Here is a 72089-nt window from a genome sequence, read left to right as displayed (position 1 = left end):
CCTAGGCTGACATTTGAATTTTACACCTTTTCAAAATTCACATGCAAGACACTATCTCATCATACTAGTGTCCCAACATTTTTCACTCTTGAAATGCCAATAGTCAAGGGTTTTAACATAGTTCCTTAATCGAACGCTTCTTGAAGGTGGATGATATCACATCCTTCATGGGTCATTCTACGTATGCTCACATTCTAATCGACATTGGCATCTCTATGCCTCTCCTTGGGGATGTGGTTCTTATGGTTGGGGATAGGCCATGGACGCGATTGTTGGATTATGAGGGCCTCCCCTTTTGCTTTCATAGATGCTTCTCAATTGGTCACTTAGCTACTGATTGTCTCTCTTGCATTGTAAATGCACTGTGCATTGGTGGAAAGATGCGAATGAAAATCATTTGACTATCGATGCTCCTAATTCTAATGACTCTTCACATGTTGATGATAACTCCTCTCGAGATGAGGTTGTGCCTCTTACTAGTGTTGTGGCCTCCGATGCCCCCCTTGGATCCTACTCCAACAAGTGTGGCCTCCTCTGGCCTTGAGGTTTTTACTCCTATTGCTCATGTTATGCGGCAACAGTTTGCTCCTAGTGATCCGCAACAATAGTTTGCTCCATGTGTTGTTTCTATTAGCAACAATATGCTCTAGGTATTGTCAAACACTCTACAAATATTTCCCTACTTGATCCAACTTGCAATGATGCTCCTAATAATAATATTGTCTAGATTGTTGTTTGTTGTAGGCCAAAAGGTAAGTCTCCCCGCCCCCCATTCAAACTCTTTCAAGTTGAGTTGTGAGTGATTCTTCTCACTCTTGAGTTGCAATCCTAGCTTTTGTCGTTGTGTTGTTATTGGTTTGGTAGGCCTTTTAACGATGGTCTTTTGACATGTTGTTAATGGCATGTTCAACCTTAAAGCTTTTATAGGGTTAGCACCCTTGTTTTGTTGTTTTTACTTTTATGTTGCCAATAGGTGGTTTGTATACTGGGTCAGCACCCTTGTTTTGTTGCTTTTAATAATAAAAAACATAGTTCCTTAATCAAGTCCCAAAACAATCATATTATGGATATAATTAATCATGCATGCAAAATAGGGTACCAAAACTAGTTTAAAATTGTCAAGGTGACAATTTACAACACAACATATTCTTAGATGGAATTTCACCACCTCAATCAAAATGGGAGCTTCAAAATTGTAGCGAATGTCAATAACATTGTGGGGGTCAAAAGCTAAGAATTGGTGGGAAGAATTGGAGGGCAGCATGGATGAAAAATAATCAACTTGGAACATTTTGGTGATGAGGTGAATTCTATTGGCTCAACACAATGGTCACTTAAAATAGATTAGCATAACTCAAGTTGAAGGGGGTCACTATTTATTTTTTGATAGACTACCCCTTAGTTGGATTGGTTGTCAAGATCAGTATGGAACACATTCTCTTCTAATGTGTAATGTGTTTGGTTAGCTGGTTTGAACAAAGTTGTGACTTAAGACAAAAACTAATGCAAGGAATTTTAGGAGTCATCTAATTGTTCCCAATAGGAAGACAAGGAATCAACACATCCTTCTTCGCTTTAAATTTCTCGAGGATTTTGGGGTGTTAATTGGAAAACATGATAACTTTGCTCTTTGGCTTTCTATCATATCATGTACATTGTTAGGGGATTTCATCAGAAGGAAATGAGAATTAATAAAAAGGGGGGCTTAAGTGGGAAAGGTGTCAATTGAAAATTGAAGCCACGATCTTGGATGTGATTAGGCCCTCTTCTCTCTACCAACTCAACTTTAGCGCTAGTTTGAATTTAAGCTCAATGTTGATGAGGCTTAAGAGCTAACTATGAACAAGGTGTTGAGGTGTCTAATGGTAAATGAGCAAAGCTCTCTACTAATTAAGGGATCCTTTCTATTCTCTAGTGGATTGAATAACAAAATGGAAAATTTTGTCCTTTCAAAGTGTGTAAGGATGGCCAAAAAAAAGTTACAAAAAAAAGTTGAATATTAATATTTGGTGGTGGAAGGTAATTTCCATGCTATAATCCAAGAAATAGTAAAAGAGCTTTTTAGAATAACTAGAGACCAAAGGCACAATAAAACTAAAGAAGCCCTTCTCAATCAATCATTTTTGCTTCATTGTAAGGAAGCTAATATAGCATATAATTGTCTAGCAAATGCAAGTATCAATGAGGTTCCATTTTTTTTTAGTACCGCATGATCAACATTTTAGTACTTAGACAATAATTAATCGACAAGATGATGATACTAAGGTTTATGCTAGAAGTAATCATTTTAAGGAATCTTGTTACTTTTATTTATTCATTTAAAGAAAAAAAATCAACCTAACCTATAGTGTGAATGAAACTATGGGTTCATTAGCATGAATCTTACACAACCTCGATCTAATTATCCATTTATTGATTGAGTTGATCATTCTACAAAATGCAATGAAAATGTTCCATGTGTCCCATGTTTAATATTGTTATAAGAAACATGTGCGATCAAAGTTGTGAGCAAAATCACATCAAATGAAATATCCAACAGTGATGGACTCAGAGAAACCCAAAATAGAAGAAAACATTGTCCATGACCTATTACAATGGTTCCCTTCGAAAGGCCTTCATAATTCATTTCTCAATAACTACGCTTAGTGCTACAGCTACTTTTGCTTCTCTTATCACACTACCAGACTCGATTGCTGAAAGCAAAATAGGCTTACTCAAATAACTAGCCAACAAAAACTACCGTGCTATAAAATGCGACTTACAAGAAATGTCACAAAGTATCCCAAGATTCTTTAGCCACACTCAATCTTAATCACTTCTGTTTCTTGAAACCCCCCAGCCTCTTTTATCATTTCATCATTTCTATGATTAATTTCAAAAACTACAAAAATCAATCCTTACACTATCGTGCAGTGACCAATTTAACAACAATCGAAGTTGTATACAACAAAAAAATAGTGGTGTCAAATATATCATGGATACGAGGATTATGATATCAACACTTTTGAGCATTTGACTCACTCTGCACAACTTGGCCTATGTTCTACTCTAACAAGTAGTCTTTTTGCAACTGTGCAAAACAGCTTTTCCAACAAAATGACTCTTCACAAAGTGTCTAATACAGAGGAGAGCATTCATGAGAATTTCGTGACCAAGTCTGCCAAATGATCTTGATACCCCACAAGAAAAAAGTGCACCTCCCAAATTGATTTCAACCTTTATATTTGCCTGCAAGTCTACTCCAGCTGCAAGCCAAACATATATAACTCACCTTGTATTCACTTAATTTAGCCAAAATGATCTTCTAGTGAAGTCATCATTTTCAATAATCTGTGCATTTCGAAAGCACCATATCTCTGGTGAAATGATCATTGTTCAGTTTATTGTCCAATTCCAATTCCTTTTTTTCACATTTTCAATTAACAAATTCACTCGGTTGACTGTGTCACCACAGCACTTACATTTTACACAATATGAAAATCATAAGAATGCTCACATAACTCACCAGAATGATATATATAAGTCATTTAACATTCTCAAAATCCTGAAACCATTAAGCTGTCAATCTTACATCAGAACTACCTTAAATTGTGTTATATTTCACTCAATATTACATTGAGAGCAAGCTATTGTATCAATTGTTTAATTATATCATTTCATAGAACCTGATCGTTGAATGTAGCCAAAATCACTTCTTACACGTCTAATATATGGCTAAGAATTTCAGCCATATAGAGGAACATTTGGTGTAAGAACCAAAAAATAGATTCTCCAAAATAGTTCATGTCATTTAAAAGCATAATCTCCCTGGCAGGTGAAAAACAAGTGAATCAAATGAAATTTAAACTTGTCCCAAAAATAGTTCCTCTGAAATTAACGTGTTGCAGGAAAAACAAAAAACTAATATAACTCCAAAACAACTTGATTGTGAGAGGATAGGCAAACTAAAATGTATTCAGACTCATTATATTCGTTTGGATCTACCACATGAAAGTCCATCCTGTTACATACGGCACGTGAAGTAGCTATACTGCAACCAATTTCTGTTATTACCCTCTTCCGAATAAACAATAAGAGATTTTATCACTGTTACTCTATATCCAAGTTAAACGCTACAGTTTTTCATGCATATTCTCCAAGTGAGTAACGTTGCTGGTTAAAGGCAGCAAAATCGATTTGAAAATATTTCCACTACTACTGAAAATTTAACAATTTAAACTGAATTATTCAGCTATTGCAAAGAACTAGTCTCCAGTTGAATCAGTGCATCTATGTATGCTGTCAAATAACCCTTAGCATTTCAAACCAAAACAATGGCTTCTAGATGATAACAAAAAAATGCCAAAATCAAGGATCCTCAAATATTACACCTATTAGCCTTGACATATAGGACCAATGTCCAGATTACTTAACAAATTTGAAATGGAAATATTTCGTACATCTAAAGATTTTACCATTTAGATTTATCACTCAGACAAAACCAAGGGTTCATTTTGTCCGTTTCCAAAATTACCCCTATGAGCCATGCCATATAGGGCCAATGGCCCAAATATTCATCTGTCTTCAATCCTCAAAAACGATAAAGACATGATGAGACAAGAATCAATTGATACAATACAAAACTGCAGATAGCTATTAGCTACATTTGCAATACATGTTTGATTAATCATACTAGTCCTAATCTTTTCCTCGTTTGCATAAAAAAATTTCATTGTTGTTTCAATGAAAATTTTGTATTTTCACTTCTTCCGGCCTCGTTCTTTCTGTTGACCCTTATTAACAGATTTCCTCTTTGAAATGTGTCTATTCCGATTAGATGCTTTAGAATGGCCTCCATCCTTGTGTGTTTTATGAGCATCTCTTTCTTTTTTTACATTAAAAACAGTTACAGCCTGAAAGAATACATGGCAAAGTTTCAGGGTTATTTACACAAAACAAAATAATGGGCATTTATCTCTCAATTTCAGAGGTCAATCTCATAAATAAGAGCAAACAGTCAATTATACTACATTAAGCATAAACATAAACTCTTTGAAAAAACACACCTTGTTGATGTCAAGTATATCATGATTATGACTGGAGAGCACTTTCTGCAAAATTTTATCACTCTGCTGCTTTTCCAGATTTCCAATTCCTGATCCTTCCACAACTGGTAGAAACTGTATAAAGCAATTATATTTAAAAAATGAAAAGTAAAATATTATTAAATAATGAGATGGAACAGAGAAAATAAAGCTGCTTAAAGACACTGTACCTTACGATGCTTCCCAGGGTGTTTTGGAACTTTCTCCCCTGGAAGCTTCTTATCAAATTTCCCAATACTGGCAGTTGAAGAGCTTGCAAGGCCTGCCGCATAACCTAATTCATGTTTGCCTACTTTCATAGGGGTGTCCTTTGTCCCTGTTATAGGTAGGCTCATTGCTGCTAGTTGAACAGTACTGTTACCAAAATAAAATAAGAGAGAACAATTCAAAACATTAAAAAAAAAGTAATTTTGAGGAATTAATCAGGATATAAATTAAAACAACAAAATCCTATCATTGCAACTGATAAAATATGCAGTAAATACTTCCTCAGTTATTTTTTATGAGATGCATGTAAGGGAAAAATACCTTGGTAGAGCATCAACTTTTGCTGCCTTTTTCAGGTTCTCTACCTGATTCTTTTGATTCTTCTGAATCTGTTCTTTCTTTTTACCTTTTCTACGACCAAAGGGATCTTCACCAGGTTCTACATAAATAATCAGTACAAAATTGTTATGCATTTGACAAACATAATGTTGTACATGCATACGTGACATTTTCCTACTAATCTCATATGCATGAGGAAATACAGAGCAAAACATAAAAAAGGATAAAATGATTTTGTGATATGACCCTGCCTCTATAGGACATATATGGCATACAAAGAACGTTTTTCAAAGTCTTCAATTACTGTAAAAAGTCTCTCTCTAGCTGTAAATGATGATCGATTGCTCGGATTATTACAATAGCTAGTCCTTATCATGTATGAGACTTGAAGAAAGAGTAAGAATTTAATAATGCAAAGAATCTAAACAGCAAATTGATGCTCAAAAGCTGGTAGATGCAAAACTAATGAATCGGGAATATTTTAAAATTTGAAAGAGACAAAAACTCAGAAGGCACAGACAGTATTTGCTCAAAGATCAGAACATTACATAAATAAGACAGAAAAATAAAGTATGTTTATTAGACAGTTGAAATAGAGAGCAAAATCCAGATTTACTTAATACAAACTGGGTGAGGGAACTGATAAGGGCCAACCCAAATTTTTAATAAAAAACAACTACCAGCTAAGGGCCAACCATAATTAAAGGACATCATTATTATCTAGAGGACAATCAGCAGACAAATGACACGCAGAGATTACTTTAATTAATGAACAGCGATTACACTTCATGAAGCAATGCTTAGAGTTGTGTCTCTTAGAGAGATCTATATTCAAAGCGGGTCGTAATACTTCAAATTGAAAGGTTATGCCCCCACTGTTGAAGGTATGAGAGGAGGAAGATTCATTTTAAATAAAAAAACGCAAATAAATCAGAATATAAAAAAGGCACAACTAAATACAGCGGAAATAATTTAATAAGTCGGAGATATTTTCCGAAGTCAGTCAAATTATGATATTGCTATCAGGATTCAACTATGTAGTTTTCGAGTCAAACTCATTGACCCGTGTTTCATGAGTAATGGTTCATAAGAACCCATCTCTCACGAGAATGAATGGTCCACTTAGCACTCATTGTATCTAGGTGATGCTCACAGAGGTGAAGCATTGAGCCTTCTCGGGAGTTCACCCATCCCAGTACTACTCCAACTCAAGCACGCTTAACCACAGAGTTTCCTCCAAGGTTAAACCCACTTAGCTTGCAACCCCATTTGTAAAATCTTTAGCAAATGTTGTGCCTTATGAACCATTCATTATAGAGCCCCTTTAGCTCATCAATTGATAAGTAGGAGAAATTTTCCACAATAAATCATATTGCTATCACAATTCAACAGTGTAGTTTTCAAGTCAAACTCATTGACCCATGTTTCATGAGTAGTGGTTCACAAGAACCCATCTCTCATTAAAATGAATGGTCCACTTAGTAGTCATTGCATCTAGGTGATGCTCACAGAGGTGAAGCATTTGGCCTTTCTGGGAGGTCAACCAAGCACACTTAACCACGGAGTTTCCTCCAAAGTTAAACCCACTTCGCTTGCAACCCCATTTGCAAAACCTTCAGCAAGTGTTGCACCTTATGAACCATTCATTATAGAGCCCCTACTTATCAATTGATGAGCTAAAGGGGCTCTATAACGAATGGCTCATAAGGCACAACACTTGCTGAAGGTTTTGAAAATGGGGTTGCAAGCTAAGTGGGTTTAACCTTGGAGGAACTTTGTGGTTAAGCGCACTTGTGTTGGAGTAGTACTCGAATGGGTGACCTCCTGGGAAGGCCAAATACTTTACCTTTGTGAGCATTACCTAGATGCAATGAGTGCTAAGTAGACCATTCATTCTCATGAGAGATGGGTTCTTGTGAACCACTACTCATGAAACATGGGTCAATGAGTTTGATTTGAAAACTACATAGTTGAATCATGATAACAATATCAGAAATAATTTATAAATTAATTTAAAATATAGATTGAGAGCAGAAATAAATATATTTCAGAAATATAGGATAAGTAATTATTTACCTATTGCCCATCAGCAACCATGTTGGAATCAATGCGAAATATTTAATAGGAAAATGCAGCAGCACCGGTCTTCCCTTATCAAGTATGTTACCCCAAGATGGATGGACTAAACTCGGACTCGGCAATGACTCGGCAAGCAAAAAATATTTAAAAAACTCAGGACTTGCAAAAGCTCGGGGAAAAACTCGGCAATAACTTGGCAACTTTATCGAACATTTGAAAGTATATTTTTTTTAATATTCTTCAAAAACACACATTTATATAAATTGAATGTCATTAAATTTATTTTTTAATTATAGTCGAATAAACATATATTAATAGAAAACTATTTAAGTCATAATAGTATTAATTTAACATCATAGTATTAAAAATTCATGTCTCATAGTATTAATTTTACATTTAAATATGTTGGGTTTTTATGTCTGTGAGTCTTTCCACGAGTGACTCAGCTGAGCAAATGACCCGTGAGTACTCGCAAGTCTTGCGAGTACTCACAGAGTTTTTCAACTGTCGTCACTAGAGGTCCCGGCATACTTGTGGGCCAAGGGGTGGAATGGATTGGAGGTTCATTCCGTGCCCTTGGGCTTGGGTGAGGACATTCTCTCAGCGTCCTATCAAGTTTTTCCCTTGGATTCCTAATATGGTTGACTATGGGAATAAGCTATGAAATAGATATGAATGATCTTAGGATATTTCGATTTTTTGTATACAATAATAGATTCTTGATATTAATTAATACTGTTTATAAGACCAAAATTAGGTTTTTCTCCAAATTGACATTACAATAATGTAATATTATTATAGAATGCTATTTGTAAATGAATTGCAGTTGTTGGAATTGTTATTTTTTGGGCAAAATCAGGTATATCCCGAAAGGGGACATTACAATTGGTATCAGAGCATTGATCTGCCAGCCTGTAGGGTAAAGATAAAACAATGCATGTATTCTAGTCAAAGAGATTTGAAGGTCTAAAAAGAGATCTATTAACTCGGTCCAAAAGTGATAGTTCAAAGTCTATAATGATCATATGTTAGGCTAGTGCTTATAAGTAGATGACAGTGACCAAGTAACAATGGCAAGGTATGAGGGAGCTTAAATTCCCACGGATCAATATAGGCCAATAAATTATAGCATTATGTTTTCAAGTGTCATAGGGTAAAATGAAAACCAAGAGAGCCAAAAGATTCGTGACATGACAGTAATGTTCACTATTGAAGAGGACAGTGACTTCCAGGTCTAATAGGGAGTGTATGAAGTAATGAAAAGAGGATAAAATGTTGTTCACAGATCTGTTAGGATAGTGGCAATGAGTATGCAGAGAAATATAGGATGTGTTCCCTTACGAGTAACCATGAAAAATATGAAATGTGAATACACCTCACAGACCCTATAACATCAAGGAAAAGTGGATGGCATCAAAATACACTGACAACCTTGTTAAGGTACAGATGAATAACACCATAAAAGACAGTGGCAAGACACTAGTAAAAGCAAAATACGAGGTTGTTGAACATGACAATATGAAAAATCTTCTACAGTAGCAAGTACCATGAAAGGTAGTTTATAGAAAGTGTTTTTATACAATCGCAGTCATCAATTATGTACTTAATAATTGAAAGTGAAACAACCTTTACATTGAGATCTCTTCACCAGTTGACTTGGAACTTTTTCTGCCTTAGTGCTACCATTTTTATGTGTGCCTTTCTCATGTATGCTTTTTGTATTACGTGTATTACTATTTATGTGTTTGCTTCATGTCTAATGTGTTTTCAGCTTGTTTACTCCATGTGTGTTTTATGATTACTTTAAGCATAACAGTTATGAAAATGCCACTTCCTGGTAGTTTTTTTTTCACTTCATCAAAAAGCCATATCTTGAATCCAAAATTTAAATAAGGTGCACGTTTTAGACAATAAAGGCCCTTCTGCAATCTGCAAAAGTCCCCTGGCACATTTCCCTCCTCAACCCATTAAGAACTGCTTTCTTCACATCCATCTGACATAAATGCCATTAAAAGATTGTTGCTAAAGGTATAATAATTCTAATAGGAATATAGTTCGCAACTGGTCTCCTTAAACTCAACTTCTTCTAGCCACAAACTGAGCTTTGAATTTTTTTGGCATGCTTGAGTAGGTAACCGCTTAGAGTCAATCATTTGACTTACCTTTTGAGCAAGGTACTATCTCCCATGCATCATTCCTGGTTATGGAGTTATGCTCCTCCATCATGCTATCTTGCCAAATTTGTTGACCAACTACCTTTTACTAGAATCTTTATAAGCTATCTAGGTCTCACTGTAATCTAGAAAGACACTCTTTGAACCAGAAGATTCTAATTTAATCATTTTCTCATCAGGAAAATGAATATAAATAGGATAACCAAAAACATAACAATGTGCTACTTCAGGCTTCTCACTTGTTAAGAATAAAGACGATTATAAGCCATGCATCTACCCAAAGATACAACAGTAGGTCTAGATCACGGACCATAGGTTTGGTTGTCCCTATGATGGACCTGTTTTCCCTCTTTTATTTTTGCTTCCCTGTAGTAAGTGCCAAACTCATTTAGGGAGCAGCTTGCATTTATAAATAGCTGCCCCATGTCTTCTAAAAATTTGATTCTAGCTCATCCATAAGCAGGGTATACGCTACACAGTTTTGGTAATGACTGCAGTTAACCCCAGCTACCACTTAGGATTACTTATATGTCCATACCCAGTAACAACAATTCCATGTCGAAGGGGAAGATTAGACAATTATCTTATCCAAGTAAGTCCTGACATATCTAGCTTCACAATGGTATAGCATGTACATGTCAATCATCTTCAGACTCGTGTCATATAGGAGCCTAAGGCTCAACCATTTATTGCAATGCCTATCACTAGCTTAGACAAGCAAAAACAAGTTTGATAGTTACAAACAACTCACTCAAAAAATTGCTAGCCAATTATCATACAAAAATGAAGACAAAGATAGTGAAACTTCAATCATATTCGAGATGTATCTTCTCACTTCAGAACTCGGTCATTTCTTTCATTTCATTTCAATAGGCCCTCCTTGATTCATCTAAGTCCAAGAAAGACTTGTATGAGAATCTAATGAAATGCAGCATGGTTTGAAGCAGTAAGAATTCTCAATATGTTGCATGCATAAAGACACAACACAATCAAGAAAGCCCCAAAGGCTTGGATATAGGAACATTATGATCTCAATCATGAAATGCCAATTCCACCAATCTGAAACATTACAACAATCACAAATTCTAGAAAATGCTAAGCTACTGGGGCCTGTCAAAAGACACATGCAAACTTCAGGTACCAATCATTTAGATCTTGTGAAAATTCATAGAGCACACTTCTAAGTTAGGTAAAACAAAACAGTCAAATCTATCTCCAAGCTAACAGTGCAGATATACCGGAACTCATCTTTGGAATGTCACCAAAATTTGTATTCAATATGACAATATCCCAATTACAAATTGACATGTCCAATTTAAAATACTCATACAAACTACGTGATACAAAACTCAAGATTGTATATTACAAAACGTATCCACAACCGATTACATTCACTTATATCCTATCAGAACCTCAAGATCTAGAAACACTCTATCCAATCGATAAGACTGATCTCAACATCAAATTTTGAAATATATCAAACTTGAAATCTCACTCCTAAAATTCCCCCTATAAGATGAAGGAAAAAGCTCTTCATAGATCCTTCAGGAAGACACAGAAAGTCTAAAATACAAATGCCAAATCCATGATTCAGACTTATCCCATGTATAAATAAAATGGTATAACCTTGTGGAGTGTATAGAAGCAATCAAACACAAAAAGAGCTCAAAAAGTAAGAGCATCGATCCTTGATGATGAATGGTGGGATCGTGTGGAATATGTTTTGAGTTTCACCAAGCCCATCATGAGCATGATTAGGTATGCTGATACCAATCACCCATGTTTGGGTGAAATTTATGATGGCATGGATTGCATGGTGGAGAAAATGTGAGAAATAATACAGAAAAAGGAAAATGACCCAACAAAAACATTTTTCAAAGTTGTGCAACAAATTAGTGTTGACCATTGGAACAAGATGACCACCCCCTTACATCTCTTAGCATTTGCTTTGAAGCCAAAGTTTTATAGCACAAAGATGCTTGCATCACCAAGGAGGGTGCCACCATATAGAGATGCGGAGGTTGTTACTGGCTATAGGGCTGCATTTAAAAAGATATATTCAGATGAGGAGACTAGAAATATTGTCTTGAGGGAGTTTGGCCAATTCGTATCTACAAAATATCATGATGTTGTAGCTCTTTGAGCCAGATATGGGATGGACGATGAGTTTGGTCGATCATCTTCAGACTCCTGTCATATAGGAGCCTAAGGTTTAACCATTCATTGCAATGCCTATCGCTAGCTTAGACAAAATCGCTCAGAACCACTCCTAAGGCGCCCAGATCATATTTTTATTCCATCCGACAGTCATTGGCACTATCAGCAGTCAACACACCTGCAGATATTAGCAGAGGGGAGGTGCACTATTCCTGGGAGGCAAACTGCAGGTTATCTGGAAGGAAACGATTGGTTCAGACGTTGCTTTTGTCTGCGACAGGGCAAAGCCTTCACAGGAGTGATAGAGACAGCACCACATGTTATGTGAATTGGAGCACTGCAATAAAAACATTGGAATCACTGATTCAAGAAGGTGAATGTTCAGAAATCGTGAGACAGCCTTTGATCCAAGAGGACAATTCTGTAACTGGAGCTACAGGAGGATCAGTTCAATTGGAATCATTCCATTTTAGCCCTAGCAGAAGCTTTCAATCTGTATGTTATTATTTTGCCTATTTCCAGTAAGATATGAATACATTTGGATGGAAAACCCAGGATCCGTAACTGTGTTTCCAGATCTGATTAATTCAAATAAATCTCCAGTTATTAATAGTCCTCTGCATACCTTGTGATTGGATTAGAATAGCTTGATGTGTCTGGAGTTGTTTTGTTTACAGCCTTAACTCTATCGAAGGATAACAGTAACAAATACTGGGGATAAAAGTCTAATTGTATTCTATATATAAGTGGGCTTTTTTTAATCCAACATAGTCACTAAACACAATCTCTACTACAAATAAGGCAAGAAAGAAGACAGTTCCCAGAACCATCTCTTAACTTTCTAACAAAAAACACTGCATATGAGGTCATAGATGTGTGTCTTATTACTAATCCTCATCTTAATATACAAATAAAAAGCCCATCCCTTACTTTGAGTTGAAGAGATAATGTTTGGTCAACCAAATTGGTTCTTTGCAAATATAAGTGATGCCAAAGAAAGAAATTGATCCTCAGGATTGATGACTTTTTTACTAAAAACTTGGGGACCTAGCCGATTTCTAATTCTTGGTTATGTTGTTGAAAGTTATTGACAAAAAATATCATAGTTCAAATTTGTAACTTGAGATAACAGCAGACCTGTGCAGCAGAAGCTAATTACATCATAAGGAGGATTACAAATCTCCAAAGGTAGGCAAATGATTTAGTTGATTAAAACTGACATTGCTCGAGGACAAGAAATCTTGGGAAGGATGGACTGGCATGCCCCGCCATAGAGAGCAAAACCCAAATTTACCAACCCAGATTTAACTGAAAACAACTACCAGCAAAGGGCCAACCATAATTAAAGGACATCATTATCATCTAGAGGGTGATCAGCAAACAAATGATAAGCATGGATTACTTCAATAATGTAACTAATGAACAGCGATTACACTTTATGAAGCAAAGCTTAGAGTTGTGTCTTTTAAAGAGGAGATCTATATTCAAAGAGGGTCATAACACTTCAAATTGAAAGGTTATTCCCCCACTGTTGAAGGTATAAGAGGAGGAAGATTCATTTGGGAGAGGCATCAATCAGCCACTGGGTGATTGGATCAATTATTAAAAGAATGAAATATATTGATTTATAATATAAGCAGACCAGCAGACATCAATCAGCAAGTGGGATTGAATTCTTTCAAGAGAATCAATCAGCCATAGAGCGATTGAATAATCAATGAAGATATCTATTTGGAATAGGAAAAGTGTGAGAATTGAAATAAATCAGTTTATAAAAAAGGCACAACTAAATACAGCAGAAATAAAATAACTTATTATATAGATTGAGAGCAGAAATAAACATATTTCAGAAATATAGGATAAGTAATTATTTACCTATTGTCCATCAGCAACCATGTTTGGAATCAATGCAAAATATTTAATAGGAAGATGCAGCAGTACCGGTATTCCCTCGTCAAGTATGCTACCCCAAGATGGATGGACTAGAGGTCCTAGCATACTTGTGGACCAAGGGGTGGAATGGATTGGAGGTTCACTCTGTGCCCTTGAGCTTGGGTGAGGAGGACAGTCTCTCAGCGTCCTATCGAGTTTTTCCATTGGATTCCTAATATGGTTGACAATGGGAATCAGCTATGAAATATGAATGATATTACGATACTTCGATTTTTTGAATTAGATCGTAGATTCTTGATATTAATGCTTTGATATTAATTAATATTATTTATTATACCTAAAATTACGTTTCTCTCAAAATTGACATTACAATTATGTAATTTTTTTATAGAATGCTATTTGTTAATGAATTGTAGTTGTTAGAATTGTTATTTTTGGGCAAAATCAGGTATATCCCAAAAGGGGACATCACATATTAAGAGATTGGTCCCTAATGAGAATCTTCGAGACATCATTCACAATGAGTTACAGTGGTGAAGGATAGATTATTTTCATCTTTATGCACTTGCAGGAGAACCACTCTATGACCAAATAAAAGAAAATATAGTTTGCTTCATTTTAGATTACTACTCATTTTAACTTTTAAGTTTACTAAATCCTTACCTTACAGATTTGTGATGAGAAGACTTTGGTGACTCAATTCCTAATCTTCAAAAGCTTGCCGTCAATATTTTATCCCAGCCCAATAGCACTTTTGTGAGGGCAACCAGAATGTTTTTGAGGCCATTCACACAAAAAAGCACAAGATCACTCAAAAGTGCTTGAATGACCTTATCTTTGTGCAGTACAGCCTCAAATTGCATTAAAGGCAGATATAGGGGCAAGATACACATCATACACTTGATGTCAATAAAATTGAACCAATTTTAGATTGAGTTGCTAAGGATCTGCATCAAATGTATAATGTTGATGATATGACTGAATTGCAACAGGATGGGAAGTGGATGTGGCAAAATATGAAGCGAGAAAAGGCAAGGTTGACAAGCCATCTAGAGCTTGTTCTAAACAGCTTGATCTTATGCATAATGCTCATGTTGATGATATTGAAATTGTACCATCCAATTCCACAACACTCAACAATGGCCAGAGACTTTTTTGAGCCTTAATCATAGAATAAATTTAAGATTTATAATTTTTATTGATATCGAAACTTGAAGTTCATATGCATTGAAAATTTGAACATGTTTTTTTGTTATAAGACATGTATTGAACTCTAGATTTTGATTTATAAGTGAAGGAAAACAGTAATATATGTCTTTTTGAAGAATAGTTTAAAAAATCATGAATTTTTAGATGTTCGATAAATCTACCAAGTTTTTCCCCAAGTTTTTGCTGGGTCCCAAGCATTTGAAAATTTTGGGCCAGCCATATTAAAGTTTTCCAGCTATAGTCTAAACAATGGTCATGTAACTCATACTCAGCAGACCAATTTGTAACTCATACACAGCATGTTATGACTTAATTTTTATGTTTATTTTCATTTTTTATTGTTTTCCTGTTTTTTGCAGCAGTCACCAAGTCTTATAACTATGGTCTAGTCTCTAGACTATATAATAACAATAAAATGAAAAAAGAGGCCTACATCTCCTCTCTTCAGTCAATAGGAAGATCATAGGCCTTACTTCTTTCACTTTTCCTTGCCTATTTCGAGATATTCTCACCCCATCATTGTCAGATTCATAAATTGTAAGAGCAGTAGCATTGGAGGATAGAACAAGGAAGAGAAAGGCAGATTTTGCAGGATTAGAAAGATGAGAGAAATTTTTTTACAGGTGGGCAGAAAAGAAAATGCAAGTGTTTCTTGTTGTATAAGGAAGTTTGGCCTTTTGGAATGATCTTTTTATTCAAATTTACACACTTGAGGCCAAAACTTCCATAGGTTTGCTTTCTCTAACCAAGAATGTGGCACTAACAATGGGCCAGATGCAAGAAGTGGTACTCAAGTTGAAAGAAGGCCAGAGAAAGAGCATGGGCATAAGAGCTCTGTTTGTGAAAAATGTCAAAAACAAGGCCTGAAAAATTTTTAGGGAAGCTGCAAATGGTATCACAATTGTTCAAATACAACATTATAATTTTTTTAATTTTGTTTCATTTTGAGGCTGCAAGCCATTATCTTACAAATTTGTGTATAGAGTCAAAGTGTGCATATCCATATCTACAAATGACTAAGCAACATAAGATAGATCGCACAGAATTTGATCCAAGGAAATTTTAACATGAAAAGCAAGCCGTGTCTGCCAAGAAATCACTAGTCAGAAGTACCTTGTTAAACACTGAACATTGAAAAGTTGAAATGGTGTTGAATTCAATTTTTGAAATTAAAGTCAAACACACATGAGTACTTCAACTTCTGAACTCAATATTAACAACTCCTAACACTGGCTGAAGAAATACAGTCTCAATTTCAAACAAAATATCACTAGATTATCATAACCCTGTCATTGAATAACCAATCCTGTTAAAGTATATTAAATTTATTTCAGACTAATGCAATTCTTACAATATGCAGATTATAATGTACTGATTTCTTCTTTTGATTTCAGGGTATATATTCAGAATTTAATCCTTAACAAATATGAATGTTAATAGTGATAATGTATTGATGAGATGCTGATGTACTTCTATTCTTCAAGTCTGAGATTGCCGATCAAAGGGAGAGAGAGCATTTTCATTTCTATATGTTTCTCTTTATGATATCAGCATGTATAAATATATATGTGGAGGGACATGTCTCCAAAATGTGAAGCCATGTCCGCTCATGACATGGCCCTCTCTCAAACAATACAACACTTGCCAAAGGGTGCTTTCAAGAGGCCCGATCCTCAATTGGTTTAGTTAACATAAAAACCAAAAACAATATTATAAAAGCCGCCGATCTGCTGTGCATTACATTTGATCATTACTCGATCCAGGTATGTTTGATATAATAAATATGATCATTTCTTGATCTGTTATATATGAAACAATGTTGCCGTCAATGATCATTGCTCGAAACATGGCAAGAGAAGATGAAATAGAATCTGATTACACAGATTAATATACTTGTATCTGTATAGTATTTCAATCAAATACAAGGATGATGGTTTTACAAAGCATTTGAAATTATTATTCTTATAGGCACAAGAAATGTGTATGGGTGTATGTGAACTGACATACATACATACATACTTATTTATATATAATCAATATAAACGATCATCCTTATTTCTGACCGAAGCTACTATGCATCAACACTCCCTCTTAGCTAGGGAAGATAATCAAGTATATATAAATGGAGATATCACCTAACTCGTGATATCAGATGATGTTTCAAGAACATCAAGTCACATGACATTCGTCACATATACATCCAAGTTATGGTATGTGCATTGACATCACGTCTCATGATGTCTACCATAACAAGTCATGGCATTTCCATGGATATTATGTTGCATAATATCCACCATGATTATCTCATAAGGAGCATAATGATATTCAACTCATATCAAGTCTAATGATATCTATGGATAAGTCCAAGAGATACTAACTATCATGACATGTCCATAAATATCAAGTCACATGATAATCATCATGATAGTGAACTAATCATTGTAAAGTCGTCAGCTTACAATGTTAGATACAAGTGTTCATTATTTGAAAAATCGTCACCTTTCAATAATGTACACAGGCTAGGCCCACAAGTCATAGAGTCACACATATGACAAAAGAGTTTACACATTAAACATCTTTATTTATATTAATACAAATAAACAATTTTGAGACTCAATCTCAATAACTTACATTTCAACCATACCAAGTTTCTTCCTGTAGTGTTCAACTTTCACTCTGGGGAGAGGCTTGGTGAGAATGTCTGTTGTTTGATCACTTCTATTAATATACTCCAACTGGATCACATTCCTTTCTACCACGTCTCTCACATAGTGGTAAGGAATCTCTATATATTTCGATCTATCATGGAATACTGGATTTACAGACAGTTTGATGCAGCTTTGATTGTCATAGTGGATGATAGTAGGTTTCAGAGGCTCACCAAATAATCCCACAAGCAGTTTTTGGAGCCATACTGCTTCTCTTGCTCCCAAAGATGCTGCAATATATTCAGCTTTTGTTGAGCTTTGAGCTACTAAAGACTGTTTTCTGCATTGTCCAAGAAATCATAGCTGATCCCAAACTGAAGCAACACCCTGATGTGCTTTTCCGATCAATCACACTTCCAACCCAATCAGAATCAGAGTATCCATGTAGATTTAGGTCAACATTTTTATATTTGAGACCATATCCAATAGTACCTTGAAGGTACCTCAATATATGCTTCGCAGCAACAAGATGTATCTCTCGAGGTTCACACATAAAGTGGCTCAAAGCATTCACTGCATAGCAAATATCTGGTCGAGTGTAAACCAGGTACATCAGTGATCCAATTATCTGTCTGTAAAGAGTAGGATCTGCAAGTCTCGATTCAACTGCTGCTTCTTTTAGTTTATGTAAGTTGGTTTCAATGGGTGTCGACATTTGTCTGCAGTTCCACATCCCAAATCTCTTCAAAATATCAATAGTGTATTTCCCTTGATTTAGAAAAAATACTATCTGATTTCTGTCAGACTTCCAATCCAAGGAAGTAATGTAAACTTCCCAAGTCTTTCATATCAAATTCTCCTTACATTGAACAATAAGGTGATCTTCTCCTGTAATTAGTAGATCGTCAACATATAGGATTAGTATCAACATATCACCATTAATTACTTTAAAGTAAAGAACTGGATCTGCATCATTCTTGGAGAATCCTAGACCCAATAGATAGCTATCGATCCTCTCATACCAAACTCGGGGAACCTGTTTAAGTCCATATAAGGCTTTCTTCAGTTTGCACACATGTGACGCTGCATCATGAATCACAAAACCTTCAGGTATTTCTAGATAGACTTCTTCTTCAATAGTCCCATTCAAGAATGCAGTTTTCACATCCATCTGATGGATCTTCCAGCCTTTAGCTACTGCAAAAGCTATGACTGCTCTAACGGAGGTATACTGGGAATCAGGTGCAAATGTGTCTTCATAATCAATACCTTCCTGCTGTGAAAATCCTCTGGCAACAAAACGTGCTTTATGTTTCTCTATACTGCCATCTGCAGCATGTTTAATTTTGAAGAGCCACTTGGACGAGACAACATATTTCTCTTTTGGTCTAGGAACTATGTCCCAAACATCATTTTTCAAAATGGATTGATACTCTTCTGTCATAGCATCCTTCCAAACTTGATGCTTGAGAGCTTCTGTAACACCAGTAGGTTCAGAATTAATGATTTCACTCATTAATGCATCATATGTTAACTTGCAAGGTCTTTTGCTCTCTCTGAATGTCCCTTCAGGTGCTGCATGCATTTCTACTTCCTGTATCATCTTTCTAGCCCAAAGTGGTCTCTTGTGATTATTGTTTGGTTCCTCTTCTTGAATCTCTGGAGGAATCTAACTTTCATTTGTGGTTTCATCTGGATACTCTTGAAACTCGGGATCCTCTTCCATACCTTTATGTGAATTTGGTATTTCTATCTCAGTTGATCTCTTAGCCTTATTATAGGCAATGTCTTCTTCAAAACTGACATCTTTACTTAGTTCAATTTGTCTCTATCCAGGTATGTATATTTTGTAAGCTTTTAAAGTTTCCTTATAGCCTACAAAAATTCCTTTTCTTCCAGAAGGTTCTAGTTTCAACCTCTTCTCTTTAGGCACATGGATGTAAACTGGGCAACCAAATATCCTTAAGTGACTGATATCAGGTTTTACACCAGTAAAGGCTTCTTCAAGAGTTTTGTTATCCAAGTGTGAATGAGGACATCTATTTTGAATGTATATAGTTGTATTAGATGCTTCAGCCCAAAATGAGGTTTCTAAGTTTTGATCATAAAGCATTGCCCTAGCTGCTTCTACAATAGTTTTGTTTTTTCTCTCAGCAACTCCATTTTGTTGGGGATTATAGGGTATAGTGAACTCCCTCTTAATCCCTACATTTACACAAAATTCTTTAAAGATTTCAGAAGTATACTCTTTCCCATTGTCTATTCTAAGTATTTTAATTTTCTTCCCGAAAGAGTTTTCTGTAAGAGCTTTGAATTCCTTAAACCTTTTAAGGATCTCTTTCGATTCCTTGCACTTGAGGAAGTATATCCAAATCTTCCTGGAGAAGTCATCAACAAAAAATTACATAATACAAAAATCCTCCTATGGAGGGTACAAACATGGGTCCACATAAATCAAAGTGGACTAATTCTAATATAGCTTTAGTTCTACTCAAACTATTAGGAAAAGTACCCTTAGTATTTTTCTCCAAGGTACACCCTTTACATGACCCCTTATGAGTTTGATTTAGTTTAGGTAGTCCAGTTACAAATTTATCCATAGAAGTTAGGGCACGAAAGTGAATATGGCATAATCTTCCATGCCATATCTCATTTGAGTCAGAAGTCTCATGAATAAGGGCTTGATTTGACTCAGTGCAAAGTTTGTATAGGTGTCCTTGTCATATGCTTATAGTTTGGGCCTTCTTTATGGTTGAGTTCTTCGGCCATGCTAGGACTTTACCCTCCATAAATGTAACCCTGTATCCGTTATCTTCAAGAGCTGATATAGATATTAAATTTCTATTAATACCTAGCACATATAGTACTCCAATGAGTTGAATAGAAATCCCGGATTTCAACTTGATGGTGCAGGTTCCAACTCCTTTTACCGGATGTGCAGAATCATCCCCAATTGTAACCTCTTCATCAGATTCTTCTACCATAGTTTCTAAGTGATCTCGGTATCCTGTAATGTGCCTTGATGATCCACTATCAATTACCCATGTGTTGAGTTTGTTTGAAACTTGACTAGACAATGTTGAGTAGAAAGCAAATTTCTCATAATCATGTTCTATATTTGTCTTTCCAACTTTAGCAAATGAGGCTTGTTGTTTTGTTTTGTCAGGGCACTTGACTGCATAGTGTCCATATTGATCACACCTAAAACATTGAATTTGAGACAGGTCTTTTCTCTGCTTGGATGAACCTTTTCCATGAGAATTTCTCTTCCTTTTGAAATTCTTCTTCTTACCTTTCTTATGAGAATTTGTGTTAAGAACATGAATATCCTCATCTATAGGTTTCTGCTTTCCTTTTGTTATTTGCCTTGACTCTTCTTGTAGACAGTCAGATCTTGATCAATCAAATTTAGGAAGCTTAGATCTTGCGCTTATCCCTTGAACAAATGACTCACATGAATTTGGTAGACCGCCTAAGGTTATTAGTGTCAACTCCTTGCTATCAATTTCATATCCAACTGTTGATAGTTGATCCCTTAGTTCAGTAATTCTCATGAAGTATGCATTGATAGATTCTCCCTTGTTCATACTTATATTATTCATTTGTCTCTTCAGAAGGGTTTTGCCTATATTATTTACTTCAAATGCACTCTCAAGAGATCTGAACATAAGGTATGCAGTTTCATGTTTTGCCAATATAGCTACAATGTGATCCCTGACTGCATCCACTATGAGTTTCATGGCTCTCTCATTGCTCTCGATCCATTGGGTTTTCTCAGGGTCATCTTTAGGTTCAGCTTTATTTTCTTTTACAAAGGAGTCTAATTTATTCTCCTTTAGTAGCATCATGATTCTGAGCTTCCAAGATGTAAAGTTGTTTGCTCCTTCGAGTCGATCTTCAAATCTAATCATATTTGACATTGTGAAGAATGAAATGTGACTGCAATATCAATAGATGATAGTCTGATATCTCAAATTTAATTTTGATCTTCTTTACCAATGCTCTGATACCATGTTAAAGTATATTAAATTTATTTCAACTAATGCAATTCTTACAATATGCAGATTATAATGTACTGATTTCTTCTTTTGATTTCAGGGTATATATTCAGAATTTAATCCTTAACAAATATGAATGTTAATAATGATAATGTATTGATTAGATGCTGATGTACTTCTATTCTTCAAGTCTAAGATTGCCGATCAAAGGGAGAGAGAGCATTTTCGTTTCTATATGTTTCTCTTTATGATATCGGCATGTATAAATATATGTGGAGGGACATGTCCACTCATGACATGAACCTCTCTCAAACAATACAACACTTGCCAAAGGGTGCTTTAAGAGGCCCGATCCTCAATCGGTTTAGTTAACATAAAAACCAAAAACAATATTATGAAAGCCGCCGATCTGCTGTGCATTACATTTGATCATTACTCAATCCAGGTATATTTGATATAATAAATACGATCATTTCTTGATCTGTTATATATAAAACAATGTTGCCGTCAATGATCATTGCTCGAAACATGGCAAGAGAAGATGAAATAGAATCTGATTACACAAATATACTTGTATCTGTATAGTATTTCGATCAAATACAAGGATGATAGTTTTACAAAGCATTTGAAATTATTATTCTTATAGGCACAAGAAATGTGTATGGGTGTATGTGAACTGACATACATACATACATACATACTTATTTATATATAATCAATATAAACAATCATCCTTATTTCTGACCGAAGCTACTATGCATCAACACTCCCTCTTAGCTAGGGAAGATAATCAAGTATATATGTTTTACAAAGCATTTGAAATAATTATTCTTATAGGCACAAGAAATGTGTATGCCTGTATGTATGTCAGTTCACATAGTGAACTGACATACATACATACATACTTGTTTATATATATTCAATAAAAACGATCATCCTTATATCTGACCGAAGCTACTATGCATCAACAAATCCAAGAATAACAAGACACTCAGTTTAAGCTATTATTACTTTTAAAAAGTAAATGAGAATCTTGTAATACAAGCATTGTCAGCATTCAAAACCAAGCAACTATATTTGAACATATTCACTACACTACAGTACAAACATCTCTATAAATTATTCTTTGAAAAATTAATAGAAGTGGCTACTTCTGAAAAAAGGTATCAATCTAAAGCATAAGAATTACCATCAGAAGGTTTTGCTTCAATAATTGGGATAGCATCTTCATCTACGGCACTTTTGTAACCATGCCTACGTTTCCAATCTCCAGACTGCTCATCATATACAGACTTGCTTCTTTTGCGCTTCTTGATACCTAATGGCCAAAGAATAAGCAATTGAAATGAGACAGGTGTATGATATCAACTATCCTGTAACATACTTTCACAAACATAGAGAAAAGGAGATTCAACCGGACACCACAAGTTGATCGAGATGCAATAAATCTAACCTTTCTTTTGAGCAAAAACTTCCCATTTTGTTGGGGGTTGTGGTCTTGGAAGCTGTACATAGAAACATGTCAATACATATTTATAGCAACATGTGAACTTGTAAAGAGCCAAAAAAGTAAGACAGTAATATAAAGACTTCTTTTTCACTAAAACAGCCACTTCCTTCCAAGCTTTGTTCTAGGAAGCAGTAAATGACAATGCATTATTCTAAGAATCTCAGACTTACTAGAAAACGAACAATTAAATTTTCAACATAAAAGAATATTACAAAATTGAACATGCTAATTAATCAAGATGACACTTGTTATAGACCTGAGCTTTAGAAAATGCCGTGCAACAAATAAGTAAAATGGTTGCCTGCGTAGTAAGTAGGTTAGAGTAGAAAGCTTTGAGTATCAGCAATTGAACCATTAGATTATAAATCAAGACGCAACAATATTTATCAGTTTGTAATGGAATGTAGATCTTCATTTCAAACACCTAATTGTTCCCAAAATTAGCCTGAAATACTCCAAGTCATTTGATGACCTAAAGGCTATATTAAAAGTAAGTTAGGCTTACATAATGTCCATAAATGACATCAGCAGAATTTATAGAAAACATTAAAAAATATCATATTTTTCCTCCAAGTTTCCCAGACAGGCAGATGGGAGAACATGGGGATGTATTTCCAAGAGGTTGGGAGAACTCAGAATATTGATTATTTAGAGTGGTTGCACCATTGCAGGATTGCAACCCTTGACTGGCATGAGCTTCTAGGCTTGGATGCCTTGGATATGGGAACAATTTTCAGTCTATATAAGGCGCCTAGTGTGGTAACATCATTTGCAACCAATTCCACGCTAGACAAAATCATTGTGGGAGGTTTGGAATTTATGATAGCCGGTCGCCCCCTATTCCATTGCCCTGAGCATTGTGGGGTATGATAGGAAGCTTGTTGCAGCCATGTTTGTCACCATTTTGGAGAGTCTGAAAGGTGAATGGGTTGAAGTTTGGGTTATAATCCATCGCAGTTGTTTAGAAATGTTTTTCTTTCAAGTATGACAGTTTATTGGGCAATACCATTGCTGAGCGACCTGTAACAGCAAGGCTTTTGCCATTTTCAGACCTGTTATTTGCTCAGACTTATTAATCAGACCTGTTCTCACTTTTTGCAGCAGATTTGCCAGGTGTTGGAGGTAATTTGGGGTGTGTAACATCAGTTTGGACACTTTGTGACAATGTTGGGAGTGTTTGGAGACCTCTGCGATGCTGCTGGGTGTGTTTGGAGGCTTTTTAACAATGTTGGGTGTATTTCCTGCTTAGAGGTTTACTTTAGAGATGTCCCTGGATAAGTTGGAGTGTTAGTGAGGTTTACTCATTATTTGGGCTTGCAACAGTCCTTTTCAGAGCTTTTACCTTTCAGACCATCTTTTCAGACCTGAAACTCATTATTCTTTATCTTTTGAGGGTGAACAGAAGTGCTAGTTGATTGTTAGAGAGTGGGTGACCTTTGGGTGGTAACATATGTGTGAATGGGGGTTGAATTGATGGTTTCAAACTTTCAAGGTTGCCATAACCTGCAATTGATGAAATGCAGATCTGAAACAAGTTCCACATGACATCTCAGACTTGCATTGTTCATCTTCATACCTATTTCCAAGGGTATTTCATGTTGATACTTCATTTGATCAATATTTTATGTATTGGCAACACTTGTGAATGATTACCTCCAAGGCCAATTGTAACAGCAGTTATGCAAATATTGAAATTAATATCAGAAATATGAAAGCAGAGTATTCTAAATTTGCAAGTTTCATTGCAAGATTTATGTTGTGGTTTTCATTGGAAAAAAACTGAAAAAAAATCTACGGTGGTTATTGTCATGACCCTTCCTATCAACCACTTGTTACCCGTCTTTTAGCATGAAAGAAAACATAAATAAATAAAGAAACCCCATTGATCAAAAAATCATCTCTGTTATGAGACTTCAAAACTTTTGTCATGCCCCGATATGGAATAGTCTCTTGATCACTCTTAAATGAGAAAAAAACAAATAATATCACATCTGTACGTACCTCTCCCAATAAGGTTGAGTACTATTGTTTCTCAGAAAATTGTCTTATCCGTAAGAATTCGCAATTTTAATTTGAAACCTATTGTACCCATACTTGACGAGACCAGGCTCAAGTGGAGAGTAAGTTGTCTATTCTCATATCCTCATTCTCTGTTATATGACATAAAGTTTGAAGTGTTAACATATTGTAATCATATTGTAATCATGAGATTGTCTCTCTGCCAGCCATGTGAAAGGACACCGGTAGGTTGTAGTGGTCTGTAGATGATGGCTGTAGTGGAGTCAAGGTCAAGTTGGTGTGAAGACTCTTCAGGTCAGCATAATCAGCGATCGAGAAGGGATGGATTAGCAATTAAATAAAGACAAAACAAACCACAATAAACAACTTGGAGGGGTGCAATCAAGAGAAACAAATAAATGATTAATTAGCAATTAAAGGAGAGGCACATCTCTTCACAAAGGATCATCCCTCGCCAAGGAATAATAAGGATATAAAGGAAGAAGAAGAACATTAATGCAGGGGACACATCGAAGGAGAATGGAATATATATATTAACTGCAACCATCAAATGGAATATCTATTATCTGCAACCATTGAATGGAATATATATTATCTGCAACTATCGAAGGGATCAGAAATTATTATATATAGTCTGTGCTCATAAAAGGTCGGATTGCATCACTGACAATCACCATCGATCAGATCAGCTCAGAACTGTTATTAAGTTTCAGGCAGTAACATCTTTGTTCTTGGTGGTAAGCATGGGGATGTGCTTATTAGCTTAATATGTATGTTTAATATATGAAGCCTGATAATGTTCTTATGCAGAATTTAATAGTAATATCAATATGGACTGCAATATGTATGACAGACATACTTACTTTCATATATATTCATAATACACAAGAAATTAATATACTTATAGTCTAATTCTTGTTACTACTGTCAGTATCTAAGAAGAAGGGACTGAATTGTTTCCAAAGAGGAGCAGTCTAAATCTAGCCACTAAGATGATTCTCAAGATAGGGTAAGGATCAGTATTCTGTAAACTTTGAGGGCATGGTCCCAAGGTAGGGTAAGGGCATGCACCCGTAAACTTTGAGGGAGCCTATTGTGTTTAGGTATCTAAGCGCTTTGGCAACATAATCATCTCCTTCTTCCTTAGGACTAGGTAATAACAAGGATTGAACATTACGTTAAGAATTATGGATTAGGGATGATAGAATTAATTATCTAGTGTGATAAATTGATAATTTATTCATTAATGATTGATAAATTATTTGAACTTTAACAGCTTCAAATAGGGAACATCACAGATTTGATTTACGTTAAGATTCAAGAAAGAACTAAGACTAGAATTGTCTCCTAATTGATTTAGTTTAAGTCATGAGTGTATTGTAATAGATTAGTTATTGTTAAACAGGCCTATACGTAGTAGGGTACATTACAGTAGACCATTTTTCCTAGGAAGGCACTTGACCTACTTTTACCAACTAGAAGAGAGGGATCTCTTGTTGACATGTTTGTTTGACCCATGCATCAATGAATTGATCTAATTTCACAGGAATACGGCAATCTAGATTGATCTTTGTTTCCCAAAGTCTCTACAACATATAAATTTATAATGTATCCAACCGAGGTAAAAAGAAGTGGCACAAGGGCTTAGCACTGAAGATTGGATGCAACCCAAGGGGGGAAGATTAAGCACAAAAAAGTTATTTCTGCCTTGCTTGGCAATGGTGAGATCTCATAGTAAAGTAGACAGTTTATGGTGAGGTCCTACCAATCTTTCCTTTTGCAAATGTAGCCAAACTTGATCACCAAACTAAAAGGTGTGCAATGTTAATGGCAATAAATGTTTATCATGATGTTGATTGTATTTTGCATTAGCATGCTATTAGTGGAATTTTCGATGCTTAGATTGATTTCAAATTTGACATTGCCCATGCAATGGGAGTTCCAAAATGTATGTGTCCTTTTTTGGATGTTCTCGTTATACTAAAACGTTAAAGGTCTTCAAGTGTCACGAGCTTTTCTACGATTTATATAATATTTTCAGTGTTGGCTCAAAACCCAATATGAATTTCAACATTTGTTTGATAAAATGCCCACAGTTTAATTTCTTGTTTTTGGATTAATACAATGTGAACAGCAAAGCCAGATTTGTAATATGAAAGTTGCATCAATAATACATAGATTTATGAGTTCAAATTCAATTATTCTCATAACAAATCTGCTAAGCTATTGTTTGGAACAACACATACATGAATGGACATGACATAAGAGTCTAACCTCTTTATTTGCTGCAGGTATTTAAGTAATGATTATATCCTGTTGCAAGTTGCAATAGCAATACTCATGGACTGCTTCAAGAAAGACAATGCTTCTATACAAACTGATCAATGATAAAAGATATGAAGATGGCTGAGTTTTAGGTCCTATTAATCCCTTGTTCCAAGCAACAAATTCACTCTTGGCTGCCCATGCTTTGTCCTAAGCTCCACTGGGAGCAGGCTGCACAAAAAAAGTTCTTCTTACCGAAGTGGCAACCAAGATAGAAGTTCAATACCTTGCTAAATCTCCTCACAATAAAGCATGCAACTAGCATAGAGAAGAACCTTATAAATTAGAGGGCAATTACATACTTCAGCAACTCCAAACTTCACTTCCAAACCCTACAACCTCTTTCCAACTCGCAATAATCTTCTAATTAAGTGCCAGGAATCAAAGTATGAGAATATAATGGACATCTGGTATTATTGACTTCAAAAATTCTTCAAACTTGCCATAAACTCTACAAAACCCTATAGCTTAGCCACTAGTATGAAGAAGCCAAAATTGATGGACGATTGGGAAAAAGGGTTCAACCTCCTTTCAAACTCAAAGTGCCTCCTCCTTCACATGGTATGTCCAACTACATAATAAAGTAGAAAGTAAAATGAATGTAAAATCGTTCAATATGAGTGCCTTTGTTTGTTTTCACCGGGCTATTGACCCTGCAAGCTTCCTAATCGACTGGCTTTTGTATCTTTACTACTTCAACATAAGAAAAAGAAGAGAGAAAGAATTTCTTATTCTGTTAATAAAAAGCATACACATATGAAACAAGTAATCGTCGAAATGGACACATACTTTGCATGATTTCAAAACGGTTAGTTCTCAATATATTTATCACATTTCCAAAGATACATTCTTTAATAGTTATATAGATAACAAAAACAGGATGCCTTTGAAATACCAATAGTAATAAACAACAAAATGAACTTGACTTCAGATTATATCATGAATGCAGGGAAAAAAATACTTGCGTGCTTTTCACGGGGAAGTGGAGTTGTTGGCGGTGGCAGTTGAACAAGTGGTCCTTCTCTGTCAGGGATAGAGGGTAGGGTGAAAAGCTTATTTGCGAGTGCCTGAACAAGCTTCGTGCCTTTCTCCAGGCATTCATTCACAATTTCTTCCCTGAAACAACAAAAAATACCAACAGAGTGTACAAATAAATACAAAATTTATGGCAGAATTTCAATTCGCATTGATCTTCAGCTTCAATAGTGTCTGTAAAAAGCCTAGTAAATAAAATATAATGCTCTAGTTTCCTTCTTTTGGGGTTTGAGTTTACAGCGGAAAGCTTACAAATGAAATGTAATATCTCATGTTTTTTAAAATTTTGTCATGGAGAATTTGACAGAAAAAAAAAACCTAAACGAGCAAACAATCTTCAATGAACTCTGTTGGACGAGAAGGAAAAAAAGGAAATAATAAAAGAAATCGTTAATGCTAAAATACCGTGAAGACTTAGTGGAAGCGCCAGGATCCCCTGAATCAAACACCATTAAATTTCCTAAATCGATCTGGTAAGCATTAGCTTCTTCCAGAGCGGCCGCCATCAGGGTTTTAGGTTTAGATTATATCTCGAAAAGATTATATAGATGAACTAATCTTAAAAGGAATGAAATATACACCCTGAGTGTCAGTTTGTTCCGGTCTACAACGGGATATTATGGAGCTTTCTATAGCTGGGCTCACGCTCGGTAAAGTTTTTAAATACAACAGATTTAAGTATCTTTGAATCTTCAGAATTCAACCCGTCTATGCAGATATATCCAGCAATCTGACTTGGCGTTACAAGTCGACCTGACTTCGAAAATCGACGGTTGAAACATCTTCGACCGTCGATCTTTCTCTCCGTTTTTAATTTCCGATAAAACGATAGGGTTCCGTTCGCCGTTTTTTCATTTCGCAGGAAAGAGAGCCAATTGTAGCTTTCACGGTATTTTACTGCCTCATTCTTATTATTATTCGACAAATCTAACCTTCCTTATATGCCTTTCTCATTTTCGTTATTTTGTTCTAGGTTTGAATTTTTCTAATTTCGTTATAGTTTTCCGTTTTATTAAAATGTATTTTTATTACTTATTTTCTTATGATTATATTATTTTAAACTTTTTAAATTTTTATTTTAGATTATAAAATTTTATTTTTTTGAAATATTTTTAATATAATATTATAAAATAAAACTCCATATGATATAAATATGGTATATTAGCATAATATAAATATGTTGTATTTAAATATTTTTTAAGTATAATGTTAGAATATTGTATATTTGAATATTATATATTTAATATTTATATAAATTTATTTTTTAATTATATTTGTTATATATTTAAAATACATAATATAATTTATATTATTCTTATATAATATTTTGGGTTATTTTTAAAAATGTTTTTAATTATTTATTTTTTAAATGAATTTTGTTTAAAAAAATTCTAATTTTTTATTTTAGATTACAAAATATAGCTTTTTCAAATATCTTAAATCTAAGATTAATGTTATATTTACAAGTTTTTTGACATAATGTTTAAATATTTTTATTTTTTTGGGGACAATGTTTAAATATTACATATTCGATATTTACATAAATTATACATTATTAAATATAATAAAACTTTTACATGAGAAAGAGAAAGACCTACTTTTTGCAATCAATCGTTGCTAACTTACCCTAAATAATTTAAGATGATAAAACTCATTAGCCCATGTACTTCTTAGGTTAATAATCTGAAGCATGCAAATCAATGAAATCTATCTTAGTTATTCATAGATTTAGGGTTCTTTGAGTTTATATGGTGATTTTTGTAGCTTTATCAACAAATTAACTTCTCTTTAAGTATATGAAATAAAAAAACCTCTATCCACTTGATCATAAGCCTTGCAGGTATCCAATTTGACCAACATTCTATTAATATTAGCTTTCCTAATCGAATGAATCGCTCCATGGGCAATAACAATCCCTTTTATAATAGACCTTTATGGTACAAAGTCGCTTTGTTCTTTTGAAATCATACTACTAAGCATTTTATTCATTATATTAGTTATGATTTTGGCAATCACTTTGTAGACTATGTTACACAAATATATTAGCCTAAAGTCATCAAAAGTGTGCACTTTAGAATTTTTGGGGATCAATGCTATCATAGTGTTATTTAAATCCTTGAGAATGTAGGACTCCCTCCTCTACTCTTCTACTACTTCCCACAAGTCTTTTTTGGTGCATTCCCAAAAAGTTTGAAAGAAATTGGTTGAAAACCCATCAGAGCCCGACACCTTGACTCCCCCCATACAAAATAGAGAATTTTTTACTTCTTCCATCTTAATCATAGCCTCCAAAAAAATTTGTGTGTTGCTCTGAAATACTATTCGGAATTACCTCAAGGACCTCATTATCTGAATCCCTCCTCCCATCCATATTTGAGGACAACAAATTCTTAAAAAACCTATTGGTCTCATTATTAACATCTGAAATTGCGAACAAAGTGACTCCGTCGGCATTTTGAATCTCATAAATATTTTGGGATCTTCTAGCCTTCACCGAGTTGTAAAAAAAAATGTTTTTTTTTGTCTTCCTCTCTGATCTAGTACTCCCTAGCTTTCTACCTTCAATAAATCTCCTCTTGAGCTAAATTTTTTTAATATAGATATTTTAATTCCTTCTCTTTATTGAATTCCATTTCCAACATACCATGCATAATAACCTTCTCATTCAAAAGTTTAATCTCTTCTTCAATCCTAGCTTTCTCTACAAAGATGTTTTTGAAATGAATTTTGGTCCATTCTTTAAGGTTGTTTTTAATATATTGGAGCTTCTTAAAAAATCTAAAAGCCTTCTTTCCTTACTCTTGAGGGGCAGAATTCCACCAATAAACAATAAGAGATCTTATGTTCTCATCCCTAAGCCGCATTTTTTCAAACTTAAATGGACATCTTACAGGGACCCTATCATTTTGGAAAATCAGGGAGAAAAGGTAGTAATCTAAAGCCAAGATCAATAGAATGGAGGATTAAAAAAACTAAGGGAGGGAACCCCACTTAATTGAAATGAAGAATCTATCTAATTTCTCGTCTAATTTGGAAATCTCTATCTACAATTGGTCCACATGAATGTTCCATTTTTTGTTTGAATTTCTTGCAATCCATTAGCTATAGCAAAGTGTTGGAAATCTGGTTGAACCGCTCCAATCTACCTTCTACCACCTTTCTTATCTTTTGTAATCAAAGTGGCATTAAAGTCTCCACATAGACTATCCATGAACCATCTCTGACAGCCTAATTTCAAGTCTCTCTTAAGTTATGTTCCTGTAAGTCCATATACATTGATGATATAAAAGTCCTTGTTTGCAATGGTCGTCTCCAATGATTTTTTTAAACATGCTTTCTACTTTAAATATTTGTGGATTCCATAAGCACCCCAATCTCCTTGAAGCACCTGTAGTCTCAACAAACTCGCCCTGCCAAAAATTTTATCTACGAATGATATTACTACTCTCTCCCTTGTCAATCTTAGTTTCTTGCAACAAGATTATATTAGCACACATCTAATAAAATAATGTTTGATCAAATGCCTCTTGTCAAGGGCATTGAAACCTCTTACATTTCAAGTTAAGATTTTCATTGATCCCCAGGAAGCATGACAAAACCCTTCCCCAATCTGAGCTTTTCGTATCCTTTAACACCTCCAACAATCTTCAACATCAATTTTAGAAACAGTTTGACTCGTTGTTCTTTTCTCTAAAATATCCTCTTCATCATCCAAATCAAAGTAATCATCTTCTCCTAAAAAGTCACTACCAGCCTCTCCATTTTCCTCAGCCATAGGGGTTTCGATTGTATATTTAGATTGATCAATATGAGTAAAAATTAACCTTTTAGCAGATGTTTCAACAACATCCTAGACTCCTTAATGCTCCAGGTTATTAATTTGTCATTCTATGAAGATTTGAATACCTTTAATGGCACATTTTGGGTAATAAATTTCTTCCTCTTGCTTTGTCACAGCTTAAAAACTTCTACCTCAATTGCCATCCCTCCATTAAAAGAATTTGGGGCAAAGGATTCAGTTTTTGTGATGAAATCTTGAGCATGATCATTTTCAGGGATAGGAGACCGCAATACAACTGTATCATTTGAAGGGTCTTGCTCCATTGTTTTTGCCCCTATATTTTCACCTTAATTTCCTATATTATTCCTCTCTAGATCAACCGGCTTAGCTTCTAGAGCACCAATATATGCATCCTTTCCTTTCACATTTTCACACACTCATTCACTGAGTGACCTGCTTCCTTGCATATTTTGCAGTTTTCCGCTATATCTTCAACTTCTATTTTTTGCCTACAAATACCCTTATTGGACCTTATTTCCACTTCTTTAGATAGAGGAGGAAAGGGTTTCCAACTTATGCATATTCTTGCATACATGCTAAAGTCCTTCCTTTACACAACCCCATCTGCTTTAATGAATTTCCCCAAATTATTGCCTACCACCTTCAAAGCTTCTATATCCCAGTACTCCATAGAGAGATTATATAATCGAATTCATACAGACACTTCCTCTATGGAGGATTTTAGAGGGTTGAAATTAGGTTCTCAGTCTTTAATAAAAAAATCCATACCACCTATAAAAAAGGGACCATTGTTAAGGATCCATGACTTGCTTCTAGAGTTGTCACAAATTACTAAATAAAAACCATTTGGAAGGGTTTCAAGCTCAAAGTGTAGCCCCCAATTTTCACCACACCATTTCCTAACCCTGGCTACAACAAGTCTTTCTCTAGCTCATTTCATAAACAAAATCTTTTTCCCTTAAAAGATTAGTTGAATCTTTTCATTAGTTGGTGTTTATATCGAAGGAAATAACCCTATTGTCTACAGTTTGCATACCTACCTTTGGGTCCTCCTTCGAGCTCTATTGTGTTGGCAATTGACACTCATATGGTGGTTTATGATGGTTGTCATTGATGGAAACTCTTCATGAGATTCCCATCCGGTAATCATGGATCTTGATTTCCGGAAGAGGATGTTAACTGGTAGCTAGTTAACTAGTATTTCAGGTTGAACAGAGCAGTTATGGTCCGGAAGCTTTTTGGTCATTGCAGAGCTATGAATCGTGTTTGGGTTGATTGGGCCAACATAGAGACGTCATTTTATTGTTGTTTTGGTGATCCACATTTATCTTTGGTGATCCGGTCAAGCCGACATATGACTACATGTTACATTAGCAGGTCGACCTGAAAAATGATCTATTTTGTGATTGCTGATATATAAGACCAGCGTAAATGATCCTTTTGGTGGATGGTATGATTGTATGCGAGCGAGTGGTGATCGAGAATCCATTTTGGCGCAGTTTCAAAAGCGTATTCTTGATCCAGTAGCTGACCGAGACAGTGAACAGGGCAGAACGGAGTAGAACAACCAAGGTGATTCAGTCAGTGTATTTGGCACTTAACCATAACTCATCCAAGCATTGTAGATGTTATTTTGGAGTTCATTTGTTGTAATTCATCATTGTAATTAATTAGTAAGGCAGTGAGCCTTCCGAGGTTGTAGCCCTTATTGTATTTGAGCAGTGAGGTCTAGGCAGTGTGCCTAAATGCCTATGCATTCCCCATATTGTAATATTGTTTTGCTACTGACCATAGTAGAATAATATTGTGGGTTCAAATCCCACCGTGGTTTTTCCCATTTGGGTTTCCATGTAAAAATCTAGTGTTATGATTTTGTGGTTGATTGTTCTATGTTCCTACATTTCAGTTTCATGTGTATGCTTTTGGTGGTTTAAAGTTAAGTCTGAAAATTTGCTAGCCGATAGATCACTGATTCACCCCCCCCTCTTAGTGATCCTTGATTCCAACATATTGTTCCTTCAGTCTTCACATTTTCTTATCAATATTCTTGCGAGCAAAGTTTGGACCAACGAAAACCTTAGCATATCCCCATCTTGACTGAGGATGGCCTTCCCCATATCTTGTTCCTAGACAATTGAACAAACTACCTCCATTATATTTTTCCCTTTGATCCTCCCAAACCCAAACCGATGGATGTCAAGTTGGCATCCTTCCCACTTTGTAAAATTATCCTCGATGAGTGATAGGATTTGTGCGTCCATGCTTGCCAACTTGAAACCCTAGCCAATTATTTCTTGCAACCATTTCTTATTAAATGATGATAAAATTAAGATACAATACAATGAAATAAATTTTAAAATTTAAAGTATACATGATAAATTTTTTGAAACAATGTGCTCTTCATATTGTTGTTATTTCTTTCCTTATAAATAATAATGCATTACAAAACAAGCTTCTTCAAACCATTATTAATAAAAATATGGTTGATGGTTTTTTAGTTATTTTAATAAGTTTGATTTTTGTAAGCATTGTGTGTTTAGAAAGTAGAGTAGAGTTTCTATCATGTTGAAAGTATTAGAGCAAAATATGTTTCAACATTTATTCACTTAGATGTGTTGGTCTAATCGATGTGGATTTTATTGATAAATTACATTATTATGTTTCATTTTCAATGATTACTGGAGATAAATTTGAGTATATTTTCTTATATCAAAATTTGATGTTTTCTTTTAAATTAAAGAATTTTAAGGCTTTAGTTGAGAAACAATAAGATAGAAAATAAATGTGTTGATATTTGACAATGGAGATGAATATTGTTCTAAAGAATTTGATGGTCTTTTAAACATGTAGGTAATGTTCAAGGAAATACAAATTTTTATAATCCAAAGTATGCTAGTGTTGCAAAAATGGCTAATTGAACTTTAATAGTGAATGAAGTGATACACAATTAGATTAGTTTTTATGAGCATTGATTGTGAGTACAACCTGCTACTTGAGTAATAAATCTCCATGTTTGACTCTTATTAACATAATCCTTTGTTAGTTGTGGATAGGTAAGAAACCTTTTATTTCACATTTAGAGTATTTGGTTAACGATGCTTTTCCTCTTGTGCTTAGAGGAAAATAATCTAAGTTGGTTTTCAGAGCTTAGAAAAATGCATATTTATTAGATATGGTAAAATTGTTAAGAGTTACAAACTTTGAAATCTTCTAACTTTGAAAATGATATTCTAAAGATGTGATTTTTCAAAAACTTAAAGATATCTAGAGGAAAAAGAATGAAATAAAAAAATACATATTGAGATCAAGGTCAAGAAGTAAAAAGATTCAAATATTGAAAGACACAATGATAAATTAGATAGTCATTTAACCCCACCATTGAGATGATTTAATAGATAATAGAATTCAATTACCCAAAAGATTTCTATTGTGTATTTATTTTGTCATGTACTAATGAAAAATCAATATCTTTTAAAGAGACTCTCTCTTTGAAGGAACATAACTATTAGATAGAAATCATCTAAAAAGATATGAAGACCTCAAATAGATGCAACCCCTTAGATCTTGTGAGTTTTCCCAAATAAATATTTAAGGAACTTGGAGCAAATAATAAATCAAAGAGGTACAAAGGTAAATTGATGGCTAAGGGCACTCCCAAAAAGAGGGAATCAATTTAATAAAAAATTATCTCGTAGTTGAATTGGCTTTCATTAGATTCCTATTTTTTTATTGTTGTTGTTTGTGATTCTAAAGTAAAACAACTGAATGTCAAAATCATTTGTTCTTGTATGTAAATAGTGATAATAAAATTTGCATGTGACAATTTGGTAAATTTGTGGTGAAAGGAAAAAAATAGTTGGTAGGTTCTAATGATCATGGTATGGTTTAAGACGTGGGATTAGAAGTTTGATGTTTTTGCATTAATTTTGGGTTTTATTAAAAGTGAAGAGGATCATTGTGTTTACTTTAAACATTATTGATTCTCATATTATTAATTATTGTTTTCTACTTTTTTAGTATATGGGTAGAATAGATTTTGAAGTGCCCTGAAACCCTTTACAACATGAGAAATCCAATCTAACTCTAGAAAACAACAAAAACATACCAAAAGTTATGCTCCCACAAAATAACAACCAAGCAGGCACAAACCAACAAAAAATGAACAAAGCAACCAACATATTTGGCCAACTATACCACCTTTGGTCCCTTCCTAATGCTTTGAGCACCCTTGACTTAGGTGAAGGAGGCAACAACATGTTTAGGAAGAGATCTCTTCCTTATTCAAGAACAATCTTCAACAAAATATTATTGATTACCATATTTTAATTATTTTTCTTGTATGTTGACGACATGTTATTTATTAGTAATAGCAAGACAATAATTAAGAAGCTTAAAAATTATTTTTTTGGTGTGTTTAATGTGAAGGACTTAAGGGTAGTAACCTTTAATTTGGAAATGAAAATTTGTAGGAACTAAGATCATATAAAAATTTACCCCAATTATAACAAATATGTTGACACAATTTTGTGGCAATTCGCTAAGCACAATTGTAAACCAAAGAGCATTTATTTATCTATAGACACTAAACTTTCATTAGATGCATCTTAAGTCAAATGATGATTTGGAAGATGTCCATAATGTGTTTATGCTTATGTCAAAGGGAGCCTAATTTATGTAATGGTATGTATTAGACCAAATATTGCCTAAGCAATAGAGTTCTTAACAAATTTGTGTTTAATCTTGGTAGAGCGTATTTAAACATTTGAGAGGAACTATTGATTATTGCTTGTGTTATCACAATTCTAATAATGTGGATAAGTTATTGGACATTCATGGCTTTGTTGATTTTGATTGTGTGGTTGATTTGGGTAGTCAAAGCTTCATCGGCGATTATGTATTTTCTTTATTTGGTGGTGTTGTCATTAAGATGATAACAAGCAACCCACAATTAATTTGTCTACTATCAAAGTAGAGTATATGGTTGACACGTGCCTGTAAAAAGATAGTTTGAATACATTAATTGTGCTTAGGAGTTATATTTGATTGTATTACTATTTTGATCGAATGTGATTGTCAAAGTGGTACCTATTTGCCTAGGAATTTCAAGTGCCATGCTCGTACTAAGCACATAATTACTTAGTATCACTTTCTTAGGATGGTGTTTAGTAGTAAATTCAAGATTAAAAAGCTTGACACCTAGAATAATGTTGCAAATTCACTTTCAAAACCAATGAACACAAATAAGTTATTTGGTGTAAACAATACTTGATTCATTTTATACTTCATGTTAATATTAGTGCAATATATAATATCAAGTGGGAGAATGATAAGATTAAAATGATATTATTCTTGCAATTCCTATGCACTTATACATTTCAACACCTTAGGAATGAGTACATGGACACCTAGGAGTGATTAGGTGAATTATGTAATAATTATTTTCATCTACCATGCTCATTCTAAGTACATAACTATTTAATATCACCTTTTTCTTGAGATGATGTTGAATAATAAGGTTGTTATTAAAAAGGTCAATACCTACAATAATTTTGTGGATTCACTTGTGAAACCAATAAGCATCTATAAGTTCTTTCAATGTGGAGAGGTTATGGTCATTGTATTTTGTACTTAATTTATTTTATATTTCTTGTTAATGTTATTTTAATGTATAACATCAAGTGGGAGAATGGTAGGATTAGAATAATATTAATCTTGCAATCCTATGCACTTTTATATCTCTGACTTTGAGAATGAGTACATAGACACCTAAGGGTGATTGAATGATTTTCTCTCAATTGACATAAATATTGGTTCTAATTGCATTGAATTAGTGAAGCTACACTTAGAGTTACTGGTTACTTATGAAAGTGACAATTAAAGAGTGGTTTGGATGTATTTACACCACTCTTTCTCCTAAATGCTAGGTGGATGGGATCCACAAGTTGTTGTTACTAAAAATGGAGCACTACTTTTGGAGATGTATGCATGGAAGCCATAGGTCAAAGATGTTAACATTATGGGAATGAATTAATTTGGTCGTAGGGACATTGCATTTTTATCATACCCCAAGTTTTGATGGTTTTTTATTTTGAAAAACTATTTATAATTTTTTATTTTTAGTTCTCTATAAAATGGGTGCCTTGGGAAAAACCGATGGTCGTTGGTGGAAAATTAATTTTGATGGAGCATCTAAGTCGGGATTGGAAGGGTATGTGTTGGCTTTGGGGGTGAAGAGGTTGGACGATGAACAAACAATGTAGCTGAAGCTTTAGCAGCATTAACGACTATTAGATTTGGCAAGAATTTGGGGGCTTGAAAAATTCATTTAGAAGGTATCTCCCTAATAATCATTAATGAATGCACTAGCCGAAGAAGTATTTATGGCTGAAGTTGTAGTGGATGTAGAGTAGGGTAGTGGATGTAGAGTAGGGTGGCGACACTGTTGTAACAGAGAAATCATGGAGGCAAATTTTACTTTGAAGACAAGTAAACAATTGTGCCCTTTCTTCGGTGATGTGACTTAGTGTTTCTAAGGCACAAGTACCAAATGAACATGGATGTCTTTTCATTAATCATGGCATGGTGACTAGATTTGGGTGAGATTATCTAGATGGAATGGACTCAATTCTTGAGTGGGCAATATCGGGTGGTAAGTTTTGATGTACGTGAAGGAATAGAAACAATAGAAACAAGGAGCATAAGTGTTTTGGGAAATGCATTCCTCGCCGCATAAAGGAGGCCAGAGGAGGCCAAACACGATTGGGAGGCATTTGAAAATAAATTAAACTAAATCTTATAAACGAGAAAAAAAATGATTAATATAGATTAATGCTATATTTTGACCAATATTTCAGATTTGTTATTATTTGTAGTTACATGCATGGTAGTAGTTTACCTAATTTTATCAACATTTTTTATGTAGCAAGAGTTAGTCTACTATTTGTCGATTTGTGTTTTATAATTCTTCTAAATGTGCATTTTTACTATGATTTTCATCATAAAGAATCAGCTTGTTCTTCAACCATAGTAGTACATGTAAAATTTACCTAATTTGTTTCATTTATGCTTTTGACATGATTAATTATCATTGAAATCAAAATGAGATGTTTACAAATATTTTAAGAGTACTTGAATGTTTAAATATTTTTGTGATTCAATTATCAGTTTTATGAATACAAGTCAACAGAATTATTTTGATTAGTTTTTGGAGGATTTTGATTATCATATGTAGCTAATTTACAATAAGAACAATCTAACATTGCTTCGACTTTTCTCCTCTCACAAATGAATTTGGAGTATATATGAAGGAAAGAAAAAAATAAAAATATTATTTTTGTTCTTCAAATTTCAGTAAGGTTCATATGAATAATTCCTATGCCCTTCCCAAATCTATGAATAATTACTATGATTTTCATCATAGAGAATCAGCTTGTTCTTCAACCATAGTAGTACATGTCAAATTTACCTAATTTGTTTCATTTATGCTTTTGATATGGTTAATTCTCATTGAAATCAAAATGAGATGTTTACAAATATTTTAAGAGTACTTGAATGTTTAAATATTTTTGTGATTCAATTATCAGTTTTATGAATACAAGTCAAAAGAATTATTTTGATTAGTTTTTGGAGGATTTTGATTATCATATGTAGCTAATTTACAATAAGAACAATCTTACATTGCTTTGACTTTTCTCTTCTCACAAATGAATTATGAGTATATATGAAAGAAAGAAAAAATTAAAATCTTTTGTGTGCAATTAGCGCTTTGAATATTTGATATTTATGAATGTAAAATTGATATGAAACTCCTCATATGAAGATGTGTGAAGCTTTCATCTACTTTTCTAAAAAGAACAAACCCTATTATAAGATCAAATTTAAAATCAAAAAAAAATTATACTACAGTCCACACCTAAAATGTAAGCCCAAGACTTTAAGCAATTTTGCAATTTTGATGTTGGCACAATCTTGCAGAATTTTGCTGTTTGATATCTCTAACTTTTGGATCCTTCTCCAATGGTGAAAACAATGAAAAACACAATGAATTGGGATCGATGTTGAGAGGCTAGTAATTTTGACATGAGGCTAACAATAAAAGCTTGGAAGTTTGATCAAGTGGTCTCAAATTTACCAAGAATGCCATCTCTCTCAAGAGCACAAGTTCTCCACTACTAGGCCAACTCATTTAGCTGCTAAATGTATTACAATAAAAAAGGATCTTGACTTCTCTTACAATTGCACTCAACATATAAAGTATTGAAATAATCAAACTACAATAAAGTTTTGGAAATGATAATTGATATGAACAAGAATATTATAAATATTCTAATAATATTAATTATAACTTGTGTTCAAATTCAAACTAACCCCTTCCAATGGCATAACAAGAATATTATAAATATTCTAATAATATTAATTATTGCTTGTGTTCAAATTCAAACTAACCCCTTCCAATGGGATCGCCAATAGCAAATTCAGAAACATTAACTTTAGCCTGAGATATACCGAGCAATCCAACATCCACCCAGCACATGCTCTGTCAATTTAAGGAGGTTGAGTTATCTCAGAAGACAAATTCCATCGTATCTTGTGAGCTAGATCTTTGTAGTTACTATTTAACAAGGGTATTTTGACCTCTAGCTTGAGGATCAATGTATTGGAAATTGTCACAACTAACCGTAAACTAATGATCCATTTGTTACTAATGTAGTGCAGTTTTACAACTTAATAAGCATGTATTGGAAATTACAATTTTCTACCTAGGGTGCAAATTTCAATTCCACAGAAATGGATGGTGTCACCTAGCAAAAATTAGTATTATACTTGTTCGAGTACCACTGTGCATTTATTAAGCTTAATTATATATTGAAGTTATCCCTTGAAAGCACTTTTAGCCTCACTGGTGACTGCTGAACACACCTAAATGTATTAAGGTACTTTTATTGGCCTACAATAAAATAGATATTGATCTATAATTAATTAGCAATTTAGCATTTATATCCCATAGCTGATTCACCTATACAGATGTCCTTCCCTGTAAAAACAATTTAGTTGAATGTGTGCTGTCCTCTTAGTATTTCCATAAAGAAATGCATATATGAAAAGAAACAAGATAGAACAACGAACATTAAAAATACCTAAAGCTCAACACTAGGGATTTGCTGCTTCTGCCAATCTTTTGGTATCTTTACAGGCTTAAAGCCTTTCAGGATACAGGCTTGATCTATAATTAGCACTAATATTCCATAGCTGATTCACCAATACAGATGTCCTTCCCTGTAAAAACAACTTAGTTGAATTTGTGTCATGTCCTCTTAGTATTTCCATAAAGAAACGAATACATTAAAAGAAACAAGAAAGAACAGTAAACATCAAAAATACTTAAAGCTCGACACCAGGGATTTGCTGCTTCTGCCAATATTTTGGTATCTTTACAGGCTTAAAGCCTTTCAGAGGCCCACTAGAGACACGATCAGCATATATCCTTACCTTGTAACTTCTCTGCACACTCTCCTACAACACTTAAATGCTACGCCTCTAAAGAACACTCAATCAAGTGTCCGAATGAATGAAAAGATCAACTCAAGGATGCACATAAGCAAAATACATCTACTTTCAATAGGTCCAAGAGCACTGTTTTTGTTTTCCAGATTATGACAATGTAAGCTTGCTGTTTTGTGGACTGTTTTAAGTCCATTATTTTCATCATGAACTATTGTATGCTGCTGTAGCTGATTTTAGCGTCCTTTCTAACTGGAAACTTCTCTTTGGACAGCAGTGACAGTCTCTCTTTGCTGCTGTTTTGCTGTTGACAGCTGATCCAGTTGTATTTTTCTGTATTATTTTCTTAATCCAATATAAAAAACAATAGTATAAAGTTGAATAACGATAACACATTATAGTCTAACAAAACGTCTATAAGAAATTAAGCAAAAGTCAGTTCCAATGGCTAAAAGAGAAGCCACAACCACACTGCCAAAATTTAACAGCGTAACAGAAGAGAGCAGACTAAGGCAAACAAGCATGACTAGAGAAATCGATAGATGTTTTAATATTACATAGTTATATAACAATATAAATTTATACTTGTTTTAATTAAAATATGAATTTTAGTTTGTACAAATACTCATTATATCATATAATTAATTTAATTTTTCAACTCGGACTAGTAAGGCTTATCAGACCACAATTTAATCTAATTTGTTTAATTTATTGACTACTTACAGTCTAGGATATTTATCCTAGACTGTTCACAGTTCATGGAGATTTGCATTTGGTAACCGCACCTAAAGAGACTAGCTTTTGGCTCTATTAGTTTACCACTTGTGGTAGTGACTTCCCTCACTAGTTTGGTTTCTACCCTACACTTTCAAGCAGTGTCCAAGCATTAAATAGTAGAAGTTATTTTTTTTGCATCAGTAGGCATTTTACAAGAAGAAAACATAAAAGACATGAAATACCCAAACATATAGAAACCATAGCCTGACGTGGACACCCTCTAAATCATAAGTCCAGCGAATTGCAGGCATTATCACAATAAAACTTATATTAGAAAACAGCCATAGATTACTTCGACTCTTCCTACCATTACTAATCGACCATTGATCCTCCAAGAAAGTGCCTTCCTTGCATCTTTTTTATTACAACATCCCATATTATGATGATGGGTTCACCTAGCATACACCATGTTTCCTGTAACTATTGGATAATGTTAAATGAGTGTGATGTTGCAGCTCATGATTCATTCAATCATTTGCTGTCTGAACCCAAAATTCAATGGGCATAAGATCTAAAAACTATCTGCTTTACCTCTCAAAGCTTTTGATTAGTCTAGCTTGATTAGCATTCTCAGCTTTCTGTCTAGCTTTAAGGAGCATATGATTCCTACAATGCAACCATGTCATCCATGATTTCTCCCTACAAAACAAAAGTTGATTAGTATTGTCAAATGAACGTATGTGACAAAAGCTTGGCTTTATCAGCAATAAGCTTCAAAATTACCATGAAAATAGTTCTATTGAGGGAAATAGTCCTATAGTGATCCATAGCTTCAGCATCAGCTTAATTTGGCATAACCAATTGCGAGGTGGTGCTTATTCTCTTCAGAGGTCTAAGGTTCTACTTCCTCCAATATATCTTTCTGGATTACTTCCCAATTGAGTATGATAAAATTGAGTTGTCAAGCCATAGAACTCAGGATTTTGCCACTGTCGAAGGGTATCTCTTATTTTTTCCTATGTTGTTGGCCACACTCGAGTTATATTTTCAACCTGTATAATCAGCTTGGGGACGTTGACACAATTTTCATTTGGACTTGCTCACATTTCCCACTCCTCTGCTTTTATTAAAGTGATTTTTAGAGCATATAAATTGCATGACTCAGAATTTCTTGGTCATCCTCAATACATCAGTCGCATTTTATTTATTTTAGTATGGAGTTGATATCCTTTCTGTTTACAACTGATCTGTGGAAGAAACTGGTATTTCAATCTTCATTTTTAATCCATAGCTATCCGTGGAGAATTGACACCAGCATCATGCTCTTTATTTTCCAGTCCAGCCAGTTTCTATATTAATTTATTTATTTTTGTTAACTATTATTGTTAAATCCTCTCCTGTAGTTCACTTTCACAGAAAATCGAACCGATCTTCTATGTGGGCCAATAACCTGAAAGAGCTGAAATTATTTATTGTTTCAATATTTAATGTTTTGTTGCAGATGATTCGACTTACCCAGCAAAATAAACACAGCAAAAAATGAAGCAGCTTTGTAAAAATTCTCGTAAAAAAAAATTCACTGAAACCATGGCAAGCGACTTACCTTAAGATTCTGCACAAATTCTGCCGTGCAGTCAAATGATGCAGATGAGAAAAATGGGCAGAATTTGCAGAAAAAATATTAGAAAACCTACCAAAGCAGAAAATTTATGAAAATAAGATGAAGCAAAACCAATCTCTCCCTACAGCTGCTGCTTCAACCTACTCACCGTAAACGAAAAGTAGATCTAAAAATATCTAGCAGATTTGTGTGCTCCTCTGCATCCACAGCAACCATGAAAAAAATCAGAAGAAAGGTTTGCCAGTGAATTGCGGGCTGGCACGTCCACTTGAAAGAAAAGCCCATTGGTAAATAACAATATTATAAAGTTGAAAAACGGCTACAACAGTTTAACACATTATAGCAACAAAATGCCCATAAGAAATTAAGCAAAAGTCGGTTCCAATGGCTACAAAAGAAGGCACAAGTATGCTGCCAAAATTGTAAACGGCACACAGCAGAACAGAAGAGGGCAGAATAGGGCAAACAAGCATGACCAGAGAAATCAAATTGAGAGGCCATTCAATGGGAGTGTGCAGCCTGAAAAGCATAACAACAATAACTGTAAGAGCTTTAACAAGCTAAGCATTCAAAGGCCAAAGCATTACATAATAAACAAGGCCGTCTTCATAGAAACAATGAAACAAAATAGAGCCAAAACAATCAAAGAACTGACGTCAACAGTCCATTAGGAGAAATAAAAAACCACACTAAATCTTGATTGATGTTTCCCTTTGAAAACCGCCATCCCATAGTTGCGAAATAAAGCAAGATTTATTTTCAACATTACAAGCCACTGCACTTTACTAGATGAAGACGCTGAAAAAAAGATTGTACAGCCTAGTCATTAGTATTCCGAGAATCTTAATTCAGGAATATGCAATCTTTCAACATTCTAAAGTTGTCCATGAAGGCTGTGCATGGTAATCTTTCTCTGCCTCGTCACTTCAAGGGTATAAAAGGAAAGCAAAAAGATACGGAGGGGCCGACTGACAAAAACGAACTAGACGTCAAAGTGAGCGAGGAGGAAAGCACCACAGAAAACAAACAATGCAACAGAACTTCCAAACCAGTTTGAGGATGACTTGTCTAAGTCTCTAGGCGACTGAGAGAGGGTAACCTGTATGCCAGACCCTCCTAAAGGTGCAGACTTCCATGACCAAGCCTTGCGTAAAGTGAGGAGTGGCCAAAAGTAAGAGCCACAAGTTGTGTACAGGTGGACAGAACCAAGAAGTATGTTTAATAGATTATGCTTTAGCACAAATGGGACAAGACAGAGGGGGTCTGAATGAATTTGATACAAATACAACAGGAAGTTTGAAATGCAAAATAATGTCATAAGTTGGAATTGGGCATCTACTTTGAATTTCTAAACTTGGGAGTTTAAACAATTGCGATAGGGAGTTTGAAATAAGGGAGAACCACAAGTTGTGTGCAGGTGAACAGGACCAGAAAACATGTTTAATAGAATCTGTTTTAGCACAAATGGGACCAAAAAGCTGGGGAAGAGGTAGATGAGTTTGATACAGATGCAATAGGGAGTTTGACATGCAAGATCTCCCACGCAATAAGTTAGAGTTGATCTTCTACTTTGAATTCCCAAATTTGGGAATTAAACGATTGCAATAGATGTCTGGTCTGAGCATCTACTTTGGGTTTCCAAAATCGCAATCTAGGTCTATTCCGCCTTGAATAAAATAACTTGCAATTCTATTTAGCATTGAAATGGGGTGAAAAGGAGCTAGTGTTTATAGATGGTTTTAAGTGGAAAAAATTAGACCACCTCCATATTTTGAGCTTGTCACGCTTATCGAAAGGGTGCCATTTGTATTTCTCGGCCCTGAATCTTAATATGGAACCAGTAATATTTACAGAAGCCTTTAAGGATCTAATAAAATATGAAGATCGCGTTCTCCTGCGATATTGAAGCATTAATCTAGGACACGACTGCTCATACAGGATGCCTAGCATGATGCATGATGCATGTTTCATGTATACTCAACAATACTGCAATGTATGTATTATTAATTAAGTCTAATAATTTCATATCTATAGATATAATTTGGACCAATTCCACTTTAGATCTCCCCACGCATGAAATTCTAAGGACACCCAATTCTTCACACCCAGGCTTAGATCTTTTAGATATGTGCACTCTCAGATTTAAAAGATTTCTTGAGCAATTTTACACCTGGAAAAAATGAATCCATTCTATAGCCAGATTCAGATCTGTAAATTGCGACTGCCATAACAATAGTCAACCAAGACTAGCTCTCTACTTCAAACTAGACAGATTAATTACTCACTTCGGTTCAGATTTGCAGTTGTAGTTAATCCAAATTAAGATCCCTGAAAGTTAATATTGACGATCGATTTTACACCTAAATTTAGAATTATAAATGCAGTTCAAATCTACGATTTGGAATTATAAAAGCAGTTCAAATATACGACAGTAAATGGAAGATCTAAGATTTGAAGTAAGACAACATCATAAGCCTAATTCAAGAACAGACAACTTCAAACTAGTAAATCAGACACAAAAATCAATAATCCATAAACAAGTAGCAAACAGATCAGTTTCTAAAACTCTTGTAAATCACACCTTCTAATGCAAAAGTATAGGAACCCTTTTGGTAGGAGCCTGCCATCTTGTATCTGAACCAAAAAGCCCTCGAAGAAAACGTATGGTTAGAGTTGATAGCATTCTAATACAAATATCAATTAAAATTGATTCCTTTAAGATCAAGTTCTGCTGTAGTTAGAATTAACACAACCCCAACTCACCAAAAGTAATTCAGCAATGAGATTACTCTAATAAAAATGTCTCTGAACATCTTTCACAATCTTCAAACCCTAGAGATGAGAAGAAAAGCGAGCTAACTAAATTCTCAATCCACATTATTAGAACGAGATTGCGACGGGAAAGACAGCACTCCATTATGGTTTGGCCTGCATAATGGAGCGTTACTTTCCCGCCGCAGTAGCGTTCTAGAAATGACCCGAGAACACTCGCCGTCCAAGGCGCCTGCAAAAACAATGATATGAGTATCAGGATGGAGCGTTGTCGCGCATATAAAGATAACACCCCGTGTCCATTTAACCCTAACCCTATTTCTTTTTCTTTTTCCACCCTAATGGTTTTCCTTCTCTTCCCATAACCCTAAGCCTCATAGTTTTATTTTTCAACCCTAACCCCTCAATAGTTTTGTTTTTTCTCCACCCTAACCCCGAGGCTCAACATGACCCTAAAAACTGATGCTATTGCTGTTATTTTTTGTAGTGTCCCGAGCTGGGGCTATTGATTCTACTTTTATGAGGGAGTATGGTTGATTTTAATTTTAAGTAATAGTGGTTTTGTGTATCCTTTATTCGGAAAGATTAGTAATTATTTGGATAGATTAAATTCAGTTGCTATAGTTTAATAATATGATACTTTATGTTAATGTTGAGTTTGATTCTATGTTGTATTGGCATCATTTGCTTGTATTAGTATTTGTTTTATTAATAACAAAGTTGGCATGCTATTCAATTATTTGTCTTTTGATCTTTGTTTCAAAACTAATAATTTAAAAAAAGTGATTTCATAAAAGGAAAAAATTTTCACTTAACAAACTCATTAAGGTGTTTGTCAATACTACCTACTCTTGAAATTAGTCCAAATAGTGAAGTAAATATTCTCTAGGCATCTAAGTATATGCAATTCATTTCAATTGACACAAATCAAATTTGTAGAGCATGTTCATTTCTGTAAGCGAGAAGATTAGTTCTACAAGCGCAAATTCAAACTATAATGAAAAATGGAGCATATAGTCATTTGTCAATACTTTTTAGCTTTAAATCTTATTTCAAGACATAGTTTAGGATCATAGAGTGCATTCTACAACCAAAAGTATTAAATTTGCATACAAAGTGAAGTACTAATCCATCTTTAACATTTTTAAAAGTGTGCTTGCATATCAATCATTGTTTGAACTCCATGAGTTGGGGTTAATGGTTATGTTGAGTTTAATGTGGATGGTTCAGTGGCTTTTGTTGGCAAGGTTAAGATTATTGGTGAGCAAAAGGAAGAGTGGGTGGAAGTTGTCTTCCCCTTAGCTCAATCAACTCTTTATAAACCTATTTTCCCTTTACAATCCAATTTTTTTCTTTAAGGGCATTCAATTAGACTGAGTTATGAATGGTGGGATAGAGGTCAAAGTGAACATGTGTTATCACTACCCAATGTTAATGTCAAGCTACAATCATAGGACCCCTAAGGTTTTCCCAACTAAGGAAGTTGTTTGGGTTTTGCATGTGCATGTGATGTATATAGGATATGTATTTTGGACTATCCTAGGTTGTTTTGCTTGTTATAATGTTTTGTATTTTTCTTATCAATAAGGAAATATATTGAAAGTAAACTATTTGTAACAACCTCAAAATTTCTTAGGCATTCATTATAAAATATAATCTCGCATTATACATAAAAATTTTAAATTGATACTTTTTATATAGCATAAGTCAATAGAGCATTTTCATTTTTATCATAAAATTGGAACATCGTAGAATCACAAAGGGCTTGGGAATGAGGTATGTTACATCCTTCTTCACTAGAACTAATATTGACTAATGAGCCTATAAATTTTTATTTATTTCATGATCTACGACACTTTAATCCATGTTTACAATTCCATTCCAATACATTTATGAACAGTGCCTTAATTCCGTGAAGCAATGACTATGATTGATGATGATTGATAAATATTTGTATGTTTAGTTACTTGATGTTAAATTATGGTAATATATTATGATGAATGGTAGTAAGTAAATGTTAATTATTTTGGAACGATTAACATATCCTTTGTGGAAGGATTGACTTGTTCATGTAACTAAAAAAGAAGAAGAAATAGTTGACAATTGTCAACATGCAGTCGTTTCTAGAAGTGCGAATAAAAAGTAAAAAAACTAGTTTCAATAAAATGGGGATATCTCCCTCATTTCTCAATGAAATTTCAATTTTTGAAAAATGATCTGAAAAGAGGAAAAGGAGGGGAACAAAACCAAAAAAAAGAGTTTTAAGAATATCATGATAATGAAGGAGCGGTACATAACAAAAGGTGACTGAGTAGAAAGTGGCGAGTTGGAAGGTAGAGGTTGACAAAGTTGTGAATGGGTCAGTTATGAATCATTCTATCTCAATCTGATGTGAATTTCCATGTGTTTATGCACAAAATAATATTCAATTTTATCATAAAAGAGTTCAAACTAAGCACTTTTCCAACTAGCTATTTGATAAGTTGTAATATGACTCATTGTTTTGTGTCACTTGGAAAAATAATCATCTTCCTAGTTTGAAGGATTGAGAGGACAACTATTATTTTCAGTTAGATATTTGTTAGATTCAATTAGATTATAAAATTGAATCAAGCAAAGATAGTAGATGGTAGATGATAGATTATAGAAGTTTGGATTATTATTGTTATGTTTCAACAGTGATTTCATTTTAATAGAAACAACATATTGTACTTTCAGTGGACCAAGTTATTTGTCAATTTTGAGCACTTAGTAAGAAAGGGCCACTTAAGGTATGATGTATCTCTAATAGTTGTAGTTTTCAATAACCCAAACAACCATTCTATCATTGGTAACAACTATTGTGTAGTAAAACCTACTTTCACATTGTACCTTTCCAATTCAATTTGTTGCTTTCAATTTAATTTCCCATACAAAATTGATAGAATAACCTAGAAGTATTTCTTAGTGTGCATACAATACCAATATCATCCAAGAACATACACTTCTTGGATTGACAATCAAATGAGCACATTAGAGATAGTAGGTTACTCGATGAGGGATTTTGTTGGTTAGTTGAGTCGTATGCATTGAATTTTCTACATTAATCTACTATAGTTAGATGGAGTCAATTATTTTTTGTGTAGTTATTGGGGATGGTGTCGATCAATAAGAGTCTCTAGGTTTTGTAAAAGCTTTTTGTTGTTTTTCTAAAATCATAATTTCCATTCAAAGCACTTAGAATTATTAGGCATTTTGCAAAGTACCACAAGGAGATCTAGCAACAAAGAAAACAAGTGGAATTTTGGATCCATGAAGCACAACAATCAAAATCTAATGCCATCAACAACAAGTTCAGGATAGCAGGAAGAAGCTAATAACTTTGATAATGTGTTGGTCTACCCTTGTTTGAAGAAGGAGAAGATCAACATGCTTGAAGAGAGTAAGTTGGAAATCAATGAAGACATTTTATCTAGCACCATAGATGAATTTTGTTTCAAGTAATGATGTCAAGATAGCGCTTCTTGAATCAAAAAATCCTAACCATAGCAAGGTGTTGATTTATGAGGAGGCAAATGAGGACAACCTTGTCTTACAAAATGAAGAGTTAACATACATAAGATTATTGATGACTTAGAGATGTTTTGCTCAACCTTAGATGTCAAACCAGTATCTTTTGTAGAGTAGAATCACGAGCAACATGAGAATAGTGTAGAAATTTCCATGCTTCTATCAAATCAATCACACAAAATAGACTTTACAAATCAACAAGAAGATAAAGAAGTTTCCCATCAACACAAAACCAATAAGGAGGGTTCAAATTTTGTTCTTTCATGAGGATTTCCTATCAAGCAAGATTCTTGTTGTATGTAAAATTCATCATTATTCAATTAGAATCAAAGGGAAATCACAAATCCATATCTAACCAAAGAATCCTAAATAAACCAATGAAATAATACAAAACAAAGTAATAGGAATATAAAATATTCAATTAAGACTCTCTATTCCATGATTGCATATGGCTTCCATTGTTCTTCTCTTCTTCGTGGTATGGTGGCTCTCAAATATTGTGCTAGCAACCTACAAATGACACAAAGATTCAAAGTTCGTGATTGTTGAAAATGGAGATTGCATGCTCAATTTATTGATTATTAGAGAGGATTGATTGAGAGGTGGAACAGATAGATCAAGAGGTGGAACTCGGGTGAGCTCACATGTTGATTGATAGTTGAACTGTTGATTTGGAGGTGGAATAAAATAGATTGAATAGTTAATTGAGTTAACTGATTGAGAAAAAAGCTGATTGAAAGATGAAAAAGAATGATTGGAGGAGAATTAAAGAATGATGTAATTAATCAATTAAAATAGATGGAATAGTTAACTGATTGAAATATTTTTAGAAAAAAGCAAAGTGGAAGATAGAAATAGAGATTGAAAAGATAATGATTTAATTAATTAATTAATTGAACTAATTAATTTAGCATGTGCTTGCACTTTGAATTTGATTTTCAATTTAATCTTTGCATGAGATTTAATTCAAATATTGAATTTATTTTAAATTCAATTTATCATTTGAATATATTTAGAACTTGACTTTGGTATTCAATTTGATTTTTGAAATCATGCACATGTATTTGAATTATATGAAATTAGAAGAAATGTGAATTTGAATTTGAATTTGGAATTGGAATTTAAATAATCCCCAAATTCCAATTCATTACTTTAGAGGATGTATGGCAGATACTACATATTCCCATTCATGGAGATAGAGTTGTATATGATAATGATGATGGTATCGCGAGATTGTGTGCCCTTTTTTAGTGTGACGAGTAGGACTTACAGATCAATGGTCATTATGATATACCATGGGCTCGTTTAGACTATGATGATCTCACTGTAGTATTGTGAAATATTGTAGGCGGTTTGCTTATCCCTTATAGGAGAGATCACAAATTCCCAGTTGGATGGGGCAGAGTACTCCATGATATGATTGTTCATCAGCGAGTGTATGCTTGGGTTCCATGTCTTTTACCGATGGTTTATTACCAGATGCACATCATTATTTACTTGAGATACAGATCTGTCAGTTGTGGTGTTACATTGCTCCAGACTTGGGCTTGGGAGCACATTTCTATTTTTAGGCCAGTTATTCATGTTGACTTGCAGCCTGAGGAGCCATATGCTTATAGATATACACCCGGTATTAGACACAGGGGTTCGAGTAACACATTATATTGGCATCATCAACTTGACATCTTGCAGCAATTCATTTAGAGACCTTACTTGGATTGCCCCGATTGGGTAGATGATGCTCAACATTTATCATTTTGTAGACATCAGAGATATCTCATTGGGAGGATTGTTGAGATACAGAGGATCATTAAGATGTACCTACTAGGACGAGTACTTAGGTAGTTTGGAGAGGTACAGGGAGTACCTACTGTCATGGCTTATTTTTCTCATGTTTCTCATGAGGTTGCAAATTGGGGTGCTTGTATACAGCTACATGTGGTTGCTGCAGAGTTTGATGCACTTCAAGCATTACAATGGGGTTGGAGAGCAGGTGTTGCAGATCCAGGGACTACACCTCAGTACGATGCATGGTGGGCCAGACATAGGCTTATTCCACTTACTAATCTGATGATTTCTATCACACCTCAACAGATACGTCATCTAAGATAGCGGAGGAGAGTTGATAGGGAGGAGAGAGGGGAGATGGTGGAGGAGATGAGGGTAGAGGAGGAGATGATGATGGTGGTGCAGAAGAGGAGGGTGATGAGGATATAGACATCAGTGGAGACACCGACTCCAAAATTAGTGGAGACGACGATGATTCTATATTAGGATCATCGAGTAGCAAGGATGGGGATAATGATGAAATGCCTGAGTTAGAGGATGCACCAGTTGCAAAGGGGGGTGGGGATGGAGGGCAGGGTGGTGATGGAGATGATGATTCACAGATTCTTAGAGTGCGGATTTGGAGTCTAGAGGATTAGGTGCCGAGACTGAGGGAGCGACGGGGTGTTGAGAAGGATCTATTCCATAGGGATTATGGTGTGTTAGAGAGAGAGAGGGACAAATAGCCAGTGAGAGGGATCATCTCCAGAGGGAGAGAGATGACATAGTGAGGAGGATGCAATTGGCACATGATGCATATGATTAGTATAGGGCTTCTGATATAGGTAGGCTAGCACGTGATGAGCGCATTATTCAATTGTCTGAGGAGCGTATGTATTGGCGTCTTGAGTATGAGAGAGTTGTCCCAGAGGGAGAGCCAGGTCCTAGCTATATTGCATATATATATCGTAGGAGATTGGGCAGATCTACCTCGAGAGATACTAGTAGCACTGGCATCATGGGTCCACCGCGAACATCTTTGGGAAATCCCAAGGCAAGATCTAGTAGACAAGATCCACCTGGAGATAGAGGTAGTGCGGGTTGAGGCACTTTAGATCATGTTATCTGAGCCTTTGGGCCTTTTATGATGATTGTATTTTGACACATTACCATTTTAGAGTTATATATATGATATGTAGTTTTTTTGCAGTGATCCATTATGCTTTGTGTTCTATGTATGATGTATGATTCTATGTGTTATGTGATCCATGTCTATATGATTTATGAATGATTTCTATATATGTAAATGCAATCATTAATGCAATGTTTTCTATATGTTTTGGATGTAATGATTAGTGCAATGTAATTTATACTATATGAATATGATCTAAAATGAATGCAATTTAGACTATATGAATATGGTTTGAATGACTAAATGAATGCAATCTTATATGATATTAATGCAGTTTATACAATATGAATGCAATTTAAACTATATGAATATGATCTAATGAATACAATCTATATTGTATGGATGTAACCTAGAATGAATGTAATGTATTTAATTTGTTTTTGTTTGATAATGTCAGAATATTGCTTTATCTCTTTTAACTCATATATACTTTGAAGAAATGTTAGTAAGATGAAAGAGAGAATAAATTAATGAAAGAATAATGTTAGATGATAGAAAATTATTTAGAAAGAGATGATAAAAAGAATCAGCAAACTAAAAATAAGCAAATGAGAATGGTTGACTCACAAACTTGTGTCATTATTTATTGCACAATATATATTTATCACTGAGCCTTGTTAAGGAACAACGAAGCTTAGCACATCAAGGTATAAGGACCCAAGATGTAAAGATATCTCATTGAAGAAACAAACACGCAGAAAACAAGGAGTGAACCCTCCATTATGGGAATTACGCTAGGGGTCGAGGTATGTGTGGCATTCACAAGCTGAATGCTCCTATCACAGGCACCCACTAGAGCAATTGCCCTAGAACTTCTTTGGTTCACACCACAAACAACAAACAAAGAAAAAGATAATGCCCATCATGGCTCCTCTATTCACTTGTAGACATCCTTGAGTAGCATAGGAACATAATCTGTCGTTGTTAGTCCTCCCTACTTTCATTAAAAAAAATTCAAATTCGAAGGTCACCTTTTTAATGTTTATTTTCCTTTCAGTTATGTATTTCTTCTCTTTGAACCCGAGTCATTGAACCTTTTCAAAGTTCAAAGTTCAAAGTTCAAAGCGCACTTCAAAGAATTTTCTTCGCGACTTTGTGTTATGGTAAAAGCGAGCGCTTTGTTGCAATTTGTATTGAACTTGAACCTTTGAACCTTCTTGGTTCAAGGTTCAAGGTTCAAAGTTGATCATGCGTCGGTTATGTATTTGCTCGTTCACTATTCTTTGTTTTGTCGCATAGACTGTGTTATGTGTTGCTTTGTGTTATTTCTCAATATTGAGCTTGACCCTTTGAACCTTTTGGTTCTTGGTTCTTGGTTCAAAGTTCAAATTCTTAAAGTCTGAAATTCCATGTAGAATTGACATGTGCATCATGAAGTGAATGTAGTGGCGGGAAAAGAGAATATTATGGGGATTTCAAAATGTTAGTTTCTAAATTATGGCAAGCAATCATGATAATTCGTGAGTCGTGTGATGGAATGACCCAAAATTAAATGCATGTCGGTTATACATCAAATCAGGTGTAAGCTCACACGAGCTTACTTAATTAGTACATCTAGCTAGGATTTGAGTGTGATTTTGACCATTTTTGTTGCAAAAGCTAGCAATTGTTTCTAGAACCTCCTCAGTAGCTATGAAAGTGAGGAAATTTGGAGGTATTGTATCTGCATTTAAGAATATTTTTGAGAATTTATTGTCGAGACTAGATTAGTTTCAATTGTTCTCTCTTCTGTTGTATTTACTTGTTTTGGAAGCTAGCTATTGTTGGTTCCCTTTGTTGTGTAGAAGAGTTTATTTCATTCCTGAAATTATCTGATAAATATGAGAGGGGCCATCATGAGGCCAACTCTGTTGAAATTGGGGCGCGCTTCTTGTTTAGTTAGCTTGCTTCCAGAGATGGGGAATGCTTCATTAGCACAGGTGGACCTCTCCAATTTTCTTGAGAGAGCCAAAAACCCAGCTCAAAATTTGATGATGGACAAAATTGTGAAGAGTGGTTTGGTTGAGGCTGTTGCATTTCCCATCGCTGCACCATGTGCAGAGTGAGTATTGGAATGTATGAACTGGTATGATGCGGAGCATGGATGTATCAGGAACATTAATGGAGCAGTGCTGTTAAAAATAGACAGGGATACCATAATGGCAGCTATGGGTATTCCTCATAAGGAGCCATATGAAGACTGGACAATTGGTACTTCATATTCCTTCTTTCTGAGAAAAAGAGCACTTATAAAAGTGTGATTGCCCAAAATTGGTTATTGAAAATTCAAAAGGGAGGTTCCAGATTACCAAGGCCACTTACTAGAGAGCACTTCATAACAGAGGTACGAGATATTGTTGTCCTGTTGAATAGGTTGAAAGGAAATTCCCATGCCTTTTACTGGGAAGACTGGATGTATTTATACATCCAAGTTATGTTGAACGAAAGTGCCTATCTAGATTGGGGGCAACTTGTTGCAGATAGATTGCATGGGAGTCTAAATAGGTTTGCGGGAATGAGTGGTTTCTATATGTCTTCATGTTTGTTTTATATGCTTGCTTGTACTCGAGATTGGAATGGCTTGTATCATAAACCCTGAATTGATGGAATAAGGGTATATGAATATCACACTCACCTGCAGGAACAAAGATATGCATAAATTTTCATGAGATGGAATGACATTTTTGTAGGAAGATTGGTTTATAAATTGCAGGGAAACACAAATAGGAGGTTTTCAACGAAATCCATGGAATTTATTGGTATTTATGGTAGTTTCTTTATCTAATTCGCTCAGTTCACATATATTAGAATTGGCGACTTTTAGGGTGAACCTTTCAAGTTACTCAGGTATGTTTTGGATAGCTATGTTTTAATCAAAGTCAATCGACAGCTAGCTTATATTGACAAGAAAAGTGGAGAGAATTTTGGGGTTGTATTTCCAGTAGAACTTGGACACTATAGTCGTGCATCAATTTCAGATGCCTTGAACCTTAAACTTGAACTCAAGAAGTTCAAACTGTAGTTGTATGTTGCAAGATATAAATTTGACAGTTGAGGTTTTTTTATAGATAATTTAAATGTTGATAATGGTTTTCGGCATGAACCTCAGTTGGAGGATTATTGGGAGAACTGTGGTGATGAATTTGAAGTTAGAAGAAGGTTGTGGTCGAGATTCACGGTTCAACAAATTGTAACAATGGGTTTATCCATGAATGTTTCTGATGTGCAAGAAGATGAAGGCGAGGAAGTTGTTGATCCTGAGTTCGACGAAAGGATACATTGGTAGCCTATCCCACAAATTGATTGGGATAGGAAAGGGGATGATAACATTCAGGCCAGAACCTTCAATGTGTTCAAACAAACAAAAAGATGGTTGAAAGATCGTTGTTTTAGACAAAGGCCTATATCTGCACCTAAAGATAAAAGAGTTGGTTGAACTCGTGCAACTTCTCAAACATCTCTCTCTTATTCTGACATTGTTATTGATATTGCAGGTGATCAAAAACAAAGGACAGAGAAAGCCAAAATTGCAAATTTAAGAGAGTCTTCTTTGGGTTCCGCCTCTGCCTGTGTTACCAGATCACGTAGTAGGAAAAGAAATTAGAAAACCCTTGCAAGTTCACTTGTAGTAGACTTGGATTCTGAGGAAGAAACTCAAGGAGCAATGGATACTCAGATACAGGACCAACCCATCACAGACGTTGCAGATAAAGGAAAGGAAATCCAGCAACCTGAGGATTCTGGGAATACCATGGTTGTTGTCATCATTAACCAACAATCACCATAACCAAGGGAAACATCTACTGCTCCTAAGTGGCTGAGTGCTTTGCTTACTAAGAAGAGGAATGTAATTCCTATTTCAATCCCAATGGAGGACATGGTCAGCAAGTGTCTGGGAAGAACATCAAAGTCCAAGAGACTTGAAACATAAACAATGATTGACGTGGATGAGCAAACAATACATTGGATTGCAGAAGTAGCTAGACCCCCAATGGATAAAGAGGTTGAGAATATCACTGAGAAAGATTTCATCATTGAAAAGATTGATCTAGGGGAAACATGAAGGGCTGCTGATGCTAAACATTTGGAGACTTCAACTAAAAGGATCCTTACTAGAAGTTGGAAAGATGAAAAAGACAAAAATAAGATGAAGCAGATCATAATGCAAATGGCTCAATATATCAATGCAGTTCAGGATCCAAATCCCTAGTCGCTTTCCCAAGTTTCTTTGTCATTTGATCCAAAATCACCAATGAACTAGAGGTTACTCTATCAGGTTCAAAGGAGCCAAATGATTACAGATGTCTTTAGTGAATGGCTTGAATCAATTGCCCAGCAGGGTACTAGCTATATTTTTGATCTGGTCAAGGTGTTTGAAAATGCAGAGTCTGTGGGAAAAGAGTTAGAAATAGAAATAGTTGCTTGGGAAAAAGAGAAGAGTAAATGGTTGGTTGTATTGAAGCAGATGAGAGATACTCAGAGATATGGAGTGATGAAATATATAGCTGAAAATCCAGTGCACAACCTTGATGATAATGTACTCTTCGTTTGTAAAGAGAATATTGAGTGGAGAAACTCAATTATTGAGAAAGGACATGAGGAATCCATCAAGCTTCTAAAAGAATTAAAAGAATTGACTAACACTGTGCAGAAAGACATGAAATGCATAGATCTTCAACTTCTAAAAGAGGATAAGTAGATGCTTGAGGACTCATCAAATATGATCCAAGTTTTCAAAGATCGAGTGCAACAAATTCAAGAAGCAAAGTTCTTGACAATTGAGGATTTCTCAAAAATTGCAAGAATTGAATCAATGTTGGTTGTCTGCTTCGATCATCTTGAAATGAACTGGGTCAGGTCTTACAGGTAAGCAAAAAGAAAGAGGTATGGAAGCAGGGAATCCTACATATTGCCCCCCCACATTACTAGCTCGTTTTGAACTTCTCCTCAGCCCACTTGGAATGGCAAAATATTCGAAGCGCCCCTACATCGCAAGACAAACATGTTGAGGCCACATCATCTGCAGGAGTTTGATCGTGTTTGTGTTGCTCACGGTTTGTGCTGCTTTTCCAGTTTAGTTATTGTTTTTCAGTTTTAAAAACTAAACTTCTTTAACTCTCATGTGGAGTTAATCGTTTGACTCTGGTTTATTTGTAACAAACTATCATAGCCTGACGACTATTTATATTGTTTTAGAAGTCTTTCTAAAGGTCCAAAAAACTTTGATTTGAAAAGGACAAACTTAATTTTCTTTGAATTTCAGTATAGACATTTATGGTACATGGATGGAATGATATTTTGATATGATCTTCAAATCTGTGTGTTTGAATGATAGAGTAATCTCTGTTGGGCTTATGTGCAGAATATTTTATTTCATTACCAGTTCTTTCTAAGTCTATGAATTCATTGATCTTTTTTTTTTAAAGTGCTACATTGTTGTTTAAATGATTTTGATCCCCCTTGTCCTGGGAGGCATGAGCGAGTATCGATCAACATTTATGCTACATTGATTATTCTTGGTGGAATAAGTTTTTATATTGAGTGGATATGTGCAGGAGTAAAGTTTGTGAGCTTTACATTTATTGATAATTATCTTGTAGCATTATTTTGTGTTGACAAATGAATGTGAAATCCTTTCTTGCTTTCTGGTAAAAAGTGTGTTTCTTTCTGAGTTATTTGCATAAAAATTCATTGAAAATCTGACGAAGAGCTACACTCTCATGCAAAGGGTAAACCGAAACTCGGTTCACCCAACTGCTAGTTCATTTGCTTTTTCATGAAGGGTATGCATGAGTCATCATTTTAAAATATATAAATATTAAAGGAAAAGCAAATCTGTTAACCAACATATTTTTGGCGACTTTGTTGGGGAGTCAAATAATAAGATTGGTCGCCTGGTTACATGATACAAAGAACTATCTTATCAATCTTTAAGAGTCTATTCGGTGCCATTAAAACTTTGCCTTGTAAACAGGTTGGAGCCAAGAAGATACACTAGGTCTCAAAGGCATGAAGGAATAGTTGACTCTGTCTTTCAAGAAATGTAAAACTTAAATTTTCAGACGTCCTTTTCACCTAAGAGACGAGCAAGAAGTAGACCTCCTTCTCCATCCCCCTCACTCCTTGTATCCTTAGTTTGTCAAGCCCTAACCTTGCATGGTGTTGCCTTAACCAGTGTAATCAATCCAACACCTCTCAATATCATTCTTCCGATGGCAGCCAACAATCCTTGGGTGGCCGCAATAGGTCCATTGAATCTTGGTCTAAATTTGAATGCTTTACCCAAAAGAGCAAGAGATCACTTGCCTAAATTCAGTGGTGACAGGAAGGTCACAATTGATGAACATTTGAATGCATTTAATGTTGCATGTGGTGTAATAGTTGTCCAACATGAAGATGATGGAGTAAGGTTGTTTGTACAAACATTAACTGAAGCAGCTGCAGATTGGTTTTATCATTTGCCAAATAGTGTAATAACAAACTGGCAAGATTTAAAAACTAGGTTTGAGGCTAGGTTCAAGGTAGAAGAGAACAAGCATTCCCTTTTGGCTTAGTTATCTCAATTAAAAAAAGAAATCCTTGAATCTATGAGAGATTTCGTGGCTAAATTTGATAAAATTGTTCATAAAATTCTTGCAAATCAGAAACCTTCAGATGATAACTTTAAATATTTTTTTATAAACTCTATGCCCTCAGAGATGAGTTTATTGATTTGCAGGCAAAGAGTTGCAACTCTGAATGATGTTAAAACACTTGTTTAATTAGAGGATGACTTGATTACTGCGGGAAAATGGAAGAGAGAAGTGCAAGTGGTCAATGTGCAACCCTCTACTTCTTCAAACCCTGTAATTCAAAGACTGATGAATGATGTAATAACACTCAAAAGATAGTTACCCAAGGCCAGTATATCTTATTCACAACCTTACCAAGACATACCAAGGAGGATTACAAATTAGTCTATGGGAACTGGGAATAAAGCCTTACAACTGCCCCTGACCTAACAAAGATTGGCAATTGAAGCTCCACCACTAAAGGCGAATGTGTGTGTTTTTCATCTCACTGATGATCATGATGGTAATTCTTGTCCATAGATGGTGCGTTATGCTCAGCTGATTGGTTCTAAAGAGGTTTTAAATGAACCAAGTGAAGAAGAATCTTTTAGGCAACCTGTTGACTCTGAAATCCACTTCCTAGAGTACGAGTCAGATTAAAAAAGAGGAGGTAATATTTTGGTTATCTTGGAGGATCCTTCCTGTGTTGTACTGACAATAAATCAACAGAATGTAAAACCTCGGGGTGCTCCCTCATCTTATGTTGTGAATCCTAAAGGTAAGGACATTGTTTCTAGGCTTCTTAATAATGATTTTAGACCTCAAGAACCCCAGTTATCAAAATTTGTAGAGACTGAAGGTTCATTTGATATTGTAGAGTTTTTTAAATCCTCTCGGATTCAAATTACACCAGCATAATACCTTAAATTAAATCCAAAAGAACTTGATAGGCTAGTTAAGTTTGTAAAAGGAAATAATACATATGTACAAGCCAACGTGGTACAATAGTCAATTAATGCTACATTGTCTTCTCAAGGTGATGTGTCAACCCATCCTGCTACTCATGAAGTTATTCCTAAAATAGTAGCCCATCAAACTGATGATACGCTATCTATTCTTGAATTAAAGCCCGAGCCTTTTTATATATCTTTGTTCATAAATGGTCACAAATTAAACAACTGTATTATAGACTCGGGTGCCTCAGATAATATCATGCCATCTGTAGTAGCTAAAGCTTTGGGATTATCCTCAACAAAAACCTTTGGTCGATGTTATTCAATGGACTCCAAAAAAATACCCTTATTAGGATAGATCAAAGATGCTCAAGTGGTCCTTGCTGCTCATCCAAATAAAAGAATTAAGTTAACCATTTTAATAGCTAATATCCCTGCAAGTTATGACATGTTATTAAGTCAAAAATTTTGTAGAGACTTAGAGGGCGAGATAAAGATGGATTGGTCTCAAGCCACCATTCCCATAGGGAAACATCGAGTCATTTTGCAACCTGAACCCAAATCTAAGTTCACCGTTTTTCCCTCTGATGATCCAAAGGCTCAAATTTTATACCATGAATGCCAATTTGGAAATTATATGATCTTATCTGATAATGAAGCTATAGGGAATTTGTCACAACCGAAGGCAGAAGAGAATTTATGGTTGATGGAATTTGATGGAAGTTGTGTAGCATCAGGTTCTGGAGCTAGGGTAGTTCTCATTCCTCCCTCTGACAGACACATCCCTTTTTATTTTAAACTAGAATTCAAGAACACAAATAATACTGCCGAGTATGAGGCCTTGTTATTGGGATTAGCTGAAGTGAAGAAATTGGGAGTAAAACTTATACAAGTTAAGGGAGATGCAGAATTAATTGTGAAACAGGTCAGAGGATTGTTTAATGTGAAGAATGAGAGATTGAAGCATTACCAAAATAGAGTCTGGGATGAAATTGAAGGTTTTGATGCATTTTCTATTGAATTTATCCCTAAAGAACATAATTCTAAAGCTGATTCTTTAGCAGTATTGATTTCTCTATTGATTCCTCATCCTGAATTTACAAATGATACCTATCGAGTGGAATTGATATACTGACCTAGTGTACCTGATAATTTTGAATTTTGGCAGGTCTTTGAGAATGACAAACAAATCAACAACTTCTTGCATTGCGTAGAAACGTTTGTTGCCACCTTCTTTGAAGGACCAGATGCTGAATGTAAGGAGTTTTTGCCGGAGCAGGGTTGAGAAATGAATAATGGGGCAATACAATTAAAAGGGAATAAGATTCCTAAAGGGTTGGTCTCTTTAGAACGTCTCTTTGATCGTCATGATGCATATAAGAAGAGAAAAGATGAACATATTCATGCAGTCCAAGATGTTGGTGGTTATGAAAGAGTTAATATTGGAACTGGGGAAGATCCTAAGTATATAAATCTAGGAAAATATTGCACACCCGCAGAGAAAGAAAGGTTCATCACTCTCTTGTTGGAATACAAAGACATTTTTGCTTGGTGTTATAATGACCTGAAGAACTTCAGGGAAGGAAAATTTCAACATCACATTCCTCTAAAGCCTGAAACAAGTCCTTTCCGACAAAAACTTAGAAACTTTATCCCCAAAGTTGATGAAGCTATATTTCAGGAGGTAGATAAAATGTTAAAAGCTAGAATTATATATTCTATTCACCATTCTAATTGGATAGCCAACATTGTCCCTGTTCATAAGAAAAATGGAGTGATAAGAATTTGTGTGGACTTTAGGAATTTGAATCAGGCTAATCTCAAAGATAATTACCCATTACTTGCTATGGATCATATTTTGCAAATAGTCTCTGGTTTAGAAATGATGTCTATGCTTGATGGCTTTTCTGGTTATAATCAGATTAGTGTTTCAAAAAGTGATCAACATAAAACTGCTTTCATCACTCCCTGGGGTACTTTCGCCTATAATAGGGTACCATTTGGTTTGATAAATGAAGGGGAGACTTTCCATAGGGCTATGGACTTATCTTTCAGTCATTTGAAAGATAAGATAATTGTTGTATATCTTGATGACCTAACTGTCTTCTCGAAGAGGAGAAAACATCAATTAAGAAACTTAAGACAAGTATTGCAAAGATGTCGGGAACATGGAGTGTCATTGAACCCAAAGAAGTCAGTGTTCAAGGTTACAGAAGGTGTAGCGTCCTAAAATTGCGACACTTGCAATTTTGACTGCATTTGGGTCTTCACGATGGCGACGCAACACTGAACCTGAATGGAGACCCCGAAACTTGTTCATGACATCAAAAACCGCATTTTTCAGCACCCTGGCCTGATCCTCCTTGCACCTTGTTGTCCCTGGAGGTGGGACCATGGCGCCCAACGCCCTGGTCCTTCAGGACTAAGGCGCCCAACGCCCTGGTCCCTGGCCCTATTTTTGGGCCCGGTCTCTTTTGGGTCTCGGGTCTTTATGTTTGCAAATTAGAAAATAATCTTCCCAGGTCGGCCTAAGGTCGGAAAAATTAGTCTTTCAACCCTAATTGACAAGTATATAAACTACATTTTCCTCTCCAATTTGGTAGGATGAAAAGAGGAAGGACATATGTGTACAAGACGCGGAAATGATATTCAAGCATTCAAGACAAGGATTCAACCGTTGAAGAGGAGATCACATACAACATACAACATACAACAACATTTACACCTTCGCATGTAAGAATACAAACATTCTTACAACAAGGTATCAAGTACTTGTTTACATTACAAACATTTACATTTACAACATTTCTCATTTCTTGGTTAATTCCAAAATCGGGGTTTGACCTAAGGGCAAACCCCTAATCCCTAACCCCCCAATCGTCTCCGCTTTTCTGTGTGTAGGTTGCAGGTACGTGGTTGTAATTGAAGATCTGGAATCCTTGTGCAGAGACGAACAGATCCCCCTTCATTTCGCGGATTTTTCGGAGGACCGTGTGCACGCCAGGCGCCATCGTCCCGTCAACTTTTGCTCAAATTTGCAGGACAGCGCCGTCTCGATATTTTACTGCTAATTCCAGGTCCGCAGCTTCATCCTGTATTCCTATCTCCGTTTATAAGCGAATCTTTCTTACTTCTACATACATTCCCAGCTCAATCTTCTATCTACATTCTTTACAAAAGAGGGTAGCATTGCTGTCAACCCTTGAAACTAATTTAGAATCCAATCTTGCATTGTGTGGGATTGGATCTTGTGGGTTTCAACCCCTCTTTTGAATGTAAAGTCTCTCCTAAGTGAAAACCGTCAATCCTAGTGACCCCCCTTCTCCTTGGAGTGGGGGAGAACACCTAGGGTTCGATTTTCTGCTTTACATTTTGGTGAACCCGACGTGAACATCCTTTCTGATTATTCATGGTTAGATCTGAAAATTGGATGCCTTGATTACATTTCCATGTTTGATCTTTTACAAGTTTTAGAGGTTAATTGCATAAAAACCCTAAATTTTCTTTTTAGTAATTGAGCTTGTGAAATGTTTAACTGTTAATGCTTGTTTCAGATCTACCCTTCTATTACAATTTGTCAATTCATATTTGTGCTTTAATTCTGAAAATTAAGTGGTTAAGGGTCAAAACCCTAATTTTTAAAACCCTCTTGATTCAGCCTTTGACTGATGATTTCACTGATCAAAACACCTCCAAATCGGCTGTAACTTTGGATTCCGCAACAAAATCATAATATCTCTCATCCCTGAAAATTTGGAAAAAAGTTGCGAGGACCGTGTGCACCCCGAGCGCCATCGTCCCTGACATTTTTTCCGAAATTTCGGGAGCTAGATCTTACTGTATTTTTCTGCTAAAATCCAGAATTTTGGCTGATTTCATCAATTCTAACACTTTCAAAATTACAGTCAAAGTTGGTCTAGGGATTGCTTGGATTAAGGCTTCTAATCATTCAAAATTTGTTGAAACTGAAATTCATGTCAAAATTGTGTTTCTTACTGCCCTAAATCTGAAAAGTGTGTTGGCATTCATTCAAAATTTCAGTGCTTTATTCAAATTCTTGCAATTTGTGACTTTTGAAATTAAGTGTTTAATTACACCAACTTTGATTTCCGCTTTCAAAATCAAAATTTGCGTGAAATTGAGTCAACTTTTAAAATTCAAAACCTGCATTGCTTTTGGTATTCCCTCTAAAATCATAAAATTCAAAATTTTAGTTTCCCTCTCTTTTTCAAAATTCAAATTTTGCATTTTTCGACAATCTTGGTAGGGTTCAATTTCGAGATTGCAACTTTAATTTGGCCTATCTACAGATCGTAAAATCACTCAATTTTTTCAGGTTAGCTGTAAAATCATCATAACTTTCATCCCTGAAAATTTCGAAAAAAGTTGCGAGGACTGTGTGCACTCCGTTCGCCACGGTCCCGGACATTTTTTCTGAAATTTCGGGAGATTGTCCTGATTGTATTTAACAGCTTAAATCTAGGAGATTGGCTGATTTTACTGAAATTTGCTACCTCTAAGATTCAAAATCTTCTCTCTCTTTAGTGCATGAGTTTTACAACAATAAGCCCTACTTACACTATTCCCGTTAGACGAAGCCTTAGAATTAAGTCTTTCCAAGGTTTAATTACTGAGGAGATGGAACCTAATTTGAATGGCCTTTTTAACGAGGACACGGGTAATTCCTCTAATCCTCTTAATGATGAAGAAGCTCTCCATGAGGTTTCTGTAGAACAACTTTCGAAATTGGATAATCAATTTGACGATTTTCGACAATGGATGTCTCAAGAATACCCCGATAGTCAAGCTCTTCCTTTAATTGAGGGTCTAAAACGTATGCTTCAAAGTGATAAGAATGGAATTGATATTTTGCGTGGTATTGCACACATTGTGGATTCAAATGTAATGCCTATGAAGAGTTGTGCCGAAACTTTGGGTTATACACAACCTCCTACTCAAGTCAATCATTCTATTCCTTTGACAACTTCTATTGCTAGTATACCTACTTTTACATCAAACATAATGACTACTTCAATACAAGACATTCCACCTATGATCACCAGTCATGGGGGCAATCCTTCTTCTTCAATTAACCCTCTTCCTTCATTCAATCTGACTTCTTCATTCATTCCTTCAATGAGTGTTCCTATTATATCTCCGCAAATGAACCTGGCACAAGGGGGCAATTCATTTAATCATTCCATTCCTCCTTGTAGTGTTCCTCCTTTCCAATCATCTCCTATGACTAACTATCATAGTGTCCCACCACCTTACTCTCTACCTTCTTTCAATAACATAACACCTCCATCACAATCTAACTCTTCGACTAAAGCGACCATTAACAATCTTGCACAAACTGTCTCTTCTTTACAGCAACAAATTGCCTCTATGAATCAATCTAAGTTTAGTGTGCCCACATTTGATGTTGCGAGCCCACTTTCTCTTGACATTGTTCGAGCTATTCCCCCTAAACATGTTGAAATTCCGCATTTGGAGCTTTATAATGGTAAGGGTGATCTTCTAACACATGTTAAGACTTTTCAAACAATATGTATTGATTTTGCTTATGACCAAAGGTTGCTTGCAAAAATGTTTACCAGAACATTAAGAGACAAAGCCCTACAATGGTATTGCTCATTGCCTTCTTATTCTATTACTTCTTTCGAACAACTTGCAAATGCTTTCATTCAACAATTTCAAAACAATATAAGTCCTAAAGTTACTTTGATTGATTTAATGCATTGTAAACAAGGTGTTAAAGAAAACGTGACTGATTTCATTGGTAGATATAAGCATTTGTATGCTCAAATTTCTTTTCCAGTGCCTGACAATGATATTCAAAGAATCTTTATTTCTAATTTACAAAAAGATATTAGAGAAAAACTTCTGTTTTATGAGTTTACTTCTTTCCAACAGTTGTGTGCAACTCTTCACAATTATCAACTGACTGTGAGTCAAACGGAACAATCACATCCTATGGCTCCGAGTGATAAGGGTGATAGTAGTCAACAACTATTTGGGAAGTTTAAACCAAACAGAGAGTCCATTAAATTCAATGAAAACATCATCAACAACAATGTGAATGCAGCATCAGGTGTGCCTCCTATTTCTAAGTTTTTCAAGAAAGAAAGAAAGTTTACTCCTTTGAATGAATCATTGCATAGTATTATGAACAAATTATTGGAACAAAATGTGCTTACTCTTCCTCCTATAAGGCAAATAGACCCTACAAAGATTAATTCACCCTATTTTGATAACAAATCTTTTTGTCAATTTCATCGTCAACCTGGGCATGATACTGAAAAATGTTTTGCTTTAAAGGGTAAAATTCAAGATTTGATCGATAATAATACTATCTCTATTTCTGGTGTGAATGATAAAGGCAATACATATGTAGCTCCTCCTAACCAAAATCTCAAGATTTTTACTGATCCATTACCTTCTCATACCTCTAATGCGATCGATACTAATGATTCCTCTGTCTCGCTTGATGATCTCATGTCTATGACTCCGAATGTGATTAACTTTGTAGAGCAGCAGAAAATCCCTAAAGAAACTTCCATCACATTTGATTCTAGTGAAACTATCAGGGCACCTGATGGTCCTTTATACATAGTTGCAAAAGTCAAGAATACACCTTGCCATGGAGTGCTTATTGATCCTTCTTGCATGGTTAATGTTATTACTGAAGAATTTCTCTTTACTTTACAATTGAATCAAGTGATCTATGACGAAACAAATGTGGTTGTGAAATTATTTGATTCATTTTCTTCTCCTGCAATTGGTTCTATTACATTACCTATTGAGGTCCATAATAAATCCCTTGATGTGAATTTTGCTATTATTCCATCGTCTGAACAATTTCGTGTGAAGCTAGGCTATCCTTGGCTATCTTCCATGAAAGCTATTGCTTCTCCTATTCACAAGTGTTTGAAATTTCCCCATAATGGTGAAGTTGTTACTGTCAATCATAGTCTCTTTAAACCAGCTGAAAGAACTTCTAGCGTTCCTATTGATTATTTTTGGCCTAAACAATTCCAATCTCTTCCACCGCGAAGTGATCATATTTTCAAATCTTATCAAAAGTGGAAAAAAGATATGATCCTATCTCTAAGTGAACCTAGAACACCCAAACTTGATATTCCTATCATTCTTGAGAAGGAAGTTCTTCCTTTGAAAGATAAAACTAATGTCTTCCTCAAGAAGATTCCCAACCCATCCCCATGGATGTGACTATGTCTATGTCTAATAAACTTCCTAAAAGTAGACCTATACCTCCTCGTCATGATGGACTTGGTCTCCTTCCTAAACCAAATATTCTTCCTTTATATGGAGCAGTTCCTCCTCCTTCTTTTTATAGAGAGAAGAGACTTTCTTCTTCTCCTATTATCCAACCTAAGAAACCACAACCTAAACACCCAAGTGATAAGGATGAGAACATTCCTCCTCCTCAATCTTCTCAACTTCCTACTAAGACTAGACGAAATCGTTCTGCGCGTGAATGCCGACGAAAGCATCGTCTTAGAGCTCAGGCAGCTGCTTCTCAAACTTTGCAATCCCCAAAAACACCTTCAGCTAGCATTATTCAATTTTCTCCTCAACCAGAAATTGAGCCAAAATCTCCTAAACATAAGATGCATGATGGTCTTGATCCTGTGCGAGTTAAAGATCCTATTTTTATAAATCTTGATGATGATATAGATGAAAATGTTATTCATGATGAAAATGTTACTTCTTTTCATTCTAATAGTGAACATGAATATGTTGATGTTGATAACCATCTATCTAACGAATTTTCTAAAGCACTTATCCTAGCTCCTAGACAAGAACAACGTGGCTTGGAACATGAACATAGCCCTTGTTTGGATCTCGTGATAGCTCCATCTACTGTGTTGGATGTTCCTCCTCTAGCGTGTTCCCTGCCTTCCCGAAACATTGATCAGCAAGATCGGGGGGTAGATGACGTGCTAGACTAGTTTCATTAGCATAGCAGACTCTTTCCTCCTCTCTTTTGTTACTTCTTCTATGTGTTATTCTCATTCTTCTATTTGTTGTCCTTAGTGTTGTCTACTTGAGGACGATGCAAAACATTGAGATCTCTTTTCGTCTCTCTCATGTTGACTCAAAAGACACATGTGTTCCCTTCTTCTAGGTGACCTTCCTTGATTGGGGAATGAAGAACAATTATGCATACATACATATGATATACATGAATAATCATACGGCATACTGACCCCAAGGAAAGCGAAGTCACCTTGTGCTTTGTGTTTTGTGTCTATTATCCTTGGGCTTATCTCACACTTGGGGGCTAAATCCTTGTGATAACGTGCTCCTTTTCCTTTCTCATTTCCTATATGTATCACTACCTTAAAGCAATCACCCCCAATGAGGCGTGTGCGATCGCTTTAACGTAGGGGGGCATACACCCTGTTCATATCTCTTCAAGATACTTGAAAATTTCTTGACAAATTTAGCTTTGCCTTGAAAATTTTTGATATCTTTCTTGCATGACTCATAGTGAGGGAACCTTACTACTGACAGTCATGGTTCTCCCTCGTGATCTTCCCTTTTACTTTGTCAATCGAAGTCGTAAGATCCTTAGTCCACTGGGGGCTTGGTGTATCTTGCCTTCTTGACGTGGTGAAAGTTTTTCAATGTTGTTTCCTTGTACTTTACCGGAAGTATGGGCGTACGCTTATACTCCCGCTAAAGTGGGGGCTAAATGTAGCGTCCTAAAATTGTGACACTTGCAATTTTGACTACATTTGGGTCTTCACGATGGCGACGCAACACTGAACCTTAATGGAGACCCTGAAACTTGTTCATGACATCAAAAACTGCATTTTTCACCACCCTGGCCTGATCCTCCTTGCACCCTGCTGTCCCTGGAGGTGGGACCATGGCGCCTAGTGCCCTGGTCCTTCAGGATGAGGGCACCCAGCGCCCTGGTCCCCCAGGACCAGGCGCCCAGCGTCCTGGTCCCTGGCCCTATTTTTGGGCCTGGTCTCTTTTGGGTCTCGGGTCTTTATGTTTGCAAATTAGAAAATAATCTTCCCAGGTCGGCCTAAGGTCGGAAAAATTAGTCTTTCAACCCTAATTGACAAGTATATAAACTACATTTTCCTCTCCCATTTGGTAGGATGAAAAGAGGAAGGACATATGTGTACAAGACGCGGAAACGATATTCAAGCATTCAAGCATTCAAGCATTCCTTCAAGCAATTGATCATTCTAAGTCTCCATTCAAGGCTAAGTGTTGCATTCAAGACAAGGATTCAACCGTTGAAGAGGAGATCACATACAACATACAACATACAACAACATTTACACCTTCGCATGTAAGAATACAAACATTCTTACAACAAGGTATCAAGTACTTGTTTACATTACAAACATTTACATTTACAACATTTCTCATTTCTTGGTTAATTCCAAAACCAGGGTTTGACCTAAGGGAAAACCCCTAATCCCTAACCCCCCAATCATCTCCGCTTTTCTGTGTGTAGGTTGCAGGTACGCGACTATAATTGAAGATCTGGAATCCTTGTGCAGAGACGAACAGATCCCCCTTCATTTCGCGGATTTTTCGGAGGACCGTGTGCACGCCGGGCGCCATCGTCCCGTCAACTTTTGCTCAAATTTGTAGGACAACGCCGTCTCGATATTTTACTGCTAATTCCAGGTCCGCAGCTTCATCCTGTATTCCTATCTCCGTTTATAAGCGAATCTTTCTTGCTTCTACATACATTCCCAGCTCAATCTTCTATCTACATTCTTTACAAAAGAGGGTAGCCTTGCTGTCACAACCCTTGAAACTCATTTAGAATCCAATCTTGAATTGTGTGGGATTGGATCTTGTGGGTTTCAACCCCTCTTTTGAATGTAAATTCTCTCCTAAGTGAAAACCGTCAATCCTAGTGACCCCCCTTCTCCTTGGAGTGGGGGAGAACACCTAGGGTTCAATTTTCCGCTTTACAGAAGGTAAATTACTTGGTCACATCATCTCTAAAGAAGGATTTAGAGCACGGATCCTAAGAGAGTAAAAGCAATTCAACAGTTAAGTTTACCATCGAACAAAAATGCAGTCAAGTCCTTCTTTGGGCAAGTGAAATTTTTGAGGAGATTTGTTCCAGATTTTGCAGAAATCACAAGGTACATTATAAACCTGATGAGTGAAAAGAAAGTATTCAAATGGAATGAAGAGGGAAAAAAACATTTGAATCAATAAAATAATCTATTGCTCAAGCACCTATTCTTGTTAATCCAGATTTTAAGAAAGATTTTATCATCTATTGTTATGCCTCAGAACATACCATGTCAGGGATTTTGTTAAAAAACAATGAAGAAACTGAAGAAATTCCAATATCCTTCATGAGTGTTCCTCTTAAGAAGCATGCATTGAAATATTCCCTGATGGAAAAGCAAGCGTATGTAGTCGTGAAAGCTATAAAACAATTCAAGTATTGTATTCTTCATTCTCTAGCAATAATCTATGTGCCACATTTTGTTGTTAAGAGCATTTTAACATAACAAGATATTGGAATGAATAATAGGGCCTCATGGGTGTCTAAGATACAAGAGTTTAATCTGGACATTAAACCAATAAAATTAGTGAGGGGACAAGGCCTATGTAAGTTAATTGCAGAAAGTAAGAATGAAGTGACTGAGGAATTGCCCTTAGTCTTATTTGTTGGACTTCAAGATTCCTGGTTTGCAGACGTTGCATATTACCTAACTTATGGGGACTGTCCTGCGCATCTCTCTCCAAGAGAAAAATGGAATCTGAGACTAGAGGCTGCTAAATATGTTATTTTTGATGTTGTAATGTACAAAAAGGAGTTGGATGGAACTTTCTTACACTGTGTGGACAAGTCACTTCAAGAGTCACTGTTGAAAACCTTTCATGATAAAGCCTGTGGTGGTCATTTTTCATCAACAGTAACTGCCTATTAAATCTTGAGAAATTGCTATTATTGGCCAGGTATTTTTAAGGATGCATACGCTTGGGT

The 72089-nt window shown here is 35.2% G+C and overlaps 1 protein-coding gene and 1 long non-coding RNA gene across 2 annotated transcripts; both read right to left on the bottom strand.

The window, feature by feature from the left end:
- Positions 1 to 4379: 4379 nt before the first annotated feature.
- LOC131048447 (ribosome biogenesis regulatory protein homolog) lies at positions 4380 to 29582 on the bottom strand. The gene is made up of 8 exons (XM_057982398.2): positions 29083 to 29582; positions 28608 to 28758; positions 23242 to 23293; positions 22978 to 23106; positions 5613 to 5730; positions 5255 to 5438; positions 5046 to 5159; positions 4380 to 4892 (listed from the first exon to the last, which is right to left on the bottom strand). Exons 1-8 carry the CDS (start codon positions 29181 to 29183, stop codon positions 4740 to 4742), a joined length of 1002 nt encoding a protein of 333 aa, XP_057838381.2. The 5' UTR covers positions 29184 to 29582; the 3' UTR covers positions 4380 to 4739.
- Positions 29583 to 40775: 11193 nt separating this feature from the next.
- Positions 40776 to 47541, bottom strand: LOC131048440 (uncharacterized). The gene is made up of 2 exons (XR_009106422.2): positions 46900 to 47541; positions 40776 to 42294 (listed from the first exon to the last, which is right to left on the bottom strand). It is a non-coding gene; the product is annotated as an uncharacterized LOC131048440 (long non-coding RNA).
- Positions 47542 to 72089: the final 24548 nt, after the last annotated feature.

The sequence above is a fragment of the Cryptomeria japonica genome, chromosome 7, assembly GCF_030272615.1.
Source record: "Cryptomeria japonica chromosome 7, Sugi_1.0, whole genome shotgun sequence".
NCBI lineage: Eukaryota > Viridiplantae > Streptophyta > Pinopsida > Cupressales > Cupressaceae > Cryptomeria > Cryptomeria japonica.
Note: the sequence above shows the minus strand (reverse complement) of the source record. Positions and strands in the feature narration are given on the sequence as shown.

Bases quoted from the DNA above. Each gene is read 5' to 3' on its own strand.
- LOC131048447 (XM_057982398.2), bottom strand. From the start codon at position 29,183: ATGGCGGCCGCTCTGGAAGAAGCTAATGCTTACCAGATCGATTTAGGA. The intron at 23,294-28,607 runs GCAAGTATTTTT...TTCTATGTACAG, and splicing joins CACTTCCCCGTGAAAAGCAC to CTTCCAAGACCACAACCCCC. The intron at 23,107-23,241 runs GTTAGATTTATT...TTTGGCCATTAG, and splicing joins AGTTTTTGCTCAAAAGAAAG to GTATCAAGAAGCGCAAAAGA.